This window comes from Salmo salar, chromosome ssa04 (assembly GCF_905237065.1).
Source record: "Salmo salar chromosome ssa04, Ssal_v3.1, whole genome shotgun sequence".
NCBI classification, from domain to species: Eukaryota; Metazoa; Chordata; class Actinopteri; order Salmoniformes; family Salmonidae; genus Salmo; species Salmo salar.
Window position 1 is genome coordinate 7,255,681 of NC_059445.1, and position 71,267 is coordinate 7,326,947.

The 71,267-nt window shown below is 42.3% G+C and overlaps 5 protein-coding genes and 1 long non-coding RNA gene across 6 annotated transcripts in view; 2 read left to right on the top strand and 4 right to left on the bottom strand.

Moving 5' to 3' along the window:
• Positions 1–5,369: 5,369 nt before the first annotated feature.
• Positions 5,370–8,697, bottom strand: LOC106602250 (uncharacterized). The gene is made up of 4 exons (XM_014194769.2): positions 8,015–8,697; positions 7,638–7,771; positions 7,169–7,265; positions 5,370–6,928 (listed from the first exon to the last, which is right to left on the bottom strand). Exons 1-4 carry the CDS (start codon positions 8,289–8,291, stop codon positions 6,735–6,737), a joined length of 702 nt encoding a protein of 233 aa, XP_014050244.2. The 5' UTR covers positions 8,292–8,697; the 3' UTR covers positions 5,370–6,734.
• Positions 8,698–9,373: 676 nt separating this feature from the next.
• Positions 9,374–19,984, top strand: LOC106602251 (oocyte zinc finger protein XlCOF8.4). The gene is made up of 4 exons (XM_014194770.2): positions 9,374–9,656; positions 16,715–16,851; positions 17,264–17,360; positions 17,609–19,984. Exons 1-4 carry the CDS (start codon positions 9,374–9,376, stop codon positions 18,817–18,819), a joined length of 1,728 nt encoding a protein of 575 aa, XP_014050245.1. The 3' UTR covers positions 18,820–19,984.
• A 673-nt stretch (positions 19,985–20,657) lies between these two features.
• LOC106602249 (myeloid zinc finger 1) lies at positions 20,658–23,002 on the top strand. Its single transcript, XM_014194768.2, has 2 exons — positions 20,658–21,558; positions 21,875–23,002. Exons 1-2 carry the CDS (start codon positions 21,261–21,263, stop codon positions 22,945–22,947), a joined length of 1,371 nt encoding a protein of 456 aa, XP_014050243.1. The 5' UTR covers positions 20,658–21,260; the 3' UTR covers positions 22,948–23,002.
• A 2,326-nt stretch (positions 23,003–25,328) lies between these two features.
• On the bottom strand, positions 25,329–28,763 carry LOC106602159 (uncharacterized). Its single transcript, XR_006769723.1, has 4 exons — positions 28,526–28,763; positions 28,306–28,407; positions 25,725–25,807; positions 25,329–25,603 (listed from the first exon to the last, which is right to left on the bottom strand). It is a non-coding gene; the product is annotated as an uncharacterized lncRNA (long non-coding RNA).
• A 7,267-nt stretch (positions 28,764–36,030) lies between these two features.
• Positions 36,031–49,262, bottom strand: LOC106602157 (sodium/potassium-transporting ATPase subunit alpha-1). Its single transcript, XM_014194628.2, has 21 exons — positions 48,981–49,262; positions 48,614–48,739; positions 46,308–46,367; positions 45,708–45,911; positions 45,472–45,585; positions 45,248–45,382; positions 45,038–45,155; positions 42,831–43,099; positions 42,239–42,682; positions 41,189–41,381; positions 40,899–41,074; positions 40,669–40,805; positions 40,362–40,512; positions 39,650–39,818; positions 39,399–39,553; positions 39,093–39,216; positions 38,585–38,730; positions 37,667–37,800; positions 37,421–37,522; positions 36,372–36,463; positions 36,031–36,165 (listed from the first exon to the last, which is right to left on the bottom strand). Exons 1-21 carry the CDS (start codon positions 48,990–48,992, stop codon positions 36,137–36,139), a joined length of 3,090 nt encoding a protein of 1,029 aa, XP_014050103.1. The 5' UTR covers positions 48,993–49,262; the 3' UTR covers positions 36,031–36,136.
• Positions 49,263–70,067: 20,805 nt separating this feature from the next.
• LOC106602245 (C-type lectin domain family 4 member M-like) overlaps positions 70,068–71,267 on the bottom strand; it is an 8,779-nt gene continuing 7,579 nt past the window's right edge. The window contains exon 6 of the mRNA XM_045716395.1: positions 70,068–70,584. Within this exon, the coding sequence (XP_045572351.1) occupies positions 70,434–70,584 (151 nt within the window). The 3' untranslated portion in view covers positions 70,068–70,433. The remainder of the gene's footprint in view (positions 70,585–71,267) is intronic.

Sequence of the window (71,267 nt, forward strand, 5' to 3'; positions counted from 1 at the left end):
GTTCAGCTTCTGTCCACATGGGGGCACTGTGTCACTGTCAGAAGATACGTGCTTCAGTCAGAAAAATTTTCTCTTCTCGGTCTCAGCTTGCTTTTTCAGAAGAAGTTCTGAATATCCATATTTCCTCTGTGCCTTGCTGCAGATTCTGCCTGAGTGATGACATTAACATCTAACTGGTGCTTTAGGGGTGGGGTCAAGGGATGTGAAAGGTCTGCTTCGTTGTCAAATCTCTACCAATCACAGCAGGCACTGTGTCACTCCAGGGGCTTTCTTGCAGTGCTTGCACCGTTTCTGCCTTCCACCCCACTGCGCCTCTGGTCATACAGCCCCAGCCTTCAAGCTGCTTCCACTTCAAGCCGCAGCCCATGCCACTGCAGCCGACGCTGCACCAGCCCTCACCAGGCTATAGGGGTAAACGTGAACCCTTCTCCTGCCACCCCTCCTCACCCACAGCCTCACCAGTTCAAGGTCAATTCCACCACCCCTTGTCCTGGGAGACTATCGCCCTGTAGCACTCACTTCCGTCATCATGAAGTGCTTTGAGAGACGAGTCAAGGACCATATCACCTCCACCCTACCTGACACCCTAGACCCTCTCCAATTTGCTTACCGCCCCAATTGGTCCGCAGACGACGCAATCACACTGCACACTGCCCTAACCCATCTGGACAAGAGGAATACCTATGTAAGAATGCTGTTCATCGACTACAGCTCAACATTTAACACCATAGTACCCTCCAAACTCATCATTAAGCTTGAGACCCTGGGTCTCGACCCCGCCCTGTGCAACTGGGTCCTGGACATCCTGACGGGTCGCCCCCAAGTGGTGAGGGTAGGTAACAACATCTTCACCCCGCTGATCCTCAACACTGGGGACCCACAAGGGTGCATTCTCAGCCCTCTCCTGTACTCCCTGTTCACCCATGACTGCAGTTTGCAGATGACACTACAGTGGTAGGCTTGATTACCAACAACGACGAGACGGCCTACAGGGAGGATGTGAGGGCCCTCGGAATGTGGTGTCAGGAAAATAACCTCACACTCAATGTCAACAAAACAAAGGAGATGATCGTGGACTTCAGGAAACAGCAGAGGGAGCATCCCCCTATCCACATCGACGGGACAGTAGTGGAGAAGGTGGAAAGTTTTAAGTTCCTCGGCATACACATCACAGACAAACTGAAATGGTCCACCCACACAGACAGCGTGGTGAAGAAGGCACAGCAGCGCCTCTTCAACTTCAGGAGGCTGAAGAAATTCGGCTTGTCACCAAAAACACTCACAAACTTTTACAGATGCACAATCGAGAGCATCCTGTCGGGTTGCATCACCGCCTGGTACGGAAACTGCTCCGCCCACAACTGTAAGGCTCTCCAGAGGGTAGTGAGGTCTGCACAACGCATCACCGGGGGCAAACTACCTGCCCTCCAGGACACCTACACCACTCGATGTCACAGGATGGCCAAAAATATCATCAAGGACAATAACCACCCGAGCCACTGCCTGTTCACCCCGCTATCATCCAGAAGGCGAGGTCAGTACAGGTGCATCAAAGCGGGGACCGAGAGACTGAAAAACAGTTTATATCCCAAGGCCATCAGACTGTTAAACAGCCATCACTAACATTAAGTGGCTGCTGCCAACATACTGACTCATCTCTAGCCACTTTAATTATGAAAAATGTATGGAATAAATGTATCACTAGCCACTTTAATCAATGCCACTTTATATATTGTTTACATACCCTACATTACTCATCTCATATGCATATACTGTACTCTATACCATCTACTGCATCTTGCCTATACCGTTCGGCCATCGCGCATTCATTTATTTTTTATGTACATATTCTTATTCATTCCTTCACACTTGTGTGTATAAGGTAGTTGTTGTGAAATTGTTAGGTTAGATTACTTGTTAGATATTACTGCATGGTCAGAACTAGAAGCACAAGCATTTCGCTACACACGCATTAACATCTGCTAACCATGTGTATGTGACAAAAAAACATTGATTTGATTTGAGACTTCGTTCAGTGGCCGTGGCGGCTTTACATTTTAAATGGTCTCCCTCCAGCCCTCGACCTACCCCTTTCATTGTCACCGCCAGCCCTTGCTCCGGCTTCATGTCCTCCCAGTGACCCGCTGACATTCCAGGAGGCGTGGCAGTACCGCCAACCACAACTGATGTAGTTGCCGCTTCAGCTCCAAGTCTCCCCAGTTTCCGCAGATAAGAACCAGTGTGCAGACTGCGGTCGTGTCCTGAGCAGCACCGCCGCTTTAGAGAGCCACTCCTCCCTCCTGCTCTGCCTGCGACAAGGACTTCCCCAACTTCAAGGCCTGAAACTGCAACTTGCTATGAAGCTCCTAAATAAGATCTGGTGCAACCAATTACCTTCAGAAGTCACATAATTAGTTAAATAAAGTCCACCTGTGTGCAATCTAAGTGTCACATGATCTCAGTATATAAACACCTGTTCCGAATGGCCCCAGAGTCTGCAACACCCTTAAGCAAGGGGCACCACCAAGCAAGTGGCACCATGAAGACCAAGGAGCTCTCCAAACAGGTCAGGGACAAAGTTGTGGAGAAGTACAGATCAGGGTTGGGTTATAAAAAAATAACCAAAACTTTGAAAAACCTATGGAGCACCATTAAATCCATTGTTAAAAAAACGAAAAGAATATGGCACCACAACAAACCTGCCAATGGAGGGCCGCCCACCAAAACTCACGGATCAGGCTAATATTACAAAACTCACGGTAGGGCATTAATATTATGAATTTTGTATTTTGAATTTCGCGCTTTGCAATTTCACCGGATGTTGTCGAGGTGGGGTGCTAGCGGCACGCCTAGCCCAAAGAGGTTCAGAGAGGCAACACAGAGACCAAAGATAACCCTGAAGGAGCTGCAAAGCTCCACAGCAGAGATTGGAGTATCTGTCCATAGGACCACTTTAAGCCATACATTACACAGTTGGGCTTTACGGAAGAGTGGCCATAAAAAAGTCATTGCTTAAAGAAAGAAATAAGCAAACACATTTGGTGTTCGCCAAAAGGCATGTGGGAGCTTTTTGGCCATCAAGGAAAACGCTATGTCTAGCGCAAATCCAACACCTCTCATCACCCCGAGAACACCATCCCCACAGTGAAGCATGGTGGTGGCAGCATCATGATTTGGGGATGTCTTTCAACGGCAGGGACTGGGAAACTGGTCAGAATTGAAGGAATGATGGATGGCGCTAAATACAGGGAATTTTTTTGAGGGGAAACCTGTTTCAGTCTTCCAGAGATTTGAGACTGGGACGGAGGTTCACCTTCCAGCAGGACAATGACCCAAAGCATACTGCTAAAGCAACATTTGAGTGGTTTAAGGGGAAACATTTAAATGTCTTGGAATAGCCTAGTCAAAGTCCCGACCTCAATCCAATTGAGAATCTATGGTATGACTTAAACCCATCCAACTTGAAGGAGCTGGAGCAGTTTTGCCTTGAATACTTATGCATGCTCAAGTGTTCTGTTTATTTTGTCTTATTTCTTGTTTGTTTCACAATAAAAAATATTTTGCATCTTCAGAGTGGTAGGCATGTTGTGTAAATCAAATGATACAACCCCCCCCCAAAAAATCTATTTTAATTCCAAGTTGTAAGGCAACAAAATAGGAAAAATGCCAAGGGGGTGAATACTTTTGCAAGCCACTGTAAGTCACTTTGGATAAGCGCATCTGCTAAATGACTAAAATGTAAGCTTTTGTTGTGTAAACATTTGTGGTGCTTTTGTTGTTTGGAATAATTATGCTTCGAGAGAATGACATAGCAAAGTGCACAAAAGAAAAGAACAATTTTGAATTCATAATCAAATTTTATTTGTCACATGCTTCGTAAACAACAGGTGTGGACTAACAGTGAAATGATTACTTACGAGCCCTTGCCAACAATGCAGAGAGAAAGAAAATACCGAAATAATAGAAAAGTAAAACATAATAATAAAAGTAATTCACGACTGTGTTGGTGTGTTTGGACCATGATAGATTTTTTATTTAACCTTTATTTAACTATGCAAGTCAGTTAAGAACATATTCTTATTTACAATGACAGCCTACCGGGGAACAGTGGGTTAACTGCCTTGTTCAGGGGCAGAACTACAGATTTTTACCTTTTCAGCTCAGGGATTCGATCCAGCAACCTTTCGGTTACAATGCTATAATCACTAGGCTACCTGCCACCAATAGATCCTTAGTGATGTGGACACTGAGGAACTTGAAGCTCTCAACCCACTACAGCCCCACCAATGTGAATGGGTGTGTGCTCGGCCCTCCGTTTCCTGTAGTCCAGAATCAGCTCCTTTGTCTTGCCCACGTTGAGTGAGAGGTTTTTGTCCTGGCACCACACTGCCAGGTCTCTGATCTCCTCCCTAAAGGCTGTCTCATCGTCGTCGGTGATCAGGCCTACCACCATTGTGTTGTCGGCAAACTAAATGATTATGTTGGAGTCGTGCGTGGCCAGGCATCGTAGGTGAACAGAGAGTATAGGAGGGGACTAAGCACGCATTCCTGAGGGCCCCCGTGTTGATGGTTAGTATGGCGGGTGTGTTGTTGCCTACCCTCAATACCTGGGGGCGTCCCGTCACGAAGTCCAGGATGTAGTTGCAGAGTTAGGTCTTAAGTCCATGGTTTAGTCCCAGGGTCATTAGCTTAGTGATGAGCTTGGAGGGCACTATGGTGTTGAACGCTGAGCTGTAGCCAATGAACAGCATCCTCATGTACTGTTGCTGTTCCTTTTGTCCAAGTAGAAAATGCATTGGAGTGCACTAGAGGTTGTGTCATCTGTGGATCTGTTGGGGCTGTATGCAAATTGTTGTGGGTACAGGTTGTCTGGGATGATGGTGTTGATGTGAGCCATGAACAGGCTTTCAAAGCATTTTTGGCTACAGATGTGAGTGCTACAGGATGATAGTCATTTAGACAGGTTACCTTGGCATTCTTGAGCACAGGGAATTTGAATTGAGACTTGAATAATTGTATTTAAAACATATTCTGGTTATTTGTCCTAATTTGTTTTTAACTCTATTTATTAGGAAAGTTAGAAGCCTAAAAACAAGTTTAAATATAGGTGTACTGTGTTCATGTCTCACGCCATGGTTTTTATGTTCTGCGGGTTGAAACTAGTTGTTTTAAAATGTGTTTTATTTTGTTTTATTTGTATGTAAAAATCTGGGCTGGACTGGAAAGTTTCACTTGAACAACCCTCTAAGTCGTAATTACAAGTGGGAAACCACATACCTTTTCAACCAAAACATGACAACAAATCCAATTTTGACAATTACAAACGTATCAATTTGGATAATGTAGCTAGTTTTACCATACTGTCAATGTTAAGCAAACTAGATAACTTTATTATGAGCAACGTTAGCTAGCAAACAAGCTAGCAAAAATCTTATTGGTTAAAGAATTGGTCTGACTTCAAATGCACTTGAACACAATCATGTCAGACTTACGACTTCCCACGAGCACATGAATGCCCCATCATTCAAATGTTTCATAGGTTACGCATGATCATTATGACAGACAATTTATAGACAGTCTATAATGTAAGACATTAATTCTTATTCAACACATGGTTAGATTTCCAACAGTTCCAACAATTTTCAATGTCCTTATTAATAAACAATTTCTCCAAAAAATTGTTTTCTAGACCACTGCTCAGGCCAGGAGATCCAGCCTGTGTTTGCGCTGGTGCCACTTCAGATGGTTCAGTTGTTTGAAGCTGAGTCCACACACAGCGCAGCAGTACGGTCTCTCCCCAGTGTGAGTGCGCTGGTGCACCTTCAAATTGTCTGCCCGAGCGAAGCTCTTGTCACACATAGTGCAGCGGTGGGGTTTCTCCTGCGTGTGAATACGCCGGTGCAGCTTGAGGTTCCAGAGCCGACTGAATTTGTTCCCACAGATGGAGCAGCAGTAGGGCTTGTCTGTCATCTGGCTGCACTTGTGCCTCTTCAGGTCAGGGAAGGAGGTGAAGCCCTTGGAGCAGTGGCTGCAGAGGTGGAGTCCCTCTGCCTGGTGGACCCGCTGGTGGACCTTGAGGTTGCAAGCCTGGGTGAAGGTCTTACCACACTGAGTGCAGGAGTATGGAGGCCCAGATCCTGACTCTGAGACTATACCCGTTTTGTGTGTCTGCTTGTGGGCCTCAAGGGAGCCAGAGTCTGAGAATGTCATGGTGCATTGATTGCAGGCGTGACGCTTCCCCCCTCCTCCCATTACTCCTCCTGCTGTTACCTGCCCTTGTGAACGATCTCTGAGGTTTAGAGAGTGTCCAAAGTTGTCAGGGGCACCATACAGGCTCTCTGTGTTGTTGTTGTGGGCTGAGCTTCTAGAGTGGATGGAGGTTAGCCTCCTGTGGCCAGCTCTGCTACCTGACTCTGGGACACCGTGTTCAGGGTATAAGACACTAGAGTCCTGCAGGTACCCCTCCTCGTTGATCAACAGGCAGTTCCGGACACCCACCTCTGGGTGGGGGGATGGCGTTTTGCGACCCCACCTGCTCCCTCCGGCTCCGATGGGGAACAGGCATGTGGGAGCGATGGTGATGGTCTCCCCCCTCAGACCCCCCCAGGTCCACCTGGTAGTGACCCACAGCTCCGTAGCTCAGCCCCCCCAGATGAGACGGAGAACCAGGAAGCCTATCCAGCCCTTCCACGTCTAGACGATGGCCTCTTCCAGCACCGCCGTAACCAGACTTCTCAAAGCCACCCCCCCAGTTCCTCCATGCTGTAACGGGGTTGGAAGAGAGGTTGGCTGGGGTCCGCTGGGTTTCCCTCTGGGCCTGGTGGTTCAGGCCCCTGGTCTAGACCAGATCCCCAGTCAGCCTGGCACTGCTGCAGCTCCTGCTCACTGAAAGTCTTACTGGGCCCTGAGATGTCTGAACCATCGGCCCCTGAAAACACAGGGGACATGAGGTATTATAAGCATTACTATTTAAGACATTAGAACTAGTAGAAACAGTAGTAGAGTAACTGTAATGTTAAATCTATACTTACAGCTTCAAGTTGACTTTACATGTGTAATAATAAATACATTTGGAATGACACAGCATAATATAAGTTACTCTTCTTATCATTCTCTTAAACCTAAAGGTAGGCAATTGTCTATGTTATGTTTGTTGTAAACAACTCACCGTCCAGGCAGACGTCCCATCTCTCCCGTAGCTCAGTGTTGTGGAGAGGCTCCTCTTTCAGCAGGCTGTCCAGCTTCTGACCTGTGACCTCTGTGGACTGGAAGAGCAAATTAATGAGTTGATTCTAACTAAATGATGGATAAACTGACAGTGACTGAATAGAGCTGACATGATGGTTCTCTATTCAGAACTCTCCTCTGGGACCCCCAGACATCTCACAACTTTGTCTTAGCCCTGAACTAGCATACCTGATTAGAGTAGTGAAAGCCTTGATGATTCGTTGACAATTTGAATCAAGTGGGCTAATTCTGGAACAGTTCAAATATGAGGAGAGGTTGGACAAAGGCTGCCCTATTATTCCTGACAGACTATCTGTTCTAATATGTTTTCTGAAATATATTTCTACCTGAATGTCCTGTAACACTGCACCCTCCACCCTTCACATGTGTTTAGTCAGTCCCCTACCTACCTCAGAGGTTCTCCTAGGGCTGGTGGCCTCTGCCTCCAGATCATTGAAGGTTGTTTCCCCGGCCACGCCCCCACAGCTGCTCCACTCCTCCCCTAGTACCTTCTCCTGCTTCAGGCCACGCCCCCTCTCCGCACCTTGCCACAGGTAAACAAAGAGAGGATTTTATTTACTAAAAGGTAAGGCGAAAGCAACATTGTGGATGCTGTGAAGTGTTTTTTGCATCAGTGCAGATGAAGGAAAGGAGGCCTCTTATTGAGATACCACTAACTCCTTTCTTAAACCAATACTGCCTCGTCACCAAAGTATTAAAGGTACAGATTACATCAGTCACACTTCAGAGTGATTCCTCCATATTGTCTTTAGATGTCTCTCCTCACCTGTCGGTGAGTTTCCAGAGCTTCCACCTTCCTCATCAGCTCTCCCACAGCCTGCACACTTCCCCCTCTGGCCTCCCTCTCTGTCCCTCTCCCTTCCTCTGTTCTCCGACCGCTGTAGCCTCTTCTTCAGCGACTCGACCTGCTCACGGCTCCGGGACACCTCCTCCAGGAAGCCGTCCTCCACCAGCCTGGTGATCTCATATATGGCTGACTTTAGGACCGTCTCCATGACTCCCGAGAGCTGGGTCTGGAATGTGAGGACAAGGTTCTCCGACATACTGCTTGTGTGTGTGTCTTTTTCACAGATCAATTCACAGTGGGATCTGCACCAAGCATCTGTGCTTGTAGGAGCTAGTTAGGACTGCGTGTGTGTGATCCTAAAGTGAATCTCTTCAGAGAGCCCTATTATTCAGAATAAGTGGGTAGAAATATGCCATGTCCATCACTGAGACATCGCGTATCTGTTTCTCTGTCCAACAAGAGTGACAGCTCCTCCCAGCTCGCTAACAACCAAGTGGCGAAGACAGTCCAGCTTAAAAGAGTGCAACAAATGTTCAACAAGACGGTCAAATTGCAAGGTTCACAATGTAACAGTTGTCTGGGGTCGTATCCAGGTTGCTAAAGAAAAATAGCTAGCTAGCTAACATGCTACTACTAGCCGTGTTGCTAGTCAATAAAGGGATATTTTGCACCATAAGGTATTGTTGATTCAAATCGTTATTACCAAAAGGCTGAAATCACTTGCTGAGCATGGGGTTGGTTGTTTTTTCCAGATAATATACGGTCTGGTGGGCGGGATGAATCGCTTCCGTGTAGATTTCCTGTAAATAATTTCCACGATAAATAGCCTACTAATCAGTATCCGAATTTTATAATAATAGCAATATTATATTTTGAACATTATTTACAGTAAACGTAAGAACAAACACAGTTTTTCTTAAAATAAATGTCGTCTTCTCTCTCCAGTAAGGAGCGTTCCAATGTAGATTGTCCCACTACCCGATTCGTAGGTTTGTTTCCGGAAGTGCTGTTGTTTTGTGGATGCTTTTTGTGTTGACTCTAGCTAGTTAGCTAACTACCATAACCTTGTTTTCTCTCAATACCTCTGGCATTTATATGTATTCGAATAGCTTCATATACAGTAAATGCAACAACTTAAATCGCGGAGTGATAAAACATGTTATTAGGACCGTCATGGAGAGAGACAACTTCCAACAGTAGCTAGCTTTGCTAGCATGCTAACGTAAGCTAGATAGATTCCTAGCCTTTTGCTAGACTGGATCGTAACACTGACTCACCCGAACAAAAGTAAACGTTACCAACTGTTAACTGTAGCTAGCTACTCATAGACAGTTTTCCATGATGTCTGAAGCCATCGTAACCTTCCAGTCTCAGCTCTCCGGAGTCATGGAGACGGTTTTCAAGGCTGCCATGTACGAGATCACCAGGCTGGTGGAGGATAGCTTCCTGAAGGAGGTGTCCCGGACCCGGGAGCAGGTCGAGTCACTGAAGAAGCGGCTGCAGTGGTCGGAGAACAGACGCAGGGATAGGGACAGAGAGGTAGGCCGTACGGGAAAGTGTGCGGACTGTGGGAGAGCTGACGAAGAAGCCGAGGAGAGAAGCTCTGGAACCTCACAGACAGGTGAAGAGCGAGAGAAATCTGAAGACAGTATACAGTCCTTTCAGAAAATATTCATACCCCTTGATTTATTCCACATTTTGCTGTGTTACATCCTGAATTAATGGATTACGTTCATATTTTTCTCACCCATCTACACACAATACTCCATCATGACAAAGTGAAAACATGTTTTTAAAAAATGGTTGCAAATACAGAAATATCCAATTTACGTACGCAGTCACGGTGCTTTGTAGAAGCACCTTTGGCAGCATTTACAGCTGTGAGTCTTTGTGGGTACACTTCTAAGAGCTTTCCACACCTGGATTGTGCAACATTTGCCCATTATTATTTTAAAAAGTTCTTCAAGCTCTGTCAAATTGGTTGTTGATCATTGCTAGACAACCATTTTCAGGTGTTGCCATAGATTTTCAAGTAGATTTAAGTCAAAACTGTAACTTGTCCACAGAGACATTCACTGTCTTGATAAACAACTCCATTGTTGATTTGGCCGTGTTTTAGGTTATTGTCCTAATAAAAAGTGAATTCATCTTCCAGTGTCTGGTGGAAAGCAGACTGAACCACGTTTTCCTCTAGGATTATGCCTGTGCTTAGCTCCATTTAGTTTTTATCCTGAAAAACTCCCCAGTCCTGAACAATTACAAGTATACCCATAGCATGATGCCACTATCCTTGAAAATATGGAGAGTGGTACTCAGTAATGTGTTGTGTTGGATTTGCCCAAAACATAACCCTTTGTATTCAGGACAAAAAGTGAATTGCTTTGCCAATTTTTTGGAAGTATTACTTTAGTGCCTTGTTGCAAACAGGATGCATGTTTTGGAATATTTTTGTTCTGTACAGTGCCTTGTTGCAAACAGGATGCATGTTGTGGAATATTTTTATTCTGTACAGGTTTGCTTCCTTTTCACTCTGTCAATGAGGTTAGTATTGTGGAGTAACTCCAATGTTCTTGGTCCATCCTCAGTTTTCTCCTATCACAGCCATTGAACTCTGTAACTGTTTTAAAGTCACCATTGGCCTCATGGTGAATTCCCTGAGCGGTTTCCTTCCTCTCAGGCAAATGAGTTAGGAAGGACGCCTGTATCTTTGGGTGTGTTGTGGAAATTACCACTAAGGACCCCAAAGTCAAACTTAAATGAATTTATGTTTATTCACGTCAGCGGAGAGATTACAGACAAACAGCACTTTGTGTGGAAGTTAGTCAGAAGCTCTGATGAGGTATTTCCCCCTCAGCATATTTATACTATCACTACTTGTTACACAAAGATAGCCAAGTACATCGTTTCTCAGCAAAGTGTTTTCTCCCAGAGACCGGCTGCTCAGGAAGAAAACACCTAGCAACCACAGAGTCTGGGTATTCAGCCAATAATTCCACTCCCGCTGAGCTGACCTTGTGAGAGTGTTAGCAATTGATGTTATTCTTCAGTAACACTAACTTCAAAGCAAATCGGGGAGAAAAATAGATTTTTTTGAGAAGGACAAATCATAGATGTTATGCTGGGAGGTAGATGTTCAGTCTCCCCTGTCCTCAACTTTTCTCCACAGAACAAAGAATCAGGACGCCACTTATAACCCTCCACCCTAGCCTGGGGTTGACCAATCAGAAGTCCTTGCAGTACAACTGGGCCAATGGCCAAATAACAAGTATCCTGCTCCAGACTCAATGTACAGACCAATGAAAACATGGCACACGTAGCTCTGAGTTCAGGACAGATATTCAACAGATTCTAAACAGCTGTTGAACTGAAAACCAACTATTTCCATTGACAATTCCCTATTGACAATTAAGTCTAGTCCTCTCGTCCTCTCATTCCCTGCATTGTGTATTTATCTTCAAAATATTCTTATAAGAGCAAACTTCAAATACCCTGTCTGTCGATGGCGGGCGCATTTCTAAGTATGCAGCAGGTAAAACATGTATAATAAGTGTGAGAGACTGTAAGCAGAAAGAAACAGTAAAATTCCACTACAGGTGTATTGTTACACCATCCAAAGTTTAATTAATTACTTCACCATGCTGAAAGGGATATTCAATGTCTGCTTTGTTTATTTTACCCATCTATCAATAGGTGCTTTTCTTTGCGAGGCATTGGAAAACCTCCCTGGTCTTTGGGGTTCAATTTGTGTTTGAAATTCACTGTTCGACTGAGGGACCAAACAGATTATTTTATGTGTTGGGTACAGAGAGGAGGTAGCCATTAAAAAAAGACTGTTAACACTGTTATTGCACACAGAGTGAGTCCATGCAACTTATTATGTGACTTAAGCACATTTTTACTCCAGAACTTATTTAGGCTTGCCATAACAAAGGGGTTGAATGCTTATTGACTCAAGACATTTCAGCTTTACATTTTGTATTAATTTGTAAACATTTAGAAAAACAATTTCATTTTGACATGATGGGTTATTGACAAAAGAAAATCTATATTTAATCAATTTTAAATGTATGCTGCAACACAACAAAATGTGGAAAAAGTCAAGGGGTGTGAATACTTTCTGAAGGCACTGTATACAGTAATATATTGGTTATTGAAATACAGTAAGTTAAATGGATTTACACCCGATAACAGATTTACGGTAATGGAAATACATAATCGGTCACTGATGTGTACTACACAGAAATGCATAATTATGGATTTGAATGTCATTCTCTTCATGGTGATGTATCCTGAATAGGTACACAAAGGTAGAAATATGTAATATCATCCATTGCATGTACACTACCGTTCAAATGTTCGGGGTCACTTAGAAATGTCCTTGTTTTTGAAAGAAAAGCAAGTTTTTAGTCCATTAAAATAACATCAAATTGATCAGAAATACAGTATGGACATTGGTAATGTTGTAAATGACTACTGTAGCTGGAAACGGCTGATTTTTTTAATGGAATAGATAGGCGCAGTGATGTGTCCTATAAGGAGCATTGGTGGCAAATCTGATGGCCGAATTGTAAAGAACATCTAGCCACTCGAGAGAACCCTTACCTGCCGATCTATAAATTACGTCTCCGTAATCTACCATGGGTAGGGTGGTCATCTGAATCAGGGTTAGTTTGGCAGCTGTGATGAAAGAGGAGCGGTTATGATAGAGGAATCCAAGTCTAGATTTAACCTTTGCCTGCAGGTTTGATATGTGCTGAGAGAAGGACAGTGTACTGTCTAGCCATACTCCCAAGTACTTGTATGAGGTGACTACCTCAAGCTCTAAACCCTCAGAGGTAGTAGTAACACCTGTGGGAAGAGGGGCATTCTTCTTGCCAAACCACATGACCTTTGTTTTGGAAGTGTTCAGAACAAGGTTAAGGGCAGAGAAAGCTTGTTGGACACTAAGAAAGCTTTGTTGTAGAGCATTTAACACAAAATCCAGGGAGGGGCCAGCTAAGTATAAGACTGTACCATCTGCATATAAATGGATGAGAGAGCTTCCTACTGCTTGAGCTATGTTGTTGATGTAAATTGAGAAGAGTGTTGGGCTTTGGGGTACTCCCTTGGTGACAGTGGCTGAGACCGCAAATGTTCTGACTTTATACACTGCACTGTTTGAGAGGGGTAGTTGGCGCACCAGGACAAAGACCCCTCCGAGACACCAATACTCCATAGCCAGCCCAAAGTAATGGAATGGTCTACTGTATTAAAAGCTTTGGCCAAGTCAATAAAAATGGCAGCACAACATTGCTTAGAATCAAGGGCACTGGTGACATCATTTACAACCTTTAAGGTTGCAGTGACACATCCATAACCTGAGCATATAGAATACTATAGACATCAAGGAAGCCAGTCAGTTGATTATTGACAAGTTTTCCCCAACATTTTTGATAAACAGGGCAAAATAGAAATTGGCCTATAACAGTTAGGATCAGCTAGATCTCCCCCTTTAAAGTACGCACTGTGGCTGCCATCCAAGCAATGGGAACCTACCCAGAGAGGAGAGTGAGGTTAAAAAGGTCAGAGATATTCTTGGCGATGATAGGGGCATCGACCTTAAAGAAGAAAGGGTCTAAACCATCTGAACCAGATTCAGTTTTTCTGGGGTCAAGTTTAAGGAGATCCTTTAGCACCGCGGTCAGCCTGCAGGGAGAAACTTTGTAGCGGGGCAGGGGAAAATCATGGAGGAGCATCAGGGATAGTCACATTAGAAGGGGTGGGAGATGAGGAAATGTTGGACGGGCAAGGAGGCATGGCAGAGTCAAATAGGAATCCTGACTTAATGAAGTGGGGATTAAAGAGCTCAGCCATGTGTTCCTTGTCAGTAACAACCACATCATCAACATTAAGGGACATGGGCAGCTGTGAGGAGGGGGGTTTATTATCCAGGTCTTAATTTGCCAGAATTTATTGGGGTTAGACCCACAGAGAGAGAACTGCTTCCTTCCTGATAGCCTGAGTGCACTTATTTCTAATTTGCCTGAACGGGAGCCAGTCAGCCTGAGTATGCATGTGCTGAGCGATTTACCAAATGGAATTCTTGAGGTGGAGTAACTCTGCCAGATCACGGTCAGACCAGGGACTGAACCTGTTTTTAATTCTTATATTCTTTATGGGCACGTATTTGTTAACGGTACCACTGGAAAATATCAAAAAAGAAGGTCCAAACGTCTTCGACAGAGGGGATCATGCTGATTCTACACCAAATTAGAGGCCAGATCATGAAGGAAGGCTTGCTCATTAAAGTTTTTTAGCAAGCGTCTATGACAAGTCAGGACAGGTCGCTTCACTGAGCAGCCATTACGAACACAGGCTGTAAAACAGTGACCACTAAGGTCATTACAGAAAAAAAACAGATCAGGATTATTTGTAAGGATAACATCAAGGAGAGTATGTTTTCTGGGTGTTTGGAGTCATAACTTGTGGGATTGGTAATAATCTGAGAAATATTTAGGGAGTCCCATTGCTTTAGGACTTGGTCAGGTGGTTTAAGCATGTCCCAGTTTAGGTCACCTAGCAGGACAAATTCAGACTTAGTGTAAGGGGCAAGGAGAGAGCTTAGGGCATTTAGGGCACAGGCCGGTGCTGATGGTGGACGATAACACCCAGCAACAGTCAACAAAGAGCTATTTGAATGTTTTTAATGCGTAAAACCAGCAAATCAAATTGTTTGTGGACAGACTTGGTGGAGACAACTGAGCACTGAAGGTGATCCTTGGTAAAGATTGCCACTCCACCACCTTTGGAAGATCTGTCTTGCTGAAAAAGGTTATAACCAGAAAGGTTAACATCAGTGTTCAAAACATTCTTTCTTAACCACGTCTCAGTAATGACCAACACATCTGGATTGGAGCTGTGAACCCACACTTTCAATTGATCAATTTTAGGTAATAAGCTTCTAGTGTTAACGTGCAGAAAACCCAGGCTTTTACGAGAGCAGAAATCGATGAGGCAGATATCAGAATTGGGGCTAGCAACAGTAGATGGGTCAGGATGTACAGTACGTGCACATTTCCAGATATAATCAGCAATAATACAATCAGGGCACGGCAGAGGACAGGGAGAGCTCTTCAGTGTTGATTTCATAACATTTGAATGTGCATTAGATAGCAACAAGATCATATTGTACAGCAATTTCATCAGGTAACATGAATACAAAGCTGGCGAGAGGTGGTTAGAATAGTACAGTAAATTTAGTACAGTAAGTTAGAATAGGATGGGAGGCCAAGAGTCCGTGTAACCAATAGAGAGTCAGAGTCCCGAGTGTGGGAACAAACACACTGTCCCACGGTTGGGTAAACAAGCAAGTTCATAGTCAACAAAGCACGCAGGAGTCATGAGGCAAATAGCACAAAGCACAGGTGATAAATATAACAACTTGGGGCTAGCTATTGTAAGTTCAGAGTCACTCGCCTCACAGTGCATGTGTGCTGGAGGCGAGCGAAAGCTCTGGAGAGAGGGGGGAGTGTGGCGGGGGTACCTATACCAGACTGGGAGACAGGGCAGGGCAGACGGTGAACAGATCGCCAGGTGGAATCCAAGCAGCAGCACAGCGGGCAATGAGAGTAAGTGTCACACCCACTTGGGAGAAGCTTTTTTCGGGAGGCAGATTCCTTGTAGAAAATCCCAGCTAGCTAGCTAACGTAGCTAGCAAGTCTCTCTCCGTCTTTTCCATGTGGAAAAGGAGGTTGTTAGCTAGCGATTGTTACTTTTTTATTGTACAGTATAGTACATTATACTACTCTAGTCTGCTCTACTGTAGTGAAATGTACTGTACTGAACTATGCTCTTTACTGTACTGTCCAAACTTGTGAAACATAAACGTCTATGATTGGTTGTAGATTTCGTCATTAGAATAATAGCCACCAATCATGGGCGTCTATGTTTGGGCCAAATCAAGGCTGTAGATGTTGAAATCATGGCCGGACCAGCACCCAAAACGACGTGTGTGGACGTTAAAATCAAGGCCAGGGTGGACTGACCAAATTTCAACTACTTTTCAAAATCCATGGACGTCCGGTGTCGATCGGTGTTCAGTGGGTGAGGATGTTGGTTACAGTAAATGGAAAGAGAGGGGGCTCATGGGTAGGTGTCAGTAAGAGCAAGAGAGGTAACAGAAACTGGAGAGAGAAGAGGCAGTGACTGAGAGGGAGGGGTTGGCCAGACTGTTTACACACTCTTGCTTTGACCACCAGACGACAGAAAGAAAGAAAACCGTTATGAGCTGAACATAAGTATGCCAGTAGAAGGGAGGACAGACTATGATTTCCCAATGTAGCCAATTCAGTTGGAGTATCAGTCATTCTGATACTGATTTGGTAACAGAATAACGAGTTTTAATCACTTAATAATTCAGAAACAAATTGATATCAGTAAAAACACTAACTAATTGGTAGGTATACCATTACTTGTAACTTCTGTAAACTTTCATTATCCTCCCTCATGAGGGAGAGAAATGAGAAAATATCTTAAACATATGTTGGGTTTTGGTTACGGAATTACAAGGCAAAGTTTCTTAAACTTACAGAAGCCAAATCATTTCTCCAAAACGAAATATGTGTTTATTACTTGTGACAGGGGTCTTTACTTCAACATTATTGTGTTCTGATGTATTTCTCTTTGTTTACCTGTGGCCAGGTGTGGAGAGGGGGCGTGGCTTGAAGCAGGAGAAGGTACCAGGGGAGGAGTGGAGCAGTTGTGGGGGCGTGGCTGGGGAAACAACCTTCAATGATCTGGAGGAGGCTGAGGCCACCACCCCTAGGAGAACCTCTGAGGTAGGTAGGGGACTGACTAAACACATGGAGGCTGAGGCCACCAGCCCTAGGAGAACCTCTTGTATCTAGGGGACTAAACACCTTGGAAGAGTGGAGGGTGCAGTGTTACAAAATGCTCAGTTAGAAATATATTTTAAAGAACATATTAGAATTGTGAGGAAGAATTGGGCAGCCTTTTTCAAACCTCTCCTCATATTTGAACTGTTCCAGAACTTAAATACTTGATTCAACTTGTCAACGAATCCTCAAGCCCTTCACTACTTGAATCAAGTATGCTAGTTCAGGGCTACGACAAAGTTGTGAGATGTCTGGGGGTCCCAGAGGAGAGTTCTGAATAGAAAACCATCATGTCAGCTCTATTCAGTCACTGTCAGTTTATCCATCATTTAGTCAGAATCATTTGCTCTTCCAGTCCACAGAGGTTGGAGGTCAGAAGCTGGACAGTCTGCTGAAAGAGGAGCCTCTCCACAACACTGAGCTACAGGAGAGATGGGAGTTCTGCCTGGATGGTGAGTCAGGAGTTTACCACAAATATAACACAGACAATTGTCTACCTTTTATGATGATGAGAATGATAACAAGAGTAACTTTTATAGTATGCTGTGTCATTTCAAATGTATTCATTATTATACATGGAAAGTCAACTTGAAACTGTAAGTAGACATTTAACATTACAGTTACTCTACTACCATTTCTACTATCTCTAATGTCTTAAATATTAATGCTTCTAATGCCTCATGTACCCTGTGTTCTTCAGAGGCTGATGGTTCAGACGTCTCGGGGCCCAGTAAGAGTTTTATTCAGCAGGATCTACAGCGGTGCCAGGATGACTGGGGGTCCGGTCTAAACCAGGGGCCTGAACCACTGGGCCCCGAGGGAGAGCAAGAGGACCCCACCGACCCTCTCTACCGCCCTCGTTACAGCATGGAGGACCTTGGGGGCGCCTTTGAGAAGTCTGGTTACAGCGGTGATGGTGGTAGCGACCATCTTCTAGACATGGAAGGGCTGGATAGGCTTCCTGGTTCTCCGTCTCGTCTGGGGGCGCTGAGCTATGGAGCTGTGGGTCACTACCAGGTGAACCTGGGGGGGTCTGAGGGGGGAGACCATCACCATCGCTCCCACATGCCTCGCCCCCATCAGAGCCGGAGAGAGCAGGTGGGGTCGCCAACGCCATCCCCCCACCCGGAGGTGGGAGACCGGAACTGCCTGTTGATAAACGAGGAGGGGTACCTACAGGACTCCAGTGTCTTGTACCCTGAACACGGTGTCCCAGAGTCAGGTAGCAGAGCCGGCCACAGGGGGCTAACCTCCATCCACTCTGGAAGCTCAGCCCACAACAACAACACAGAGAGCCTGTATGATGCCGCTGACGACTTTGGACACTCTCTAAACCTCAGAGATCGTTCACAAGAGCAGGTAACAGGAGGAGGGGGGAGGCGTCATGCCTGCAATCAATGTACCATGACCTTCCCAGACTTTGGTTCCCTCAAGGCCCACAAGCAGACACACAAAATTGGTAGAGAGTCAGGATCTGGGCCTCCATACTCCTGCACCCAGTGCGGTAAGACCTTCACCCAGGCCTGCAACCTCAAGGTCCACCAGCGGGTCCACCAGGCAGAGGGACTCCACCTCTGCAGCCACTGCGGCAAGGGCTTCACCTCCTTCTCCGACCTGAAGAGGCACAAGTGCAGCCAGACGACAGACAAGCCCTACTGCTGCTCCATCTGTGGGAACAAATTCAGTCGGCTCTGGAACCTCAAGCTGCATCAGCGCATACACACACAGGAGAAACCCCACCGCTGCACTATGTGCGACAAGAGCTTCACACGCGCAGACATTTTGAAAGTGCACCTGCGCATCCACACCGGGGAGAGACCGTACTGCTGCGCTGTGTGTGGACTCCGCTTCAAACGACTGGACCATCTGAAGTTGCACCAGCGCAAACACAGGCCGGAACTCCTGAACTGAAAACAAAAAACTTTGATTTTTGTTCTTTAGCATATGCTTTTATCCAAAGCGACTTACTTTAATGCATTCATCTTAGGATAGGTTGGTTCGTTATTATTTTATTTGACATTGAGATCATTTGTTTATTAATATGGACATTGAAAATATGAGCTGTTGGAAATCTAACCATGTGTTGAATAAGAATGTATGCCTTAAATGATAGATTGTCTGTCATAATGACCATGCCAACCTACCAAACATTAGAATAATACTGCTTTCATGACAAAGTGTGCAGTGGTGTAAAGTACTTAAGGAAAAATACTTTAAAGTACTACTTAAGTAGTTTTTTGGTGTATCTGTGCTTTACTATTTATGTTTTTTACAACTTTTACTTTTACTTCACTACATTCTTAAAGAAAATAATGTACTTTTTACTCCATACATTTTCCCTGACACCCAAAAGTACTTGTTACATTTTGACAGAAAAATGGTCCAATTCACACACTTATCAAGAGAACATCCCTGGTCATCCCTACTGCCTCTGATCTGACAGACTCACTAAACACAAATGCTTTGTTTGTAAATTAATGGCAGAGTGTTGTAGTGTGCCCCTGGCTATCTGTTAAAAAAAAAGAAAAAAATTGTGCTGTCTGGTTTGCAAATACAAGGAATTTAAAATTATTAATACTTATACTTTTGATACTTAATTCCATTTACTTGTAAAAACATAAGTATATTTAAAACCAAATACTTTTACTCAAGTAGTATTTTACTGGGTGACTTTCAGTTTTACTTGAGTCATTTTCTATTAAGGTATCTTTACTTTTGCTACAGTATGACTTTTGAGTACTTTTTCCACCACTGCAAGTCGGAAACTGAGTTAAAATTAAGTTATTTGCATAGAGCTTCCTATTTGTTGATTTGGATACTTTCCAAGTGGGAAACTTGGGTATCATCTTCCTACAACGAGTTTCAAGTTGTACATTTCTGAGTTTCTTAGTTCCGACATGTCACGAATGCAGCATATGCCTCATATTTTCTGTTCATCAAGCTTGTTTTCTACCCCAGTCACTAACCATACTGTAACCATGCATTTTCTTCCTGTACATAATACTTTGTTAACTGAATGAATTGAACCTGAATTGCCGTAATTGTCTTGTATGTACATTAAATATTTTGCTCCCCATGTAGTCGGTGAATATATCATTCCTTAAAGACATGCTTCTGACCTTTGGCGACTACTAAGTATTTTTTAAACCTCCCGCTTTGGGCTGGATGTGTCAATCTGTAGTTCATACATGCAAAATCTATGATCGGAATTACTGTCTAACCTCAATTAGCCACGGAATCCTTAGTTTGAAAGTGACTGTTTTTCTGGAAGCTGTGCTGGGCCATTTTCCCTAACATTCTCCACACATGCATTAGCCACATAGTAATTACAGTTTAGCCAATGAGCTTCAGTCCCCCTGTCATTTGAGTGACAGCTAGCAAGATGCACACACAGCAAAGCGAGAGATCAATGACATGGTGACATATCTGCACATATGTGATGTAGTACGCAATTATCGGAACCACTTTTGGCTCGTGAGGGCAACTTTCAGAACTTCTTGCTAAAGTGTACAAAAGTACCAGATAATCCCTTTAATTCTATTGGTAAATATGTTTAACTATTTGTATAGTTTATAGCTTACAAATATAGTGAACTATATTTTCACCATAGATAGACGAAGTAAAGTAATTAGAGAAGTAATTCTCTACCCCACACATATGTATAATTTGGCGCAAACAAAAGGTTTCACTTGTTCTATTAACGCGTTTCTTAAAACGTTTCCTTACCATGAGCACGTTGATCACGCAGGGCCACCGTACAGCAGAAGGGTGACGTGCGATTGAAAACAATCGAATTTCCGGAATCCATCGTCGATTAGCATGTTTTTTTCGATTTCTTCAATTAAAACAAAGATCTGGAGACAACTACCCCATGTTCATGAAGTGATGTCAGCCTTTTGGAATAACGTTTTTAATCAATAGTACTGTATGTTGCAAAATATCCCATTATTGACTTGTAACAAGGCTAGTACCAGTGTCATGTTAGCTAGCTAGCTTTTCTTTTTTTACCAAGCCTGATACGACCCCATTTTTGTCTGATACCTTGTTTGTTACCAAGTCGAATTTTACGATGTGACCGTTTTATTGAACCTATGTTGCACTCTTCTGCGCTGGACGGTCTTCGCCACTTGGTTGCTAGCTAGCTGGAGGAGCTGTCACTCTTATTGGTTAGAGAAACATACGTGATAGACATGGCATATTTCTACCCACTTATTATGAATAATAGGGCTATCTGAAGAGATTCACTTTAGGATCACACACACACAGTCCTGACTTGCTCCCACAAGTACAGATGTTTGGGACAGATCCCACTGTGAATTGATCTGTGAAAAAGACACACACACACAAGCAGTATGTCAGAGAACCTAGTCCTCACCTTTCAGACCCAGCTTTCGGGAGTCATGGAGACGGTCCTAAAGTCAGCCATGTATGAGATCACCAGACTGGTGGAGGATGGCTTCCTGGAGGAAGTAAGACGTGGTCAACAGGAAGTGACACGGAGCCACCAGGAAGTGGAGTCTCTGCGGACCTTGCTGCAGCGGGCAGAGAGTCAGCTGAAGGATGTCAGTCAGAGGACCAGGTGTGGAGACTGTGGCAGGACAGATGTCTACAACGAGGAAACAAACGACAGACCTCCAGGAATACAGGACAGTAAGTGGGGGCTTCCTTTGAGTCACAAAATACTTTTAGGTATAACCAAGGGTTAAATGGTGAATGTGTAGGTATTGCAGCTGTTTCCAAAATTGGTTGCTTCTCCCTATGACAGTTTATAAATAGCTATGCTCATCTACCACTGTTCTTTCCCAGCCTAAGGTTGGCTCCCACAACCACAATATAACCGATTAGCCTATACCTTTTGAGACATACTTTGAGTTCAGGGGGTGTATGTTGTTGTCTCATTAGTAGTGCTTTCATGAGTTGCACACCGTAGCAAAACGTTTTGCACCTGTCTCACCTGTCTCCCCAGGTGTGCTTCTACTGAGCGGGTGTGACCTGAAGCTGGAGGAGGAGCCAGAGGTCAGGTGGAGAAGCTGTGGACAGGAAACAGTGGAGTCATCACAGGTACCAGCTAATCCAACTCCTCCCACTCCTCCAGCTCCCAGTCCTTCGCTGGTAGGCAGTGTTAAGGAGGAGGAAGGGGAGGAGGACATAGAACCATGGAGAATCAAGGTGGCCATACAGCCGTCTGCAGCTCACACCTACACAGAGGAGCAGCGGGACTCACACTCACTCGTTCAGAGTACAGGAGACTCTATTGGGTTTCCCTCTGTGGCCCCAGAGGCCCAACAGGTCACCCAGACACCCAGACTAGCAGGGCCATCTCAGAACCAGAGCAGAGGACCCAGCAATGACGGTGACAGAACGAGGAGTACAGCCTCACCGGTGTGGATAGGCCGTAGAATATTAGACACGGATACTGACGTTCACAGACAAGCTCAGTCGAACCTACGACTGGTAAGAGAGCCTCTGTTGTCCTCTGAATCGGCAGAGGCGAAGCAGCTAGCTAGAGATTTCGCTCCCCCAACCAATCCCAGCACAGCGGGGGCCTCTGTCTCCTCCTCATCATCAGGCTGTCATGTCTTCAGCTCTCTAAACTACAGGATTCCTTCCAAATATAAGCCCAGCGCTCAAACCCTGCCGCGCATGAGAGTATACAGGGATGCTGCCAAGCGGGGCGGCTACCCGATGTACAACAGGGGGACTGCCCAGGGAGGGCTCACCTCCTCCCAAACCCCAACCCAACAACAAGGGAACCACCAGCATCACCACCCTGGGAGGCTGGCCCTCCGCTGCCCAGTGTGTGGTAAGGTCTTCCCCCATCCCAGTAGCCTTAAGGCCCACCAGCAGACCCACACGGGGGAGAGGCCGTTCATCTGCGCCCTGTGTGGCCGGAGCTTCACTAAGTTAAGCAACCTGAAGGCCCACCGGCGCGTTCACACTGGGGAGAGACCTTACAGCTGCTCGGACTGCGGCAAACGCTTCACACAGAAGTGCAACCTTAAGAGGCACCAGAGGATTCACATGGAGAACGATATATGATGTGGGCGGGGAGGAGTGTGTGGGTGTGGGAAGGAATGTGGGTGTGGGCGGGGAGGAGTGTGTGGGTGTGGGAAGGAATGTGGGTGTGGGCGGGGAGGAGTGTGTGGGTGTGGGAAGGAATGTGGGTGTGGGCGGGGAGGAGTGTGTGGGTGTGGGAAGGAATGTGGGTGTGGGGCGAAGGAGTGTGTGTGTGGGAAGGAATGTGGGTGTGGGGCGGAGTGTATGGGTGGGGAGGAGTGGGTGTGGGGAGGAGTGTGTGCCAGGGGTGTTGGTTGTTAATTTGACCCATTTTATTGCATAAATAGTATATAGTTTGTTATTCCTTTATATCAATACTGTTGGTATGAAGTTAGACATGATGTAGGATAGATAAGCTGTGTGTTCCCCCATGGTGTTGTCTACAGTTTTTATAATAATGTATAGTCATTTACATTTCTATAAGTGAATTGAAGTTTCTCTAGACCTAGTTCTCAGATGAATGTTCTACCATAGATGGATAGTGTGGTAGCTAATAAACGCTTGTCTTTTAAAATCTGAGCACATGACAATGCTCTATCCATGTTCTTGTGAGTGTCCCAAATCAAATGTAGGCCTATACAACATGTAATCGAATATGTATACCCTATAAAATGTAACATAAAACATTTTACCTTGGTCAATGAACAATGGCTGCTGAGTGAATAAGGTCAATATTGCTTGTGAATGGAGATTGTTTTTGTATGCTGTTTGGGCGCGGCACAGTAGATTGAACTAAGTGGATTAAAAACAAAATACATCTTTATGAACAAAGATTTGTATGAGAACATACAGCATGGTTGTATTGTGAAATCAAAATCATAGCTGTGCACTGTTCGCATTGGAACTATAACATACAAGGGATGGATACGATAGTTTTATTTTATAAGTAAATGGGGTGACGGAAGAAATAGTTTTTGACTAAACTAGATATAGGCTTAGGATTTGTTTGTGGTTTGAAATCCAAATTAAAGCAGTCAAGCGTGTTATTTTGTGTCTGATTTCTGTCATTTATTTGATTCAGTACTGTGTCGGGAATATATTCTTCCCTGGTATAGTGGTGTAGTGGTATACTGGTATTCTACTTTTCTGGTCAAAAGTAGGGGATAGGGTGCTATTTCACTGACCAGGGCCCATAGGGCTCTGGTCAAAAGTAGTGCACTATATAGGTGATAGATAGGGCACCATTTTGGACTCATAAAAACTTTATAAACAGGCATTTAAAGAGACTACTACCTCTGGTCCTGCAAACAGACCTCTCCTGGACAATGCTGATTGTGTGGTTTGTGTCCACAGTATTACGTTAAAGGTAATCTCTTTTATTACTACTGGTAAATATAACATTGTTAATACGTTTTTAGTTGTGATGAGAAATGTACAGTGTAATGTATATCTCTTGGAAAAATAATGTACGTGTTCAAGAGTTTAGATGCTGCTGATGATTGACAGATCTTAAAACGCCTGGAAAGGTATTTGAAGTATCAACTAACCACATCATACGGTATGTTACAGCAATTTGTCAGTCGACGACACATTCGATGACGTGGCACGCAACCATTGGTTGTTGTGTCGCCTCGCCTTAGCTGTGAAACGGGACCTAAGATTTCTACTTGACTGTATATATAGATATCCTATGAAATTACTAGATGGGATCTGTCATTATACTGCAAAGTTCCATACTGGGGCCAAATGGCAGCCATCTTGGTCAGGGAGAAATCCAAAACCAGTCGAATTGAAATTAATGGCAGTGGAGGCATAGAGTAGGTGATGCTTTTTCTGCTTTTACTTTAGCAAGAAAATAAAAGTAAGGCATATCAGAAGTTGTGTAATGGAATTATAGTCAATCTAAAATATTGCAATATAATTATAAATACATTTAATACAGGTTTAATACCAATTTTCTGAATTTATAGCCTCCCAAATATATGTAAACAGACCATAAATGTATAAGATTTAGTTTTCTTGGAAAGCTGTGAGTGTTGTTATATGATACAATATCAGTACTTGTTGCATTTACAACTTGTCTAAGTCCTATCATCAACTGATTTCAGCCAGCGTCTTGCTGTGGATTGACTGTATTGTTTGAATGGAATGTTGGTATTTTGGCAGTTCATTTGAAAAATGTATGGAATCATTCCTCTAAAACTGGCTGGCTAGCTGTCCTGTAGGTTTTCACTCCAACCCTAATGTAGTACACGTGATTCTATTAATTAGCTGGTTGATAAACTGAATCAGTGTAGTTACAACTGGGGTTGAAACAAAAACTTACAGGAAGGAATAGCTCTCCAGGAACAGGGTTGGCCAGCCCTGGCATAGATAAATACAGGAGAATAACCATTACTCATATTGACCGCTAGAAGCTGCTATAAATCTGATAAAACTTTATTGTGACTGTATCACAAGCATAATATGGCGTGACAAGTTTAAGGTGTGTGTGTGTGTGTGTGTGTGTGTGTATGTTTGAGAGTACACAATGTTGTTATGGTATTGTTAAGAAAAAAACACCTCACAAATCCATTCCAATTTCAAGTCACACCTAAAGTAATTCCATGCGTGTAGAGGAATATTTTGTACACCTCCATACATCATAGCACAGTCCTTCTCTCCAGCGGCAGAATCAGGTTCTGACCACCACCAGAACCTACAGGGTAAACACCAGTCATACAGTTAGACTCTGTGGTAAAAACATAATCCTGAAAAATATTGATGTTTTCAACTTTAATTGTTCAGAGCATTTTTATAAGAGTAGTTATATATATTACGCTTTGGTCAGTGGTGTGCCGTCCACCCATTTCCAGGTTCCCTGTGTCTCTCTGTCAGACCGATCCAGATCCATCGATCAAATCTAGTGAGAAATACCTTTGTTGAGAAAGATATATAACACCAGTCAAAAGTTTGGGCACGTACTCATTCAAGGGTTTATTCTTTACGTTTACTATTTTCTACATTATAGAATAATAGTGAATACATCAAAACTATGAAATAACACATGGAATCATGTACTAACCAAAAAAAGTGTTAAAAAGTAGCCACCCTTTGCCTTGATGACAGCTTTGCACACTGTTGGCAAGAATCTCAAATATAAAATATATACACTACTGTTCAAAAGTTTGGGGTCACTTAGAAATGTCCTTGTTTTTGAAAGAAAAGCACATTTTTTGTCCATTAAAATAACATCAAATTGATCAGAAATACAGTGTAGACATTGTTAATGTTGTAAATGACTATCGTACCAGGAAACGGCAGATTGTTTATGGAATATCTACATAGGCATACAGAGGCCCATTATCAGCAACCATCACTCCTGTGTCCCAATGGCACGTTGGGCTAGCTAATCCAAGTTAATAATTTTAAAAGGCTAACTGATCATTAGAAAACCATTTTGCAATTATGTTAGCACAGCTGAAAAATGTTGTTGAATGGTTATGCATGCCCAAGTTTTCTGTTTTTATGTCTTATTTCTTGTTTGTTTCACAATAAAAAATATTTTGCATCTTGAAAGTGGTAGGCATGTCATGTAAATTAAATGATACAAACCCCCCAAAAATCAATTTTAATTCCAGGTTGTAAGGCAACAAAATAGGAAAAATGCCAAGGGGGTGAATACTTTCGCAAGCCACTGTGCTTGTCCTCTTGCTCAGTTGTGCACCGGGGCCTCCCACTCCTCTTTCTATTCTGGTTAGAGACAGTTTGCGCTGTTCTGTGAAGGGAGTAGTACACATCGTTGTACGAGATCTTCAGTATCTTACCAATTTCTCACATGGAATAGCGTTAATTTCTCAGAACAAGAATAGACTGACGAGTTTCAGAAGAAAGTTCTTTGTTTCTGACCATTTTGAGCCTGTAATTGAACCCACAAATGCTGATGCTCCAGATACTCAACTATTCTAAAGAAGGCCAGTTTTATTGCTTCTTTAATCAGGACCAGTTTTCAGCTGTGCTGACATAATTGCAAAAGGGGTTTCTAATGATCATTTAGCATTTTAAAATGATAAACTTGGATTAGCTAACACAACGTGCCATTGGAACACAGGAGTGATGGTTGCTGATAATGGGCCTTTGTACGCCTATGTAGATATTCCATAAAAAATTGTCAGTTTCCAGCTACAATAGTAATTTCCAATTAACAATGTCTATACTGTATTTCTGATCAATTTGATATTTTAATGGACAAAAAAAAACAAGGACATTTCTAAGTGACCCCAAACCTTTGAACGGTAGTGTATGTAAAACATAAAATAATAGCATTTAATGAAGATTGATCATATGCATCTCTCACACCTTCCCTCCCGCTTTCTCTCTCTCTGTATCACTGTCTGTTGCTCTCTCTCTCTCTCTCCATCTCTTACAACATTTTTAATTGCTTTATTGGCATGACAAAACAATGTACATACTGTCAAAGCATACATTGGAAATGGAATGATTCATTATCAATATTAACATCAATGACAATCAGTAGCAAAAATAACCAACGGTGGGGGGATGGGGCTGTATTTGAAATGGAAATCAGTAAAAGAAATAAACATACGTACAATGGACAATAGCGTTAACAATAACAACACAATGGCATAGAAGACAAGCGCAGGTTGGTTGGCCAGCAGTCTGCCTTCTGTTTAGCCAATGCTTGCAATGATGATGATGAAAAAATAATATTAAAATCGCTATTGACTGCCTGTCTGTTTCTTGCATGTTTGATATGCTCGGTAAACTACACATAGCTTGCCTAAATAGCTTCATATTATTCCCCTCCTGAAAAAATGAAATTGCTAGACAAACTGTTTGTGTCATACTTATGTTTGCAATGGCCTACTGTTCCAACAGACAAAGACCTACGTTTGTTCAAACTGTTGTGTACAAGCGGCAGTGGAGTCACCGAGCAGCAATTGAACACACACAGGTAGACTAGTGGATCCCGCATGCGCAGAAATCTCCATTTTTTTTAAGCAACATCAAGTTGGGTTCCAGAAAATACAGAACTGCAGTCACTCCATATTATTTATTGGTGTTTATTACATAAGGCAATATGACATTTTTTGTTTAAAAAAAGCAAACAGATCTGTTGTTGAGAATATTAGCAGCATACCCAGAGGCCAAAAAGGTGAACAGAAAAACACACATTATTTACACGGTGAAATTACAATGAATTTAATCAATATTCTACAAAGAAATAAATATCAACTCATTGACCAAAAAGCAAATTCTTAAGATTGTCTTTGTCTGTCTATAGGTTGGAAATGTGAACGTGGTCTAAAAACAGATAAAGCAATGGTTGCTTTCTAAACCATTTCATACTTGTTACCTAGAAATATTATTGATAAGCATAATTGTACTTGTCAAACTTACAGGAGACTGACAAGCCAATGATCCCAGCCAGTAGGAGAACACACAGCAGCCCCAGAGACACTGCAGCAACAAGGAAGGGTCTCTTCCATGAGCTATCAGAACCTGACCAGAGAACTTTCTATTAACTACAGTAATATGAACTGTCTGAATATAGCATAAGGGATAAAAGGATGGAACGTACGTGTGTGTGTGTGTGTGTGTGTGTACGCGCGCCCCTTACCTGAGTAACCAGGTTGTGGTGTCCTTCTTGGGTTCACTTCATTCCCAGTCTGGTAGTAAGTAGACATATCTGGAGTTTCATACATTGACTCTTCAAAGACATAGTTATGGTTGTCAACTCCAAACGGTTCCCCGAAAACATCTTCATTGGTATAAACAATGTCCCCAGACATCTCCATGGTTACCACTGTCTCTGTAAGCCGTTTGTGACGATGGACAGGGAACTATCATACCAGGAAGATCCATAGAGGGAAAATGGAAAACAAAGGCTAGCTGTTGACATTAATATCATACGTAACAGCCGCAAGCAAATTCAGGGCGTTTCCAGAACTCCTTTAACAAACAGATTCTTGTTGGATAGGACAGTCAATGAAGACGTCAAATGGATACATGGTCGTGGAAACAGATCAGACACGGAGTTAAACATATTACACGTTTATTACAAGACTATAAAATAGTTATTACAAGTTGCATCGACTCACATGTGGATAAGCATGAAAGGCTGTATACAAACTCCTAAATTCAGGAGCTTAATTAAAGGGATTCTTCACCCAAATGACTAAACTACACATTGGTTTCCTTACCCTGTGAGCAGTCTATGACAAGGTATGACAGCAATCTATGCTTTGGTTTCCAATTGCTAACCAGTTGCTAACGTTTTTGCATTTGTGGCACAAATCCCATTCAAGTCATGGTCAAACATTAGCATTTGGAAACAGTGCCAGGGATAATGATCCAAAGCATGGATGGCTGTCATACCTTATCCATAGACTGCTTAAAGGGTAAGGAAACCAATATGTTATTTTGCAATTTGAGTGAACTATCCCTTTAATGCACCTAGTTGCAGGTTTTTATTTAGGTTAGGTACACAATGGATAGATTCAGTGGATAGATATCACACATCAGTTAGTTTAGTTGAACACAGCAAACAGTGAACCAGGCCCACAGGCAAATACAATATAACTACAGAAAGTAAAGCTCAATGGTCAAATATTAGCCTTCGAATGCACAGACAGATTATAATACATCTAAACAATTCAATAACCGCTTGTGCATTCTACTTTGTTGGCCTCCAAGCTGTCACACCAAGGAAACAAACAACAATAGTCTTTACTTTACTCTTAGTTTATCAAAATGCTTATCAACAAGTCACTAAAACTCAACCGTTCCAGTTGGCAGCTTGGAGTCCAGCAGCAGCCTCTTCCTGATCCGGCTTGTGTCCAGAGCACACCATGTGCTCTTCTTTAATAGAAAGGTGGAACAAGTCTGTGTAACGCTTGATGTAGTGGGTGTGGAGTCAGGCGCAGGAAACAAGAGCGTTTGCTATCGTGCTTTAATAAATGCGCTGTCAAAGAGAGTATACACCCAAAAATAACAACAGGGTGTAATCAAAAATTCAAGGACCCAAAAACACGTTCCACTTACACAAAACACAGTGAAAGACAGAAATAAGCCCGCACACAGAACAGGTGGGGAAACGGGCTTAAATACCCAACTAATCACTAATGGAACACAGGTGAAACCAATAAAGACAAAACCAACAGAAAAGGGAAAAAGGGATCGGTGGCAGCTAGTAGGCCGGTGACGACGACCGCCGAGCGCCACCCGAACCGGGAGAGGAGTCACCCTCGGCAGGAGTCGTGACAGTCTGCTTAATCACTTCCTTAACCTGAAAGTAACCAGATAAAGGGAATCTATCCAGGAGCTTATTCAATGCAATAGCAACACAGGGCTATCTTCACCCTGTTGCACTCCCCCTTTCCTTTCAGCTTCCTGCAGATTTGTTTACTCTGTACATCAACATGTTCAGGAGCTCCAGGACTACAAACATGGGTCATTATAATGTCCATACAATAGATTTTACACTTCACGCTTGCTCCAAGTGGATATCGAGAGTTGGGTCGGCTTAACCAGTGAGGATGCAATGGTGACAGACACCACCAGGGCTCTCGTCTCTCTTAATGAATCTGATTGGTCGAGGAGTTTTTGAGTGACAGCTGGTTGAACCACTGAAAAGATCTTGGATCATCTTTTGGGACCCATATAGGAGATCAATAACCAAATATAAGCATTTGATATTGTGTTCATACTGTATGTAACTCGACAACAAAGACTGACTGTCAAAGATAATAAAGTAACTTGATTGGTGATACAGTAAACTCCTGATCCAGTGTACTGTATGTAATGATGGTTCGGTACTGTTGAGAAGCACTAAATCGAAGCATGCAAATATCTGTAGCAAGTAAGAAGAATATACTTGAGTGACATCACTGCCAATCTTCTCAACTTGAACTGTTAGAGCCTTATTTCTGCACAAACCTCCTTCAAAATAGTCGACAGGTCTACCATCTCTTCTGTCTGTTACTACGGTGGGGGTCCAAAAATACTGACAGCCTTGATAAAGATGAGCAATATATTGTATGTATGCTCAGAAAATTGCAAAATTATATCATTTCATACTAATACAATTGCTCAGAGAAAGATATCTGTAAATAGCCCATCCAACTACCTACCTCATCCCCATATTGTTTTTATTGACTTTTTTGCTCTTTTGCACACCAGTATTTCTACTTGCACATCATCATCTGCACATCTATCACTCCAGTGTTAATTTGCTAAATTGTAATTACTTCGCTACTATGGCCTATTTACTGCCTTACCTCCTTACTTCATTTGCACACACTGTATATATACTTTTCTATTGTGTTATTAACTGTATGTTTGTTTATTCCATGTGTAACTCTGTGTTGTTGTTTGTGTCACACTGCTTTGCTTTATCTTGGCCAGGTCACAGTTGTAAATGAGAACTTGTTCTCAACTGGCCTACCTGGTTAGATAAAGGTGAACAAAATATATATATATTTTGTTTAACAAGTAATGTTTCTTTTTCTCAAAAAAGTAAGGGTCAAAATTATTGACACCCCTAAAGATTCTAATCAATAAAGTAGTCCAAAGTATTTTTGACTACTTTATAGTATTTGGTACCATATTCTTAGCATGCAATGACTACATCAAGCTTGTGACTCTACGAACTTGTTGGATGCATTTTCAGTTAGTTTAGGTTGTGTTTTAGACTAGACTGTGCCCATTAGAAATTAATGGTAAATAACGTATTGTGTCATTTTGGAGTCACTTTTATTGCAAACAAGAATAAAATATGTTTCTAAATACTTCTACATTCATGTGGGTGCTACCATGATTACGGATAATCCGGATAATGAACTAATGCTGAGTGATAATGTTTCAGAGGGTCAAAGGTCATACCCTCACCGTGTAGACATCTCAGGTCTCATTGCTCTCCTTTAATCCATATTAAACAGGTATCTTTTTAATCCTTTTAAATCTGTAGCTTTTAGTAATAAAGCCTAGTGTGAAATAATATGGTAGGTTGATACAGTTGATGTTGCAGAAGATGTCCTTTTACGGCTCTCTCTTTTCCTGCTTTAAGAAGATGGACAAGGCTACAAGGTTGCACTGCTGGTTACAACCAAGCTGTCATGTGCAGTTACCACACAAGGACAGAGAAAGTGTAGAATAATTCAATGCATACATATCAGTAAATCACAATACATAATGGTGCTACTGTGAATCACAATATAATACTGCAATATGGTTCAATTCATATATTCTTGATGAGTTTTGATTCCGTTTTTCTCTGCTCTGTTTAATTTACTTAACAAATAAGGAACACAGAAAAATGGAACCAACATTTGGCGAGCTAGCCAGGAGGGAGGGAGTGCAATGCTACTGGACGGTACCTGAACCCCCTTCTCTGATTGGCTTTTTTAGGAAAACGCTATGTCTGGCGCAAACCCAACACCTCTCATCACCCAGAGAACACCATCATGTTTTTCATTAGCAGGGACTGGGAAACTGGTCAGAATTTGAAGGAATGATGGATGGCGCTAAATACATGGAAATTCTTGAGCGATACCTGTTTCAGTCTTCTAGAGATTTGAGACTGGGATGGAGGTTCACCTTCCAGCAGGACAATGACCCTAGCGATCAACAGTTACAACCGATAAGTGGCATAAAATAAACAATATACAGACACATCAAATCAAATCAAAGTTTATTTGCCACGTGCGCCGAATACAACAGGTGTAGACCTTACAGTGAAATGCTTACTTACAGGCTCTAACTAAGAGTACAAAAAAAGTATTAGGTGAACAATAGATAAGTAAAGAAATAAAAACAACAGTTAACAGAAAGTGAAAAATAACAGTAGCGATGCTATATAGAGTAGCGAGGCTATAACAGTAGCGAGGCTACATACAGGCACCGGTTAGACGGGCTGATTGAGGTAGTATGTAAATGTAGATATGGTTAAAGTGACTATGCATATATGATGAACAGAGAGTAGCAGTAGCGTAAAAGAGGGGTTGGCATGTGGTAGGTGGTGGGACACAATGCGGATAGCCCGGTCAGCCAATGTGCGGAGGCACTGGTTGGTCGGGCCAATTGAGGTAGTATGTACATGAATGTATAGTTAAAGTGACTATGCATATATGAAAAACAGAGTAGCAGCAGCGTAAAAAGAGGGTTTGGGGGGGGGGGCACACAATGCAAATAGACCAGGTAGCCATTTGATTACCTGTTCAAGAGTCTTATGGCTTGGGGGTAAAAACTGTTGCGAAGCCTTTTGTCCTAGACTTGGCACTCTGGTACCGCTTGCCATGCGGTAGTAGAGAGAACAGTCTATGACTAGGGTGGCTGGGGTCTTTGACCATTTTTAGGGCCTTCCTCTGACACCGCCTGGTGTAGAGGTCCTGGATGGCAGGCAGCTTTGCCCCAGTGATGTACTGGGCCGTACGCACTACGCTCTGAAGTGCCTTGCGGTCGGAGGCTGAGCAATTGCCGTACCAGGCAGTGATGCAACCAGTTAGGATGCTCTCGATGTTGCAGCTGTAGAACCTTTTGAGGATCTGAGGATCCATGCCAAATCTTTTTGGAAAAAAAGTTTGGAACCATTTCCCTGTTTGACCGCTAGGTTTAATGGGTTATTATGACACCTCCATTGTAGGGCTATATATCTGAGAGATAAGAAAGATCAGGAAACATAATTATTATTATTTATATATATTTAATTTTTGGTACTAAACAGTCTCCATATATTCTGTAGCTTAGGCCGAGGCCAGGATTCAGCACTGCTGAATGGACAGCGCCTCTGGGCAGTTTAACTCTGTTGTGCTACACGGACAGCACCTCTGTTTAGACTATAATTCTTCCAGTTTTTGGACAGGCCAGGAGACGATATGTGGGCACAGATTGTACAAAACTCTCTCGCAAACGCTTTCTCTGACCTTGGGAGATAGAGGCACACACTTTGAGACTCTCCAGCCCCATCAGAGGTTACCCCAGGTTATAAACTGTCTGTTCACGCCACCACCCCTGACCACTCTGTTTGGTTACTAGGGGCGGTTGCTAAGAGGGTGGACGCCTGATGGCACCTTCTGAGAGGGCAAGCAAGTTGACAAACCTCCTGGCTGCACCAACAGAGAGGGTGTCACCGGTGGACCTCTCCCTCATGAACCTTGCTCAACCTTACTGTGGACTTTGCCGAGTCAGGGATCTTCTGCTAGAACTTATGCCCAGTGTGTATAACTATGTAACTACATTTCTATATCCACCTTCGATGTTTATGTCTTTTTGTCAAGTCCTGGTGTAGTATATCATGTTGCATAGTCCATTTATCCAGTCCTGTGTGCTTCAGCCAGGGAGTACAGCCTTGGTCCATTGTTTGCTAAGGCCTTAAGATGGCCGCCGTGTTTGTGTTATGCAACCCAAGATGGCTGCCCCCATGGCCGTACTGTTGTTTACATGCTAGCTTAGCATCGGTAGCTTAGCATGCTACTTCTAGATACTATTGTTTACACTACTGTGCTGTATGTTATGCTATCCCTACTAACCAATGCTATTAGCTGTACTGTGTACAGTAACCCATAGCCTTTGACATATTAGCCTAGTATTCTAACAGCTGATGCCTATGCTAGTCTGCCTGGTTCCTATTGTGTGTTAGGTTAGCCTAGCCCCCTGTACATAGTGTGTTTACAAACTGTACTATGCTTAGCCTGTTAGGCCTTTGCTAATTACTTAGTGCTACATGTTTACGCCATTACCTTCCATTTTCTACATTCCTGCTATTTGCTACCATAGCACTGTGTTGCTATAGCCTTACTGCTATATAACACATTGTAATACCCTATCCTGTCCTACTCTCTGTATTGAGCCTTTTGAACTCTTTTGACTTATCACATATGCTGCTGTTACTGTTTATGATCTATCCTGTTGCCTAGTCACTTTATCCCTACCTATATGTACATATCTACCTCAATTACCTCATATCCCCCAACTCATTGTGTATTTATTCTGGTAGTATTGTTTTTCTATTATTTCTCTATTTTTCTCTCTGCATTGTTTGGAAGGGCCCCTAAGTAAGCGTTTCACTGTTAGTCTACACCTGTTGTTTACAAAGCATGTGACAAATAATTTTTTTTTTTTATTTGATTTGTGTATTTCTCTCTCTGTTCTTGAAACAACTATCACTTAGACTTTCACTAGTCCACTTCCTGGCTGATGTGTGTGTGTGTGTCTTTAGTGTAGTAATAAACGTGTGAACTGTGTATCTGTCTCTATTGATCCAGTATCCCTACGCATATGGTACTGGAACTGACCCTGTATATAGTATGCTTACTTACTTTGTGTTCTTTCTTCTTCTTTTTATATCTTGTGTGTTTTTGTTCTACCTTGTTATTTTTAGTATTACATTGTTATTGATTACTGCATTGCTGGGGTTAGAGCTTGAAAGAAAGGCATTTTAATGTACTTGTGCATGTGACATTAAAAACGTGAAACTACTGGTCATTTCCGTCCTCTAACCGGGACGCTGGGACAGTTGCACCTACAATCTAAACCAGCACCTTTATCAGAGACCACCACATGGTGACACTCTTTTTCACCGTTTGTTTCACACACACTGACTACATTTTACAAGTTCGTATAGGCTAATTAACAGTTATTCTCATGTTTAGGTAGCCTAAAGGAAATCAGTGACATTTTGAAGAAAGACATGCTTAGGAAAAAAAGAGTAAGCATTTAGGAGTAATGATGAACCCAGACACTTCCACCGTGTCTTCGGATAGGCCTACATCAAACAAAATACAGAATGATTTGATTGAAACGTTTTCTAATGTAAGGACAGACGAATGGACTTCATTTACAAGTAAAGGTAGGCCTAAACACATTTCCCAGGTATAGGCTACTGTTGACATTGTGACCTGTTGTTTTTGCTGCTCATTTCAGATCGATCCATGTTGGATCTGGAATGAGATCTCCAAAGTTTTTTAGGGTGATCGGGTATTGGATGTGTGATGCTGCTCTTTCATGTTTGATGATACCCCGTAATAAGACTATGCAATCTGACTCCATAAAGATGAATAGTAAAGTGCAACCGAGACTCTTAAAGAGCTACAGGAATGAACTATCAAGAAAGGTCTGAGAATTGTCTATCAAAGGCAAATGGGTTTAATATCATTGTAAAAATGAACGATTACATTATAAGGCAATACTGCAGCAGAGTGACATTGAGTGATTCTGGGACAGCCTCTTTGTCTCAATAGTATGTCTCTTGGTACACCCAACCTGAAAGAAGAGACAATTCCCGAGAGAAGAAACAAATTAGTTCGATTTCATCTTGCCACACTGCAAATCTCCATGAGACAAATTATATAATCCCGCACTCCCAATCCTACATGTCATTGTCATGTTATTGTACAATAATTGACAGTGACGGCCAATTGTCGGCGTTAACTTAAAAACTTGTTGTCGGCTAGTCCCTGAGCACTTACCTCCTGGGCTCCGTCGCATGATGTATTTTCTAACCTCATCATAGATGAAGATGAGCAGGGTGTAGGGAAATGCACATACCCACCAGAAAGGCCTGAGGAAAAAGACAAGGAAATAGAAAATAAAAGATTTGAGGTAAAAGTGAATGAAAGACAAGTGGAAAGAGGGAAGGAGAATAAAAAAAAGAATAAATTGAGCGTAAATCTGGGAACTGCATTTTCTCTCTTGATTGGGCAGTAAACCCCATTGGGGCGGCAGGTAGCCTAGTGGTTAGAGCGTTGGGTCAGTAACCGAAAGGTTGCTAAATCGAATCCCTGAGCTGATAAGGTAAATATCTGTCATTCTGCCCCTGAACAACCCACTGTTCCTAGGCTGTCATTGTAAATAAGAATTTGTTCTTAACTGACTTGCCTAGTAAAATAAACACTGGAGCTGTGTTTTCTCTCTTGGTTGGGTAGTAAACCCCATTACACTGGAGCTGCATTTTCTCTCTTGGTTGGGTAGTAAACCCCATTACACTGGAGCTGCGTTTTCTCTCTTGGTTGGGCAGTAAACCCCATTACACTGGAGCTGCATTTTCTCTCTTGGTTGGGTAGTAAACCCCATTACACTGGAGCTGCGTTTTCTCTCTTGGTTGGGTAGTAAACCCCATTACACTGGAGCTGCGTTTTCTCTCTTGGTTAGGTAGTAAACATCATTACACTGGAGCTGTGTTTTCTCTCTTGGTTGGGCAGCAAAGCCCATTACACTGGAGCTGCGTTTTCTCTCTTGGTTGGGCAGTAAACCCCATTACACTGGAGCTGTGTTTTCTCTCTTGGTTGGGCAGTAAACCCCATTACACTGGTGCTGTGTTTTCTCTCTTGGTTGGGCAGCAAAGCCCATTACACTTCAGCTAGCTAGTGAGCCCTAACTGATCCTGTGAGACCGCAGTAGTTTCCGCCCTTTATAATATCCACCCATTTTACCACTCATCTTTTTAAAAAGAGGGTGACCTTTGTTCCAAGTTGGTATACAGAAGAGCATAAGATAATCTGAAGGGTCTATTGCTCACTTGAGTGGATACATTCTGATGGCAATGTCCATTCCAGGACAGTAGGACAGGAAGAGAGCCAGGGCGGATTCCGAACAAAGTCCGAAGATGAGAACACGGTTCCTGACGTGGGAGGAAAAATTTATTTTCATGGATTTAAAACCAACAGGGTGGATATTGATTTTTGAAGTGAGTCGCAGGGCTGTATGACCGTGTGCGTGTGTGTGTCTTAGGACCCAGACCACGGAGATCGATGTGTGTACTTACTTCATTAGTCCCTGCTGAAAGAAGGAGTTCTTCCTGGTCTTACAGACGATCAAAACGGCCCACTGAGCAATCACGACAGCGGCGAAGTACGCTGTGTGGCAGGTGAACTCAATAATCTTTCTGCTCTCATATGTCTGAAGGATAAGGGGAGAGAGAGAGAGATGGGGAGAAAGAGAGAGGTGAGAGAGAGAGAGAGAGAGAGGGAGAGAGAGAGAGAGACCGAGCAAGAGAGAGAGAGCAAGAGAGCGAGAGAGAGGGGAAGAGATGTGGGTAGATAGGGAAACAGAGGGGAGAAGGGGGAACATGTTAATTACAATGTTACTAAATGTGTGGTGAGAATGTGAGCCAGCGACAGCAGTGGCATCCACAAGTGCACAGATGGAGGAATAGTAGCCAGCTGTCTGCGAAGCCCAAAGCACGGAGAGGACGTTGGGGGTTGTGAGGTGCAGTGCCGAGGCTACAGACCTGTCTCTCTGGCAGTGACTATTCGTCCACTGACTATCCGAAATGCAAACTGTGCAACAACCCTGATCCATAATCCCAGCCATGACTTCCAAACTTTTTGTTATACTATATCACGTTTATTGATTTATTTAGTTTTCTTGAATTTCCTGATGGAATAAACTTACTGGAATGAACAAAATAAAAAAAATGGGAGAGAGACTGAAAAAGTTAAAATGGAGAACTCATCACACAAGAAGGTACTCAAAACAAGGCCAATGCTAATCCCTTCATAGAAATATAATGAATAGAACAGGCTAGGAGCTATAAACCTGGCAATTTGACTGGTAAACTCATGCCAGCCCATCCGTTATGCCATCATTGACTTGAATGGAGATGCCCTTTCTATTCATTCTATTTCTATGAATCCGTTAGTAAAGTGACAGCAAAAAGGCAGAGCAGCGTTTGTGTACTCACCCACTGCTGGCCGTAGCTGTCCTCCAAGTCGTTGATATACTGGTTTTCCCAGTCCAAACGGATTCCTAGCAGATCCATGGGATAGAACCCGTTCTCAGCCATGATTACAAAGTATGTGAAGAAGCCGGCTGCGGCCAGCATCACTCCTGTGAAGAGGAAAAAGGAGGAGAGCATTTGATAACACTTTATTTGGATAGTCTGTAGAGCATCCACAGATGGACTATCTACAGACTAACATCAGTAACATTTCAACTAACTATCTACTAACCCTAGTCCTAACCATAACTTTACCTTATCCTAACCATGGCAAGCAGTTGCTAATCAACTGATAGTCTGTTGATAGTATGATGTTTTGTTGATAATACAGATGGACTATCCTAATAAAGTGTGACCAAGTATTTTGTCAGTGAAGAGACATTGATCAGATTGTAAATGTGCTATGAAACAGACTGGTCAACATACAACTCAAAAAGACCTGCTATGAGGGAAGGCAAAACAGAAGCCTTACCAAATTGACCATAGGCCACACTAATGAGTCTCTCGTTCACCAGTCGGTCTGTTTTGGGGTTCCGTGGCTGTCTCTTCATGATGTCGTTCTCAGCTTGTTCATAGGCCAGGGAGATAGCGGGGATCTTGAAGGTAACGATGGGAAAAGATCACCCGAATTAGAAACATATCGTTGGTCACTTCGATGTTTGTAAAAATATCTTCTGAAAAACCTCTGAAATGATCACGGACATTGTTCGTGGTGATGCACCAGAACACATGATCAGATTGTTCACTAAGGAGGAATATCCCCATCTGAAAGACCCACCATGTCAGTTCCCAGGTCGATGCAGAGGATGGTGACGGTCCCTAGGGCCAGTGGAATGTTGGCGAGGAGCAAGAAGAGGAAGGGGGTCATCTCTGGAATTTTACTTGACAAGGTGTAGGTGATGGACTTTTTCAAGTTGTCAAAGATCAGACGGCCTGGGGGGAAATAGAGGATGGAAGGGATAGTCAGGGTGATGACAGAAGGATGGAAAGACACAGCAGATTGATAATCATCGGCAGAGCTCCTCATACCCTCTTCAACACCAGTCACGATGGAGGCAAAGTTGTCATCCAGGAGGATCATGTCTGCAGCCTGCTTGGAGACGTCAGATCCAGCGATACCCATAGCAACACCGATGTCAGCCTTCCTCAGAGCAGGGGAATCGTTCACACCGTCACCTGTCACAGCCACAATGGCCCCCTGTGGATAAGTAAGAGAGGTGTTTAGTAGGATCAGACCCTTTTTAAAATGTTCACCTCAAATGACATACCCCAATCTAACTGCCTGTAGCTCAGGACCGGAAGCAAGGATATGCATATTCTTGATACCATTTGAAAGGAAACACTTTGAAGTATGTGGAAATGTGAAATGAATGTAGGAGAAAACAACACATTAGATCTGGTAAAAGATAATACAAAGAAAAAAAACATGCGTTCTTTTGTATTTTTTTGTACCATCATCTTTTAAATGGAAGAGAAAGGCCATAATGTATTATTCCAGCACAGGCACAATTTAGATTTTGGCGCCTAGATGGCAGCAGTGTATGTGTAACATTTTAGACTGATCCAATGAACCATTGCATTTCTGTTAAAAATGTTGTATAAGACTGCCCAAATGTACCTAATAATGGTTTATTAATAACTTTCAAGTTCATAACTGTGCACTCTCCTTAAAGATCTTAGCAACGAAGGATGCAATGATCCTGACTGACTCATAAGCATGGATTCATTAACTAAATAGTACCTGACGCTGGCAACCCTCCACAATAATCAGCTTCTGCTGAGGAGAAGTTCTGGCAAACACAATCTCAGTGTGATACTTCAGGATGTCATCCAACTCTTCGGCGGTCATGTCCTTCAGCTCTCCACCGTGGACAACACGGGCCTTGGCATCTCTGCATGGCACAAAGACGGAAAGTAAAAATATATGCTAAATATAACTGGATTGTATTTTTCACAAAACGGCAAAATATAGGTTTCTGTCACTCCTCTTTAAGTGTAGACAGTGTGATGACATACACTGAAATGTTCCCAAACAAACTTCAACATACCTTGGGTTGACCTCAGAAACTGGGATTTTCAGACGAGCAGCAATTTCCTCAACAGTCTCGTTTCCCTCAGAGATGATGCCCACACCCTTGGCAATGGCCTTTGCAGTGATGGGATGATCTCCAGTGACCATGATAACCTAAGGGTAGGACGGGAAGTTGAGTGGCCTGTTCACAGTGGCTGCTATGTGTGATGGCCGAAGAGTCTTGAGTTTACTATGATATTGCCATACCTTGATTCCAGCACACCTGCACTTGCTCACAGCATCAGGCACAGCAGCACGGGGAGGGTCAATCATGGACATGAGGCCAACGAAGCACAGATTCTCAGTGGGAAAGTTCACATCTTCACAGTCAAAGTCAAAGCCTTCTGGAAACTGGTCATCAGGGAGCTGGAAATGGCAGAAACCTGGAAAGGACGCAGAGGCAGAAACAACCTAGAACAAATTCTGCATGTTCAAGATTGTACATTAGCTCCCAAACCTTTGAATGAATATGTTTCCATGTTGGTGTGCCCTCTTACCCAGCACTCTCTCTCCCAGTCCTCCTAGCGCTTCGTAGGCTTTCTGAAATGATTCCTTTATCTCGTCATCCAGAGGATGTTCTTTGCCTTGGAGCAAGATGGTGGAGCAGCTGTCCAGGATCCTCTCAGGGGCTCCCTTCATCACCAGCAGATGATTGGACTCGCCGGCCGTGTTGTTCTCATGAATGGAGAGCTAGTGGAAGATGAGATGACACAATGAAGAGGGTTTACTTTATTTTAAATAACTTAGCAGGTTACCAGTGAGCATGGTAAAGTAAAGTTACAGCTACTTATTGGATGTAGGTACCCAGTGGCAGTTACAAGCTGACTGGATGTAGATACCCAGTGGCAGTTACAAACTGACTGGATGTAGATACCCAGTAGCAGTTACAAACTGACTGGATGTAGATACCCAGTGGCAGTTACAAGCTGACTGGATGTAGATACCCAGTGGCAGTTACACGCTGACTGGATGTAGATACCCAGTAGGAGTTACAAACTGACTGGATGTAGATACCCAGTAGGAGTTACAAGCTGACTGGATGTAGATACCCAGTAGGAGTTACAAGCTGACTGGATGTAGATACCCAGTAGGAGTTACAAGCTGACTGGATGTAGATACCCAGTAGGAGTTACAAGCTGACTGGATGTAGATACCCAGTAGGAGTTACAAGCTGACTGGATGTAGATACCCAGTAGGAGTTACAAGCTGACTGGATGTAGATACCCAGTGGCAGTTACAAGCTGATTGAGAAAAGCCATCCATGATTTTAAGTCCATCACACCATCATTTAGATTTCAGTTTAACCCATTGTCAACCCACGGATTTTACTTGTTCAGTTTTTCAGTTTTGGATGTTATTATGTTTTTTTTAATCCACTTATGTTGGATTTGTGTAGTAAATATTTCAGTTTTTACTTCCATAGTTTTTTTTCCATAGTTTTTTTCCTGTGAAGCACATTGTGTTGCATTTCATGTCTGAAATTTGCTGTGTAAATAAAGCTCGATTTGATTGACCAGATACTATGTATAAAGAGCCCACGTGGTTACCTGGTATTTGTTGGTGGAGTTGAAGGGGATCTCAACGACTTTGCTGTACTTTTCTCTCATGTCTTTGACAGACCCACAGCACAGCTCGATACACTTTAGCAGGGCAGTCTCTGAGGCATCACCACTCACATCTCTCTTGAGGATAGGTACGTTGTTCTGTTCTGCCAGGAAGACAGCTCGGTTGCACAGGCCAGCGACTCTAGCCAGGGCAGCCCAGGTGGCAGAGCTTTTGTCGAAAGAGGTACCACTCTGGTTCTCTGTGGTGTCAGCGTCATGGATCTGGTTGTCGAACCACATGTGAGCCACAGTCATTCTGTTCTGGGTCAGGGTGCCAGTCTTGTCGGAGCAGATTGTGGAGGTGGACCCCAGGGTCTCCACAGCTTCCAGATTCTTCACCAGGCAGTTCTTCTTGGCCATACGCTTGGCAGTCAGAGTTAGACACACCTTAGATGGAAATCCATAGCAGAGGGTTAAAAAATTGAAAATTAGACAAAATATGTTTTGTTGTTAGAACAAAAAACATATTTTGTCAAATTGTTTATATATTTTTTTATAACGTTTTTGTTAAACATGACTTTTCATCAGCACTCACAGTTACAGTAGCCAGAAGACCCTCTGGCACATTAGCGACAATGATTCCAATGAGGAAGATGATGGATGGCAGCCAACCATAGCCCAGAATGACGGAGAGGATTAAGAAAGTCACACCGAAGAAGACGGACACACCGGTGATGATTTCGATGAAGTGGTCAATTTCAATTCCGAGAGGCGTCTGCCCACTTTCCAGACTCATAGCCAAGGCGGCGATACGACCCATGATAGTGTGGTCCCCAGTGTTGATGACGATACCTCTGGCAGTTCCTGGAAGGGGCAAAAATTGAGAATATGGTTTAGAACAGGGTTCTCCAACTAGCGGCCCGTGCGCCGAATTTGGAACGCGGGTGGTTTTATTTTGTCTCCCCATGATTTCTGAGCAGAAACAAAATATATGTAACAAAATTATTAAAATAATATAGAAAAATACATTATAATAATATTTTTTTTTGGGGGGGGGGCGCATTTTCATTGTTGGATTTAAAACTAAAATTTAAACTCCAGGAAATCAGCTCCAGGTGATTTTAATTTGGGAAATATGTTCACAAGTATTTCCACACAAAATAGAGGGACACGTGATCATATACAAATGTAAGCAAGGTTTGAAATTACGATGTTTTAGTCAAATATGATATCTGTTTGGGCTTCTTGCAGCCAATTATGTTCCGGCCCCCTGACCATCTGCTCAAGAAAAAAAATTGATGATTTGATGATTCCTTGTTTAGAATCACAAAGAGGCAATTCAGACAATTTAACACTTTTCCTATGCCACCCTTTCCTACCCACTTCTCAGTAGTTGGTATTCAGACTTTATGGAGGTGCTTAACAAGGTTTCCTTGCGAGCACTGAATACATGTAATTAAACCTCAGAAAACACACCACTTGGTGGCCTACCAATTCAATCAAGAAGTTTTTGTTTAATTCGTTTTTCTGTTAATTTATCTAAAGTAATCTCTTTAAATACTGTGTACCTTAAATTTAAATTTGATCGCAACAAGACTTGATTGTAGAGAATGTGTTGAGAATATAGAACGATAGAGACCAATATGCGTTTTCAAGGCTGTTTAAGAACCCATGGGTAAATTTTAAAACACTGATTTTGCACCTTATTTATGTTTAGGGAATAATCATGAATCCTACTTCATGGGGAAATAAAGCCTTTATGCACAAATAAAGGTGTTTTGATTCATTTTGAATGTTGCCACATTCAGTTAATCAATGGTAACATTGAAAGTAGTCTAGCCAATAATAGTTTTATAATTATAACATGGAGAATAGTATAAAATAGTATGATATCATAAACATACCCTAATTGCCCGCACTGATCATGGAACTGTGCAAAGTGTTGCGCTGTGCGTCAAGATCAATGTATCGGTTTGAGCTCCATAATGATTTAACAAGCCAATATGGCCCCGATTTATTTTTACTACAATTTGTATTTGGCCTTCATGAAATAGTATAAACTATTAGTTGACCCTCAGCCACAGACACAAAGACGTGACAGCGTTTACAGATGAACGAGAGAAAGATAGGCTAAATCAAACGATGTGATGGAATGATACGAATGTAGTGAAGGGAACGAACACTAAATATATGTGGTTATTATGTACAGTCACCAAACGATAGTGGCTAATAAAGAAACAAGAAACGTTGGAGCATTCTAAAGGGCACAAAGGTTACATTTGGCGCAACTCTTTACCTTGTCATCCCATTTGGCGTGTGTCTCCAAATTTAATCCCTGCAAGTTATAAGGCCATACAATAAAAAATCTGCATAACGGCACATATTTCATACTTCACTGTGGGGATTACTCATTTACCTAGCTCTTATCAATTAGCTCTTATCAATTTATAAATTACAGTGCATGGAGAATGCTGTTACTTCTATCGGGGGAAAAATAAAATAGATGCTTTTCCATTTATAACCGGCATGTTTGCTCGACCATATTAATGGTGATGAAATTATTTGGGTATTAAATCAAGGTCAGACACACCTCCGACACACCTCCATTTCTGGCGTTTCCCCCATGCTTAAGTTCAATGGCAGAATACAAACAGAATAGAAACAAATAAACACTGAATAAAAAATGAATAAAGTTCAATATGCGCGCTTTTAACTCCGGTCTGAATCCCCTCCTAAAATAACGCATTTATACAAGTAATTTGAACTATTCAATAATTGCAGATAGTTACAGAAGGTATTTACCTTCAACACAGTTGGTAGAGAAGAAGGCGATGTTCCTGGTTTCCAGGGGGTTGTCATTGCTAAAATCGGGACTACGAGTTTGGGGCTCAGATTCACCAGTGAGGGAGGAGTTGTCCACCTGAGTAGGGAAAGAGAATTGTGTCAATACAACAACGAATGAATTACATTTACGAGTGTGACACATGACTTAATGTATTTTTAAGAATCCACCTTGCAGCCGCTGGCAGAGATGATACGCAAATCAGCTGGTATCCTATCTCCTCCCTTCACCTCCACTATGTCGCCAACCACCACTTCTTCAGTGTTGATGTTCTTCTTCTCACCGTCACGGACAACCAGGGCTTGCTACAAGGAAGATGACACGATTAACATCCGTACACGTAACTATATGATAGAGTTCTTCTCAGAGGTGTTTGAAAAGGCAGAAGTCTAACCTGCGGGACCAGGTTTTTGAAGGAGTCCATGATCTTTGAGCTCTTGGCCTCTTGGTAGTAGGAGAAACAACCGGTGATAATGACGACAACAGCGAGCACAAGACCCAGGTACAACTGTTAAGAAGAGGCAGAATGATTATGAGAATATTGCGTTATCATTAAGTAGGAAATGCCTTTCAGGCACTGGAGGCTTCCTCTCAAATTATCTCTGAATTCTATGATTGTATGATTCTCACATTAGCATTGGTCGGCTCTTCCTCTGAGGTGACCTGGATAATGTGGGCTGTGAAGCAGAGCACAGCTCCGATCCACAGCAGCATGCAGAACCCGCCAAAGAGCTGCTTGCAGAACTTCACCCACTCAGGGGTAGTGCGGGGAGGAGTCAGGGTGTTTGGGCCATCGCGAAGAAGGATCTCCTTAGCCCGAACTGAGGATAGACCCTAGGTGGGGGAAGAAGGAGAGAGGGAAAATGGAAAGTGAAGGGAAAGGAGGGAGGGAAGGAGGAAAGAGCAAGGCACAAAGTAAGCAAAGGGATGTCACACAATCTGAAAATATATATTTCACTCCAAACTCTGTGTAAACTTTAGGAAGATATAGATATGTTTCATATGTTACGATTCGGTGTTAGATAGTGATGTCATCGTGACTTAGAAGGCAGAGGAAGTTCTACCAACGCTACGACATTGTGTCGTAACGTCAACGACTTCAATGCTCTTCCAAATTACAGTCAGCTTTCATCCTTAGGAGCTACTGATCCAACTGGTTGTCAATGTTACAAACAGAGGCACACATGAACACACATGAACAAACATGAACACACATAGATATTCACTCACCCTGGCTAAGTCTGTGCCGTATTTCCTGTTAAGTTCATCCAAGGTCAACTTGTGGTCGTCCTAAATCAGAGAGAGAGAGCTTGTTGAACTAGGTTGTTCTTTAATCTTTCCACATTGGCAGAATTAAACAGAACATATAGTGATGAAACACATTTCTCCAATAGTTTGAACTGATTCTATGTTTGACAAGGTCATGCAGCATAGATTTGAATCTAAACCATAGAAGAGTCATTCGTTTCTGTATGATGGATGGAATCGCTCTGATTCATGACTGAATCCATTACGGAATTTTACATTCTGCCCTGAAAAAGTACTGCACAGTGCACATATCGGTTTCCTATTTCGCTACATGTAAGAAAGCAGTTTCCAACGATAGGTTACTGTTTCTCTCAAGTTTAAACATTGGGGTTTTAGAACTGCCCCCAAGACTCACTGTAGAGTAATAGTAAGTAAATGGAAATGCAAATGAGTGCCCAAATGCAAATCTAGAAACCAAAGAGCTTTATACAGGCTTGATAGGTTATGTGCTGCACCTTTTCCGGCCCACAGAGATTAATAGGTTTACACTGTAAAGGGGTTGCCGTGGATTTTACAGTAACTTACAGGCAGCTAGTGGTAAGTTACTGTATTTAATATTGCCTACTGTAATATGAATAAAGTATCAAAGCAAGTACTGTGTAATGACAGTAAAATATCATAGAATTTACTCTATTATACTGTTAAAAATAAAATACAAAATATTTTATTGTCACACACTGGACAGGTTCAGTGAAATGTGTTGTTTTACAGTTATATATACAGTTAAAGTTGGAAATGTGTTAAAAAAAGTGAACACTACTGACTGTAATTGGAATGAATGAAATTAATTGAGGGGAGAAGGGGTTTGTATTTCACAGTGTTTTACATGACATGGGATTGGTACAAGTAGGTTAGCTGTTAGGTAGTGCTTACACATTACAGCATATCAATGAATATTTTGTGTTTCATATCATTTGCACTTCTAGAGGCCTTAACAAAGGCTTCCAAACTGTCAGCAACTACAGGGAAAAACAGACCAAAATGACATCGCAAAATGGTCAACCATGAAAGGTTTAAGACTATACATTTGAAATTGTTGGGGAGTGGCTTCCGTCCGTACTACCACACACCAGTTAAATTGGTACAACATTCTCGCTAACGGGTGCAACAAATACAGCCTCTTACAAGGTGTTATAGTGTGGACACTATATAAATAATTACATGGTTATTATTGGCATTGACTGTGACCTTTCCCCTTTGATGATGTCATCACTAAGAGTCAGATCTGTGCAATGTGATTCTACCAGCGGTTGAGTGGGCTATACAGTTCTGCTATTTTTGTACCGTTTGTACCTGGCTGTACACCTTTTAGTTATTGGGTTGAAAGTAAAGGAAAGTAATATTGAAATGCGTGTGGGCATTCCTTGTCAAGTTACTACACAAGGCAAGCCTCAAAATATGGTAATGAGCCAGAAACAACAATACCATGCACCCACTAGTGGTCAAAAGGTTTTAGGAGCTCCAAAAAAATGCTATGGTACTGAATTCTGTGCGATGGAATTACAGTACCATTTGAAATACAGCAATTCTTTCCCAGCCCAAATTACCGTATAACATTACTGCATTACTATATTATTTACTATAGTTTTTTGGTTTCATTATCTTTGACACAGAAGGGGAGGTTTTCTCCTTCAGGAAACCTACTGAAAAAAATACTAAAAGAAAGCATTTTCCTAACTTGTAGAATTGAAGTCTGAACGGATAATTTCTCACTTATGGGTGGCACACAATGCAATATGGGGGAATGGAATTGGCAGGGTATATGCAAATAAAATACTGTTGTAGTTAATAAAGTTAAATAAGTGTAGTGTTTTTGCACACTGTTGTGTTTTTGTGAACATTACTGTAGTATTTTCTACAGTGTTTAAAACCCCCCAATAATACTGTCATATTTACTATAGCATTCTACAGTATATTACAACATTCTACAGTAAGTAATACACGTGATCGAGGGATACTACAGTGTATAGTATAGTATTCTACAGTTTACTGTAGAATTCTATAGTTAGAACTGTAGTATTCTATAGTCAACTTGTCTTTTTTCATGTGGGAAAAAAACGTTTTTTCGTTACAGTGTACTGTACCTTTGTCTTTTCTTATAGAAAACACAGACATTTTTTAAGCTATGTCATTGTATATATTTTAAACAAATTGCATATGGATTCATGTGCACTGTCCATGTCATCTAAATTAGATGAATAAATTAATAAATAATCAGTTTTCCTCACCAGGTCAACTTCCTTTTTCAGGTCATCCATATCCGTCTTTTCCTTCGCTTTCTTCACCTGCTTTTCACTCTTCTTCTTTCCATCGTCCTCGGAGGTCGCCGCCAGTTTATAATCATCTTTCCCCTTCTGTATGTCAAAATACACGTTAGTGATGAGAAACTGTAAACTATCAATGTGCCTCTTTGCAATTCAGGTATAGAAATTCAATTTAGAAATGTATAAAATCCCCTTAAGAAGCAGGAATTAACATGAAATATAGAGCTAAATATTTAAGTATAAACTGTAAAATAACATATTTTTTAAGATGAAAACAAAACAAAATAAGTCAATTCAAATCCTGATAATCAAAAGTCCAATGCAGACTTACTACAAGCCCCATCCTTGCACCGCTGTCTCAATCCCAGTGGTTTTGTGAAGATCATTTATTTCCTCCTTATCCTGAGAAACTCCACCTGTTGCACGTCTACACCTGTCTCTCTCCCTCTTTCTCCACGTCTCGAGGCAACCAAGAGCTCCCTGGGTAGCTAACTGAGCTTTGAATATTTATATGCTTTACCTAGCCAAGGGGAGGTGCACAGGAGGAATGAATCAGATGTGTGGAGAAGGGACTGAGGATGGGAGGGGTTGGGGAGAAGGAGTTGGATCTGTGCCAATCTTCACCTGTACAGCTAGGTCATTTTGACCATGAACCCCCATAAAGATGCATCCCTGTCGGAAGTTGACGGTACTCACAATAAACAAATGGGTTCAAAATAACACAACCAGTGACCCAACCATTTGCCACTATAGTACCTACAATACCATGTGTAGGTAGTTGGAAGTTGACAGTACTCACAATAAACAAATGGGTTTAAAATAACACAACCAGTGATCCAACTATGGGTCATTATAGCACCTACCACATGTAGATCTTTTAGTAGCAATCCGAACAGTCTACAAAATGTTCTTAATTCTAATGTGTTGGTGCCTCTAGGGCAATTCAGAAAGCTGATTGAGGACCTGAATACTGATGAATGTGGTTGTTTTTTATGACTGTGTTTTTCTTTCTGCTTGCATTTTGTATTTATATTTTGGTTTCTGTCATTTAGGACTCATCTGTAAAAGAAACATTGGTCTCAGTTTGACTCCATGATAAAATAAAGGTGAAATAAAATAAAGAAATAAAGGTATTCATAAGTTAACAGAACTCTCACTAAAAACAAAGATGTTAACAATAACCCAACCAGTAAAGGATGAGGACAATGAATAAACAGAGAACATGGTTTTCTCTCTGCAGTATTTGTCACTTACTGGTTGAATAGAACCAAAACCTTCTCCTTTGAAGCTGAATACAGAGTGATGTCATGAAAAGCTGATGAAGGGAAAATCTGCGGTTGCTACTTCCATTTTCATATGTACCTATTGATTCTTGAAGTGCGTACCCTTGAAACGCAAAAAGAGAGGTTGTGTTTTTGGTAGACAGAGTGGAAGGCCGTGGGTGGCTGTTTAGTAAACCTCTGTCTGTTTGTGGTTGTGGGAGCATGTCTATGTTCCCTTAGTGAGGTGATCCACTGTTGCATGAATGAATAAATAAGGACCAATAACAGATCAGATCCATGTTTATTGGAACACATTTTTTTTGTCCTTTTCATAGAACCGGGAATATAGACAAAAGGTCATATTGATTTTTATTTAATCAGGATGGCCTGACGTGGCCTTGTGTATTAAAGCCTTTCTGTTTGTTTCATTCGGGGGATCACCTTACGATGTGCTGGTCAGCGTGCCTTGGGAGCGGTGATGGTGGTTTAATGAAGTAAGTATGAGAAATAGGAATGATTGTGAATGTAGTGTTTTTAGGCGTTGGCGTCCATATTCCATCTTGACCTGCTCTTCTTCTCCCTGGGCACGCTCTATGAGTGTTACAACACATTGTTATTGTCTGAGTATGTGAATGAAACGTGAATAAACTTTGTGATATTTGTTTGTGCGAAATCTGATATTGCCATCTGTTGAAGTCTGTCTTGTAGGACAGTTGTACAGAGCTTCTGGAACAGATGTATAGGAATGATGTAGGCCTATGGAGATGTCTGTCTTGTGATGCTGAAAATGAAAATAAATTGTTGCATCCTGATACTGTTGTCGGATTCCAATGTTCCAGTCCTTTGTGTAAATAATCTTATGTTTAGATTAGTCCTGAGGATGTAACCTCGCGTATTGTAAAGTTGGTGTAGTACTGCTACTGAAATGATATGTGTGTAAATCCTTCACGTTACATACAGATCTCAGGAAGTGACTACTTTTCTGAAACTATTGGATTGGCTGGTTTCAACTAACGGCAGGGCTGTATCTGGAACTACATGTTGAAGATAGAAATAGAATGAATAGAGCACACACAACCTCCTATACTATTCCAATCTGACAGTCACATTGGAGCTACACAATACATTTCTATGTGAACATTCGGTATATTTACAATCTCCTGAATGTCCATTGCCCCAGGTGTACATAATTAAATCAAATGATATTTAACCAATGATATTTTGTACAGATAAGTATTAATAAGTTGAATGCTCAACTACTGAATGTCCCTGAAAAAGTGACCCTGAAAAAGTTGAAAGCTGCAATTAATTTCATGATACCTGGAAAGACAGTGTAATTCAAAGCCATTTGCAAACAGCAAGTTGGATGCTTAGCAAAAACGACTTTGAACCTCTGTCCATCTGAGGGTAAGTGTTTCAAACATGCACTATACCATCTAGCTTACTCAGAATACAAACTAACATGATTTTCCATCTACCATGGCTGTAGTTGATTCCAGAAAGCAATTTCGGGATGTTTAGTTACTGTTAGCATTCTCAGTTACACTTAACATTAAATGGTTATTGTGCCTGTGTAATAAAAATTGTTTTGGCGCAACATTTTATTAGTATGTTACATAATATTTTGATACTTGCATTTTAAATGCATAGCAATGAGCTGAGTTTTTGTAAGTACTGTACACAAGGACTAGTGACTGTTCCTTATTTCACTTATGCAATTCTAAAGTCATTTCCAAAGTCCTATTGTAATACTCAGTTACTACACATGTATAATAACTTTATGTCGTGTTACTGTTAATTGTCTCATTCATGAAAATATGTCAGTCAACTTGAAGCTGCAAAAGTGGTCTAATCTTACGTTGAGGTGATTCTATGTCCATCATGTATTTACAGTGCATTTGGAAAGTATTCAGACCGATAGACTTTTCCACAGTTTGTTACCTTACTTTTTTTACATTTTAGAATAAAGTTGTATCTACACACAATACTCCATAATGAAACAGTTAGAACAGGTTTAGAACATTTTGCTAATTTATATATATATAAAATAAATCTTATTTACATAAGTATTCAGACCCCAGAGCTCTGAGATATGATTGTGTCGAGGCAAAGATCTGGGGAAGGGTACCAAAACATTTCTGCAGCATTGAAGATCCTCAAGAACACAGTGGCCTCCATCATTCTTAAATGGAAGGAGTTTGGAACCACCAAGACTCTACCTAGAGCTGGCTGCCGGCCAAACTGAGCAATCAAGGGGAGAAGGGCCTTGGTCAGGGAGGTGACTAAGAACCCGATGGTCACACTGACAGTTCCTCTGTGGAGATGGGAGAACCTTCCAGAAGAACAACAGTCTTTGCAACACTCCACCAATCAGGCCTTTATGGTAGAGTGGCCAGACGGAAGCCACTCCTCAGTAAAAGGCACTTGGAGTTTGCCAAAAGGCACCTAAAGACTCTCAGACCATGAGAAACAAGATTGCCTGGTCTGATTAAACCAAGATTGAACTCTTTGGCCTGATGCCAAGCTTCACGTCTGGAGGAAACCTGGCACCATCCTCAAGGTGAAGCATGGTTGTGGCAGCATCATGTTGTGGGGATGTTTTTCAGTGGCAGACTGGGAGAATAGTCAGGATCGAGGGGATAGATGAACGGAGCAAAGTACAGGGAGATCCTTGATGAAAACCTTCTCCGGATCTCCGACTGGGGCGAAAGTTCACCTTTCAACAGGACAACGACCTTAAGCACACAGCCAAGACAACACAGGAGTGGCTTTGGGACAAGTCTCTGAATGTCCTTGAGTGGCCCAGCCAGAGCCTGGACATGAACCCGATCGAACATCTCTGGAGAGACCTGAAAATAGCTGTGCAGCGACGCTCCCCATCCAACCTGAGAGAGCTTGAGAGGATCTACAGAGAAGAATAGGAGAAACTCCCCAATACAGGTGTGCCCAGCTTGTAGCGTCATACGCAAGAATACTTGAGGCTGTAATCGCTGCCAAAGGTGCTTCAACAAAGTACTGAGTAAAGGGTTTTCTAAAAAACATCTCAATTGTCAGTGAAAACCACATTTGTTTGAAAAAGTCTGCCATATCAGCAGGCTTTTATTAAAAAGGCAGTAAATTAGGAATTAGTTAGTAAATTAGGCTCTTTCGCTGCCAGACAAGGCTTCGCTGATAGCCAGGTGCAGCGGTGGTAAGGTGTTGGGACTCAGCTGTTGGGACAGCTTTATGTAAGCCCTAACAGTTTGTGGGCACCATTTGCCAATGTTATTGTGCAATTAATGTATTTTTTTGTGTTGTGTAGTGGCTTTGATGGCATGCATCAAAAAAAGTTTACCCCACCAAGATTTACATGTTAAAATCGCCACAGTAGCCAACGCCAACAGCAACAGCTAGTCTTACTGGGGTCCGACACATAACAAAAAATTTATTACAGAGAAAAATACTTTACAGTCAACCAGCCCTGGGATAAAGCTAGTTTGAACTATGCTTTGTGGAAAGTATCTATTTTTCTGTGGGAAGAAATGGTTATTTTGGAAGTGACTGCAACTATTTGAATACAGATCCCCAAAAAGTACTACTTATGAGTACTATTTGAATACTTGTAACGGGGAGGACCATCAACCTATTTTGAACACATCCGTGTTGGTCTGCCTGTGCCAGGTGTATATGATTGTTAATTAAGGGCTTGGGTTTGTGTATAAAAGCCTTCCTGTTTGTGTCATTCAGGGGATCCCCTTACGATGTGCTGGTCGGCGTGCCTTGGGTGGACGGGAGCGGTGATGGTGGTTTAATGAAGTAAGTATGAGAAATAGGAATGATTGTGAATGTGGTGTTTTTAGGCATTGGCGTCCATATTCCACCTAGCTCTCCTCCCTGGGCACGCTCTCCGTGTGTGTTACAACAGATCATCATTGTCTGAGTATGTGAATGAAACCTAGTAATATTTGTCTGTGAGAAATCTTATATTGCCATCTGTTGAAGGCTGTCTTGTAGGACAGTTGTACGGAGTTCCATGTAGGCCTATGGAGATGTCTGTCTTGTAATACTGAAAATTAAAATAAATTATTGTTGCATCCTGATATTGTCTGCATCCCATGCTCCAGTCCTTGATGTAAAGAACCTGTTATGTTTAGATTAGTCCTGAGGACCTCACCTCATGTATTAAAAAGTTGTATGGCTATAGGAATTATACACTGATTATACAAAACACTAGGAAAAACCTGCTCTTTCCATAACAGACTGACCAGGTGAATCCAGGTGAAAGGTATGATCCTGTATTGATCAGTGTAGATGAATGGGAGGAGACAGGTTAAAGAAGGATTTTTAAGCCTGGAGACAATTGAGACATGGATTGTGTATGTGTGCCATTCAGAGGGTGAACGGGCAAGACAAAAGATTGAAGTGCCTTTGAACGGGGTATGGTAGTAGGTGCCAGGCACACTGGTTTGAGTGTGTCAAGAACTGCAATGCTGCTGGGTTTTTCATGCTCAACAGTTTCCCGTGTGTATCAAGAATGGTCCACCCCCCCAAAGGACATCCAGCCAACATGACACAACTGTTGGAAGCGTTGGAGTCAACATGGGCCAGCATTCCTGTGGAATGCCTTTTCCACCTTGTAGATTTCATGCCCTGACGAATTGACGCTGTTTTGAGGGCAAAAGTGGGTGCAACTCAATATTAGGAAGGTGTTCATAACATTTTGTACACTCGGTGTATATTTGTGTAAATCCCTCACGTTACATACAGATTTCAAAGTGATTACTTTTAAAACTTTTCAATACAGATCTTAGAAAGCAAATACTTAAAAATATATTTCATTGGCTGCCTTCAACTAATGCCAGGGCTGTATCTGGAACGTTGTGTAAGATAGAAATAGAATGAATAGATCACACACAACCTCCTATACTATTCCAATCTATCTGACAGTAATGTTGGATCTACACAATATATTTCTATTTCAACATTCTGTCTGTCCATTCTCCTGAATGTCCTTTGCCCCAAGTGTACATAATTAAGTTAAATGATATTTAACCAATGATATTTTGTACAGATAAGTATTAATAAGTTGAATGGTCAACTACTGTATGACCCTGTCAACATGCCACTGAAAAAAGTTAAAAGCGGCAATTAATTTTATGATGCCTGAAAATACTGCAGAGTAATTCAAAGCTGTAGTGGAAGGAGATAAGGTTGCAACTTGTAGGCACTGAGGCCCAGCGTGATGACTCAATACATTGTTTGGATGGCTGACCATCTGTGGACTATCACAGGGGTCAAACACAGCTGATCTGTAGCTTTCTCCGGGGCAGGACGTTCCTACAGTACCCTGGGAGCACTGACATCGTTGGAAGTATGAAGACTGATAAACATTTATTGACTAAATCAATATTACTGTGTGAATTAAATGATATGTTTTATTGTGCTGTAAATGCTATGGATTATTATTACTAGTTACTTGTTTTTCAGACGGCGGATAGTTCAAAGTGAAACATGGTTGCGCTCCTATCGTTTAAATTAAATAGATTAGATTAGAATCTGGGTGTTCCTGTCTTGTTTTTACTAGCAAAGTTCACCTTCAATTTGTTTCTAAAGGACAAAGAAATCGTTTAGACTTTGAAGTTGTTAGCAAGCTCCTGTATACAATAAAAAAACAAATTGAAGACACATTGTCTTTTGAGTATGTGAATGAAACTTCCTAAGACCCCCCATTTTATATATATATATATTTTTTCCTTCTATATTCAGCCAAGGTTTTTTTATATGTCCATCTTATATTGTAATTGTCCTCTGTAGTGGTTATTAGGAACAGAAATATGAACAAATTTACTGAACAGGTCGTGAAAAAATCCTGACAACTTATTTAACTATTCCTGATATTCACTTACTAGAAACAATATGAATATCATGCTCACAAAAATGGGGGAAGTAACGCGGGAGGGGGTATGTCCATGTGGAGAATAGCGCGGAGAGGGTGTGTCCATGGGAGAGTAGCACGGGAGGTGAGGTGTCCATGGGGGAGAATAGCGCGGGGAGGGTGTGTCCATGGGAAGAATAGCGCAGGGAGGGGTGTGTCCATGGGAGAGTAGCGCGGGAAGGGGGGTGTCCATGGGGAGAGTATCCCTATATCTATACATATATAATAATAACTATATCTATACCTATATAATATAATATCCCTATATCTATACCTATATAATAATAACTATATCTATACCTATATAATATAATATCCCTATATCTATACCTATATAATAATAACTATATCTATACCTATATAATATAATATCCCTATATCTATACATATATAATAATAACTATATCTATACCTATATAATATAATATCCCTATATCTATACCTATATAATAATAACTATATCTATACCTATATAATATAATATCCCTATATCTATACCTATATAATAATAACTATATCTATACCTATATAATATAATATCCCTATATCTATACCTATATAATAATAACTATATCTATACCTATATAATATAATATCCCTATATCCATACATATATAATAATAACTATATCTATACCTATATAATATAATATCCCTATATCTATACCTATATAATAATAACTATATCTATACCTATATAATATAATATCCCTATATCTATACCTATATAATAATAACAAAGCATCCTTCATTCATGCTGCCAAACACACCCTCGTAACACTGACCATCCTACCGATCCTCGACTTCGGTGATGTCATCTATAAAATAGCCTCCAACACTCTACTCAACAAACTGGATGCAGTCTATCACAGTGCCATCCGTTTTGTCACCAAAGCCCCATACACTACCCACCATTGCGACCTGTACGCTCTCGTTGGTTGGCCCTCGCTTCATACTCATCGCCAAACCCACTGGCTACAGGTTATCTACAAGTCTCTGCTAGGTAAAGCCCCGCCTTATCTTTGCTCACTGGTCACCATAGCAGCACCCACTCGTAGCATGCGCTCCAGCAGGTATATCTCACTGGTCACCCCCAAAGCCAATTCCTCTTTTGGCCGCCTCTCCTTCCAGGTCTCTGCTGCCAATGACTGGAACCAACTGCAAAAATCTCTGAAGCTGGAGACTCATATCTCCCTCACTAGCTTTAAGCACCAGCTGTCAGAGCAGCTCACAGATCACTGCACCTGTACATAGCCCATCTGTAAACAGCCCATCTATCTACTTACCTCATCCCCATACTGTATTTATTTATTTATCTTGCTCCTTTGCACCCCAGTATCTCTACTTGCACATTCATCTTCTGCACATCTACCATTCCAGTGTTTAATTGCTATATTGTAATTACATCGCCACCATGGCCTATTTATTGCCTTAACTTACCTCATTTGCACTCACTGTATATAGACTTTTTGTTTTCTTTTGTTCTACTGTATTATTGACTGTATGTTTTGTTTATTCCATGTGTAACTCTGTGTTGTTGTATGTGTCGAATTGCTATGCTTTATCTTGGCCAGGTCGCAGTTGGAAATGAGAACTTGTTCTCAACTAGTCTACCTGGTTAAATAAAGGTGAAATAAATAAATAAAAATACATTTTCTTTCACCTTTCACCGCAGATGCGGAAGTGCAACATCGGCGGATGTGTTGGATTGAGACGCATCCAATGCAAAAAAATCTGTTCACTCGAGTTTAAACTGACACATTTTTTGAGGATTAAAAAAATGATTATGATAATTAGATTTCAGCGGGGGTGAGGACATCAATTCCAGTTAATACAGTGGCTTGTACGGCCTCAGAGACACGGACCAAGAACTGATGTCCACTAGAGAGGACACACATGTATTGCTGAGTCTCAGGAGGATAAACCTTGTGAAATTTATTTAAGTTCCGATATTGAAGTCTGTCTTTTAGGACAGTTGTACAGAGCTTATAGAGCTGATGCATAGGAATGATGTAGGCCTATGGAGATTCTGTGTCTGCCTTGTGACACTGAAAATTGCGATTGTGGTTGCATCCCGATACTGTTGTCTGATTCCCACGCTCCAGTCCTTGATGTAAAGAACCTGATATGTTTAGAATAGCCCTGAGGACCTCACCTCAAGTACTAAACAGGTGGTGTAGTTTGTCTACAGGAATTATACGTATATTTATGTGTAAATCCCTCATGTTACACACAGATCTCAGGACGTGACTACCTTTCTGAAACTATTGGCTGCCTTCCACTAATGGCTGGACCGTATCTACATGTTGAATATAGAAATAGAATGAATAGAGGACACACAATCTCCTATACTATTCCAATCTATCTGACAGTCATATTGGAGCTACACAATACATTTCTATGTGAACATTCTGTGTATGTCCATTCTCCTGAATGTCCATTGCCCAAGGTGAACATAATGAAGTAAAAAAAAATGTACCAATGATATTTTGTACAGATAAGTATTAATAAGTTGAACGCTCAACTACTGTATGACTCTGTCAACAGGTCACTGAAAAAGTTGAAAGCTGCAATTAATTTTATGATACACTGGAAAGACTGCAGAGTAATTCAAAGCCATTTGCAAACATTGCAAACAGCAAGTTGGATGCTTGGCAAAAATAACTTTGAACCTCCTTCCATCTGAGGGTAAGTGTTCTTGTTTCAAACACTATACCCTCTTTAAAGGGATACTTTACTCAGAAAAAACAACAACATGATTTTCCACATACCTTGGCTGTAGTTGATTCAAGAAAGCAGTTTTGGGATATTTAGTTACTGTTAGCATTCTCAGTAACACTTAACATTAAGCTGTTCTTATGCCTGTGTAATGAAATCATAGTTACTTTTGGAGCAACATTTTATTAGCATGTTACATAATACTTTTATACTTGCATTTTCAATGCATAGCAATGAGCTGAGTTTTTGTAAGTACTGTACACAAGGAATAGTGACCGTTCCTTATTTCACTAATGTAATAACTCAATGCAAGTCCTACGTAACAACAATGTTAATATTGTAATACTCAGTTACTGCACACATATAATACCTTTATACTGTGTTACTGTATTTAACTTATGTCTAACTCATTAGGAAAATATACATTAGTATTGTTGAAGCTGCAACAGTGGTCTTCTCTTCTGTTGAGGTGATTCCATGTCCCTCGTATTTAAATATACTATATTAAGACCGATATCATAGAGCCCTCCAAACCATGTGCTTATGGTCATACATTTAGTCATTCAACAAAAATCTTGGACTGATAGAAAGGGTAAGGGTTAGAGAATGACAGAATAGATGGACTGATAGAAAGGGTAAGGGTTAGAGAATGACAGAATAGATGGACTGATAGAAAGGGTAAGGTTTAGAGAATGACAGAATAGATGGACTGATATAAAGGGTAAGGTTTAGAGAATGACAGAATAGATGGACTGATAGAAAGGGTAAGGTTTAGAGAATGACAGAATAGATGGACTGATAGAAAGGGTAAGGGTTAGAGAATGACAGAATAGATGGACTGATAGAAAGGGTAAGGGTTAGAGAATGACAGAATAGATGGACTGATAGAAAGGGTAAGGGTTAGAGAATGACAGAATAGATGGACTGATAGAAAGGGTAAGGTTTAGAGAATGACAGAATAGATGGACTGATAGAAAGGGTAAGGGTTAGAGAATGACAGAATAGATGGACTGATAGAAAGGGTAAGGTTTAGAGAATGACAGAATAGATGGACTGATAGAAAGGGTAAGGTTTAGAGAATGACAGAATAGATGGACTGATAGAAAGGGTAAGGGTTAGAGAATGACAGAATAGATGGACTGATAGAAAGGGTAAGGTTTAGAGAATGACAGAATAGATGGACTGATAGAAAGGGTAAGGTTTAGAGAATGACAGAATAGATGGACTGATATAAAGGGTAAGGTTTAGAGAATGACAGAATAGATGGACTGATATAAAGGGTAAGGTTTAGAGAATGACAGAATAGATGGACTGATAGAAAGGGTAAGGTTTAGAGAATGACAGAATAGATGGACTGATATAAAGGGTAAGGGTTAGAGAATGACAGAATAGATGGACTGATAGAAAGGGTAAGGGTTAGAGAATGACAGAATAGATGGACTGATAGAAAGGGTAAGGTTTAGAGAATGACAGAATAGATGGACTGATATAAAGGGTAAGGGTTAGAGAATGACAGAATAGATGGACTGATATAAAGGGTAAGGTTAAGAGAATGACAGAATAGATGGACTGATATAAAGGGTAAGGGTTAGAGAATGACAGAATAGATGGACTGATATAAAGGGTAAGGGTTAGAGAATGACAGAACAGATGGACTGATAGAAAGGGTAAGGTTTAGAGAATGACAGAATAGATGGACTGATAGAAAGGGTAAGGTTTAGAGAATGACAGAATAGATGGACTGATAGAAAGGGTAAGAGTGAGAGAAGAAGTGTATTAGAGATAATTAAATGATGGAGGTAGAATGAGGAAGTGTGTGTCACCGTGTGTGTGTCACCGTGTGTGTGTGTGTCACTGTGTGTGTGTCACCGTGTGTGTGCGTGTGTGTGTCACCGTGTGTGTGTGTCACAGTGTGTGTGTGTGTGCCACTGTGTGTGTGTTACTGTGTCTGTGTGTGTGTCACTGTGTCTGTGTGTGTGTCACTGTGTGTGTCACTGTTTGTGTGTGTGTGTGTGTCACTGTGTATGTGTGTGTCACTGTGTCTGTATGTGTGTGTCACTGTGTGTGTGTGTGTGTCACTGTGTGTGTGTGTGTGTGTGTGTGTCATTGTGTGTGTGTGTGTGTGTGTCACTGTGTGTGTGTCACTGTGTGTGTGTGTTTCTGTGTGTGTGTGTTTCTGTGTGTCACTGTGTGTGTGTCACTGTGTGTGTGTGTGTGTGTGTGTGTGTGTGTGTGTGTGTGTGTGTGTGTCTCGTGTCAATGTGTGTCACTGTGTGTGTGTCACTTTGTGTCACTGTGTGTGTGTGTGTCACTGTGTGTGTGTGTCACTTTGTGTCACTGTGTGTCACTTTGTGTCACTGTGTGTCACTGTGTGTGTGTGTGTCACTGTGTGTGTGTGTCACTGTGTGTGTGTGTGTGTGTGTGTCACTGTGTTGGTGTGTGTGTGTCACTGTGTGTGTCACTGTGAGTGTGTGTCACTGTGTCTGTGTATGTGTGTCACTGTGTCTGTGTGTGTCACTGTGTGTGTGTGTGTGTGTGTGCGTGTCACTGTGTGTCGCTGTGTGTGTGTCACTGTCTGTGTGTGTCACTTTGTGTCACTGTGTGTCACTGTGTGTGTGTGTGTCACTGTGTGTGTGTGTGTGTGTGTGTGTCACTGTGTGTGTGTGTGTGTCACTGTGTTGGTGTGTGTGTGTCACTGGGTGTGTGTCACTGTGTTTGTGTGTGTCACTGTGTTTGTGTGTGTCACTGTGTTTGTATGTGTGTGTACGTGTGTGTGTGTGTGTGTCACTGTGTTTGTGTGTGTCACTGTGTTTGTGTGTGTGTGTCACTGTGTGTGTGTGTGTCACTGTGTATGTGTGTGTATGTGTCACTGTGTGTGTGTGTGTGTGTGTGTGTGTGTGTGTGTGTGTGTGTGTGTGTGTGTGTGGATGTGTCACTCTGTGTGTCACTGTGTGTGTGTCACTCTGTGTGTCACTGTGTGTGTCACTGTGTGTGTGTGTGTGTGTCACTGTGTGTGTCACTGTGTGTGTGTGTGTGTCACTCTGTGTGTCACTCTGTGTGTCACTGTGTGTGTGTGTGTGTGTCACTGTGTGTGTGTGTCACACTGTGTCTCACTCTGTGTGTGTGTGTGTGTGTCACTGTGTGTGTGTGTGTGCCACTGTGTGTGTGTGTGTGTGTGTGTGTGTGTGTGTGTCACTGTGTGTGTGTTTGTGTGTGAGTGTCAATGTGTGTGTATGCGACTGTGTGTGTGTGTGCACCACTGTGTGTGTGTGTGTGCCACTGTGTGTGTGTCACTGTGTGTGTGTGTGTGTGTGTGTGTGCCACTGTGTGTGTGTCACTGTGTGTGTAAAGGATAGACCTGTTCCTTATTTAGAGAAAACATGACCTGTACGCTGCTTGGAGGCAATTACTGCATTTCAAAAACCTTGTTGGCAAACAAACAAATACATGGTACGTAATTCAGTTTGACCCAAAAGGAACAGGCTGTACCTGTATTTGAAATGCTTGATTCCCATTTGCTCTTTTCACTTATTGCTACCAAGATAACTGAAAAATAAAAAAAGTTGTGGTTGTGCAACTCAATACTAGGAAGGTGTTCTTGATGTTTTGTGAATGCAATGTTTCTATCCTGTATAATAGACTGTGATATGTGGCTGTCTCACCTAGCTATCTTAACCTTTAGGTCAGGGCTGCCCAACCCTCTTCCTGGAGATCTACCATCCTGTGGGTTTTCAGTCCAACCTTAATTTAACACACCTGATTCTACTAATTAGCTGCTCAACAAGACCTTAACTAGCTGAATCAGAAATGCTAAATTAGGGTTGGACTGAAAACCTTCAGGACAGTAGATCTCCAGGAAGAGGGTTGGGCAGCCCTGCTCTCGGGATTGGTGTCCCTTATACGGGACGGTTGCTGCTCAACATGCGATATGTGACTAGAATGGTGTTGTTAACACAGCCAACTTTCCGGGACATAGACATGTCTTATATGGGCAGAAAGCTGAATTTCTTGTTAACCTCTTGACGGTCGCCTAGGATAGGGGGCGCCACAGCGCATTTTGAAAAAAATTCGTGCCCATTTTAAATGGCCTACTACTCAAAATCAGAAGCTAGGATATGCATATAATTAATACTTGTGGATAGAAAACACCCTAAAGTTTCTAAAACTGTTTGAATAGTGTCTGTGAGTATAACAGAACTCATATGGCAGTCAAAACCCCGAGACAGATCGAAACAGGAAGTGGAATTCTGAATTGTGGACTCAACTTCATCACGTTGCCTATTAATCACACCGTGAGCTATGGTTCATTGAGCACTTCCTATTGCTTCCACTAGATGTCCGCAGTCTTTACAAAGTGATTGGAGTCTCCTACTGTGAAAACTGACAGAATGACACGCTGTGGAACGTGGTCACACGGAGAGGGCCATCACCATTATGACGCCGGCGCCCCTGGCTACCCTCCCCTTTCGAAACGTTTATAAAGACAATGCAATCGTCCCCCTTGAATCTTATTGGAGCTCTGGTTGAAAAAGGCCCTAAAGATTTATGTTATACAACGTTTGACATGTTCGAACGAACCTAAATAAGAAAAAAATGCATTTTGTTGAAAGAGTAGCCCCGCGCACGTCGGAGCTTTTGGTGCAGCCTTCAGAACGCGCTAACAACAAGCTAATGGAACATAAAGGATGAACTTTTTCGAACGAAAATACATTTGTTGTGGACCTGGGATTCCTGGAAGTGCCTAAGGATGAAGATAATCAAAGGTAAGGGATTATTGACAATAGTATACAAGACTAGATTTGATATGCGATTGTTCCAAGATGGCGCTGACCTGTATTGCTAGCCTATTGTTCTGAGTATCTGTCACGACTTCTACTGAAGTTGATGCCCCTCCTTGTTCGGGTGGTGTTCGCGGTCGACGTCACCGGCCTTCTAGCCACCATTGATCAGTTTTTCATTTTCCATTGGTTTTGTCTGGTCTCTTTACACACCTGTTTCATATCCCAGTAATTATATGTTGTGTATTTAACCCTCTGATTCCCCTCATTTCTCTGTCGGTGATTGTTTGTTTGTTATGTACGTGTTGTTTCTATATCGGTGTGCGACGGGTTATTGTTTTACCCGGATTCTTTTCTACGTTGGTTTTGGAAATAAATATTCAATTTTTAAACCACTCTGTTTTCTCCTGCCTCTGACTTCCCTGCCACCTACATACACAGACTATGACAGTATCGCATCCCCTTTTATCGCAAAGTGTGATTACCCAGTAAAGTTATTTTTAAATCTGGCATTACAGGTGCTTTCAAGAGATATTCATCTATAAATCTTAGAATGACAATATTACATTTTTAAAATGTTTTCGAATAGTAATTTAGTAAATTGTAGCGCTGTTTCATCGGATGCATTTGAGGGAAAATAGTTAGTCAACGTTATGCACCGATGTAAAATGCTGTTTTTATATATAAATATGAACTTTATCGAACAAAAGAATGCATGTATTGTGTAACATGATGTCCTAGGTGTGTCATCTGATAAAGATTGTCAAAGGTTAGTGCTGCATTTAGCTGTTTTTTGGTTATTTGTGATGCATATGGTTGGTCGGAAAATGGCTATGTGGCTACTTTTACGATATACTCCTCTAACATAATCTAATGTTTTGCTTTTGCTGTAAAGCCTTTTTGAAATCGGACAACGTGGTTCGATTCAGGAGAGGTGTATCTATAAAACGATATAATTTGAAAAAAATATTGAAAAAAAAAAGTATTACATTTTGTTATGCTAATGGCGATAGGATTTTTCGCTGGATGTCCATCCCGCATACGGGACGGAGGCCGCACAGGGGTTAATCTAACAGCAGTGTCCAATTTACAGTAGCTATTACAGATAACAAATATTGTTTGAGGATAGTACACATCAACAAAACACTTTAATCACAGCAACTGGTTTGGTACATTCATGTCTGAAGGTAAATCATGCACTTACAGTCATTAATCTTGCTCTGATTTGTCATCCTGAGGATCCCAGAGATATAATGTAGTGCAGTTTTCTTTAAACAAGATATATAAAAATATTATTTTCAAATGTAGGAACTGGGTTCTACAGTTTGACCTCTGGCTCCACACCCACCCTGCCCGGCCATCTAGACGTGTGAAGGTTAGTGTCTTTTCTGTAGGGAAGCTAATGATCCATCATGTATAAAATTCCCGGGAGTGTGCAAACTTACATTTTGTATTACCATAGCATTTTTGTATGTTCTCTATAGTTATGTACTTGAAAACCGATTCGGCACATTTTGGAAAACTCCTGGCAGACTTGATTCTAAATATTTTGTAGTGATATAATTCTTCACTGGATCAGTCTGAAACTTTGCACACACACTGCTGACATCTGGTGGACAACATCTAAATGACATCTAGAATCCTACATCTCTGTCTGTTGTATTATCTTTTACCAGATCTAATGTTATATTCTCCTACATTAATTTCACATTTCCACAATCTTCAAAGTGTTTCCTTTAAAATTATACCAAGAATATGCATATCATTGCTTCAGGTCCTGAGCTACAGGCAGTTAGATTTGGGTATGTCATTTTAGGCGAAAATTGGAAAAAAAGGGTTAGATCATTAAGATGAATGCAAGTCGCCCTGAAAGGAGGAGAGGGGGAGAGAGGGGGAGAGAGGAGGAGAGACAGAAAGAGAGAAAAGACAGAGAGGGGAGGAAGAATGGCCCAGGACTCCTGGTTGTTCTTCAAAAGTGCTTTCCTCACCATCTTAAATAAGCATGCCCCATTCAAAAAATGTAGAACTACGAACATATATAGTCCTTGGTTCACTCCAGACTTGACTGCCCTTGATCAGCACAAAAACATTCTGTGGCATACTGCATTAGCATCGAATAGCCCCCGTGATATGCAACTTTCAGGAAAGTTGTTGGTTCCACTTTTCTTGGCTCCGTTATTTACTTAACAAATAAGGAATACTCAAAATGTGCACTTATAAATCATAACAATTTAAATCAAAATACAGCTGTAGACAGATGTCAAAGAAAAAATTGAAAGCGGGAAAAATCCATATATTAGCCGCGTCATTGTTTAAGCCGCGTCATTGTTTAAGCCGCGAGGTTCAAAGCGTGGGAAAAAAGTTGCGGCTTATAGTCCGGAAATTACGGTAGTTTATAACTAATGTGTACGTTACCCATTGTGACAACCAAGTGGGATGATAAACCCACTAGTACACCAAGAGTACATGTAGTATCTGCATAAGTACAATGTAATTACTAGGTGTAACACAGGATTTAGATAAGTAAAATGAAGTGTATCTTGAGTGGAACTAACTTACAACTAATGGGTACTTATACATTGCAAATAGACTAGTCTCAGTGTTGTTATCCTCGCAGAGGGAGAGTGCTGGAGTATTTTTAAATAGACTAGTCTCAGTGTTGTTATCCTCACAGAGGGAGGGTGCTGGAGTATTTTTAAACAGACTAGTCTCAGTGTTGTTATACTCGCAGAGGGAGGGTGCAGGAGTATTTTTAAACAGAGGAAACAATCATTTTGACCCTTTTATCTTCTTGCAATTTTTATTTATTTAGATGTTTTATTTTTTTCAAAGTATTTTAGCAAAAGTTGGATGTGACTATATATACCTCTTGGTAAAGGTAGGCTAAGATTGATTGTAACGTTCGTCATACAAAGTGGACCAAAACGCAGCGGGAATGTGTAAACTCATCTTCTTTTATTGAAGGAACGTGAACACAAAACAAAATAACAAATAATGACGACGAAGACAGTCCTGTCAGGCTCAACGCTAAACACGGAACAACTACCCACGAAAACCCAAGGAAAACACCCCTACTAAATAGGACCTTCAATTAGAGGCAACAAGGAACAGCTGCCTCCAATTGAAGGTCAACCCAATCAACTAAACATAGAAATAGAAAACCTAGAGCGAACATAGAAATAGACTAACATAGAACATAAACCACAAAACCCCAAAACACACTAAACAAACACCCCCTGCCACGCTCTGACCAAACTACAATAACAAACAACCCCTTTTACTGATCAGGACGTGACAGTGATGATATGAGTCAGACCATGTGGGGGTAAAGTACTGTAATTGTGTCTGTGACTAGACCTACCTTCTGTATGCTTAGTACCAGATCAACAAGTTTGAAAGCCTAAATGGTAATTCACTGAGTTCACATGTTAAAAAATACATCTTTTTAATCAAAGTATATTTCTTTAAGTAATTTTTTCAATGTTAAAAAACATACAACTACATTTTGTAAATAAATGTACAAAAAGTTCCTGGAGAGATACCCTCCAGTAAGTTTTAACGCCAACCATGTTCCTGGAGACCTACCCTCCAGTAAGTTTTAACACCAACCATGTTCCTGGAGACCTACCCTTCTGTAGGTTTTAACTCCAACCCTATTCCTGGAGAGATACCCCCTTTAGGAGCGCAACCAGGTCTCCGCTCCAACCTCAGTTTTAATTGAGCTGATTCAGCTTTTCAACAGCTAATTATTGGAGTCAGGTGCTCTACATTATTAGGATTGGAGCTAAAACCTACAAGACAGTAGCTCTCCAGGAACAGGGTTGGAGTGAGAACCTACAGGACAGTAGCTCTTCAGGAACAGGGTTGGAGAAAGAACCTACAGGACAGTAAGCTCTCCAGGAACAGGGTTGGAGTGAGAACCTACAGGACAGTAGCTCTCCAGGAACAGGGTTGGAGTGATTACCTACAGGACAGTAGCTCTCCAGGAACAAGGTTGGAGTAAGAACCTACATGACAGTAGCTCTCCAGGAACAGGGTTGGAGTGAGAACCTACAGGACAGTAGCTCTCCAGGAACAGGGTTGGAGTGAGAACCTACAGGACAGTAGCTCTCCAGGAACAGGGTTGGAGTGAGAACCTACAGGACAGTAGCTCTTCAGGAACAGGGTTGGAGTGAGAACCTACAGGACAGTAGCTCTCCAGTAACAGGATTGGAGTGAGAACCTACAGGACAGTAGCTCTCCAGGAACAGGGTTGGAGTGAGAACCTATAGGACAGTAGCTCTCCAGGAACAGGGTTGGAGTGAGAACCTACAGGACAGTAGCTCTTCAGGAACAGGGTTGGAGTGAGAACCTACAGGATGGTAGCTCTACAGGACTAGGGTTGGAGAGCCCTGCTCCACAGCAGGGGTATTCAACTCTTACCCTTACGAGGTCCGGAGTCTGATGGTTTTATTTTCTACCTGATAATTAATTGCACCCACCTGGTGTGCCAGGTCTACATCAGTCCCTGATTAGAAGGGAACAATGAAAAATTGCAGTGGAACTGGCTTCGAGTTGAGTTTGAAGGTTCTTGTAACGCCCTGGCCATAGAGAGGTTTTTTTTGTTCTTTATTTTGGTTAGGCCAGGGTGTTACATGGGTGGGCGTCCTATGTTCCTTTTTCTATGTTTTTGTATTTCTTTGTTTTGGGCCGAGTAGGGTTCCTAATCAGAGGCAGCTGTCTATCGTTGTCTCTGATTAGGAATCATACTTAGGCAGCCTTTTCCCACCTGTGCTTTGTGGGATCTTGTGTTTGTGTAGCTGCCTGTGAGCAGCCCAGAACGTCACGCTTCGTCTTCATCTGTATTGTTTTGGTGAGTTTTCATATTTATTAAACATGTGGAACTCTAAGCATGCTGCGCCTTGGTCTACTCCTTTAGACGATCGTTACAGAAGATCCCACCAAAGAAGGACCAAGCAGCGTGCCCAGGAGGAGCAAGGATCCTGGGCCAGGGAGAGAAAGGACTGGACATGGGAGGACATCCTGGACGGCAAGGGATCCTACACTTGGGAAGAGATCCTGGTCGGGAAGGGATCGCCCCCCGTGGGAACAGGTAGAGGCACTCAGAAGAGCGGAGGCAGCAGGAAAGAAGGACCAACGGCAACGGTATGAGGGAACACGGCTGGCAAGGAAGCCCGAGAGGCACACGGGGAGTGTGGCAGAGCCAGGTTGGAGACCTGAGCCAACTCCCCGTGCTTACCGGAAGCGGCGTGGTACTGGTCAGGCGCCGTGTTATGCGGTGGAGCGCACGGTGTCTCCAGTGCGTGCTCATAGCCCGGTGCGCTACATCCCAGCCCCCCGCAAGTGCCATGCTAGAGTGGGCATCGAGCCAGGACGGGTTGTGCAGGCCATGCGCTCTAGACCTCCAGTGCATCTTCAGGACCCGGTCTGTCCTGTGCCTACGCCCAGAGCCAGGCCTCCTGCATGTCTCCCCAGCCTGGTGAGTCCTGTGCCTGCGCCCAGAGCCAGGCCTCCTGCATGTCTCCCCAGCCGGGGGAATCCTGTGCCTGCGCCCAGAACCAGGCCTCCTGCATGTCTTCCCAGCCTGGTGAGTCCTGTGCCTGCGCCCAGAGCCAGGCCTCCTGCATGTCTCCCCAGCCTGGTGAATCCTGGGCCAGAGCCACCCGCCAGTCCGGAGCCGCCAGACCCGCCCGCCTGTCCGGAGCCGCCAGAGCCGCCCGCCAGTCCGGAGCCGCCAGAGCCGCCCGCCTGTCCGGAGCCGCCAGAGTCGCCCACCTGTCCGGAGCAGCCAGAGCCGCCCGCCAGCCTGGTGAGTCCTGTGCCTGCGCCCAGGGCCAGGCCTCCTTCATGTCTCCCCAGCCTGGTGAGTCCTGTGCCTGCGCCCAGGGCCAGGCCTCCTTCATATCTCCCCAGCCTGGTGAATCCTGGGCCAGAGCCGCCAGAGCCGCCCGCCAGCCCGGAGCCGCCAGATCCGCCCGCCAGCCCGGAGCCGCCAGAGCCGCCCGCCAGCCCGGAGCCGCCCGGTCGCCCGCCAGCCGGGCGCAGCCAGAATCGCCCGCCAGTCGGGCGCAGCCAGGGTCGCCCACCAGTCCTCCGGCGCAGCTAGGGGCGCCACCTAAGTGGCCGAAGCCAAGGGTGGAGCGGGGTCCACGTCCCGTACCCTCCCCTTCAGAGTCAGGTTTTGCAGCCGGAGTCTGCACCTTTTGGGGGGGGGGTACTGTAACGCCCTGGCCATAGAGAGGGTTTTTTTGTTCTTTATTTTGGTTAGGCCAGGGTGTTACATGGGTGGGCGTTCTATGTTCCTTTTTCTATATTTTTGTATTTCTTTGTTTTGGGCCGAGTAGGGTTCCTAATCAGAGGCAACTGTCTATCGTTGTCTCTTATTAGGAATCATACTTAGGCAGCCTTTTCCCACCTGTGCTTTGTGTGATCTTGTGTTTGTGTAGCTGCCTGTGAGCAGCCCAGAACGTCACGCTTCGTCTTCATCTGTATTGTTTTGGTGAGTTTTCATATTTATTAAACATGTGGAACTCTAAGCATGCTGCGCCTTGGTCTACTCCTTTAGACGATCGTGACAGCTCTTCAGGAAAATGATTGGGCAACCCTGGCATAGATGCTGCTATAAAACTGAAACTTTACTGAAATTTAAATGCGTGCGTGCATGCTTCTGTGTGTGACTGATTGCGTACATGTGTTTGTGTGTGTAGGGTCGATTGCAGGCATAAGCAACATAAGAAGCGGTAGATCTGTCTTATGGTCTTTTACTTTCGGTTTTGTACACCAGATTGAAACAGATTAAAGTATATATCACAGTGGATTAGATGGTACAATACCATTTCATAGAAGTAATACTGAATGAATAAACTGTTTAGAGGGAAGAGGAGAAGGCTGAAACCAATACAGTATTGTGACTGATCCAAAAGGCTGCCAATAATCTATTGGCAAAAATGAATTACAGCTGAAAGACAGAAAGATAATACCATGTAGCATGTAAATGCATGTACTCACAGTTAATTAAACAATCTTAGGGAAAATGTTAATGTACAACAAACAGTTGTAGATGATAATATAATAAACACATTTAAACAAGATGTGGATTTGACCTATATGTAGCTATTTCTGTAATTTCTCACAGATCCAGCGCAGCATGTGGTTGCATGGTGCATCATTCCAGTTGGCCAAAACGCCGTCCCGATGGTAGACCTCGACACAATCCTCCTCGTTGTTGGTACCACCATGGTCCGGCTGTCCACTCTTCCAGTACCTAGAGACAACACACACAAGCTGTGTTCGACTACTCATACTAACCGCACTATTTGTGATGTGAATTGAGTTTATTGCATGCTTATTGGTCATAGTATGGATAGAGTTAGTATGCCAAAAGTTCCCGGAAGTCGTACTAAATTCGCCAAAATACATAGTATACATTCTGTTTCTGTACTTTTAGGGCCCATAATGCAATTCTTTAGAAAATGGTCGTGGCTTCACAATGTTTTCAGATAAGAAAAAAATGGCAGAAAATATGTAGCCGAAGTCCGACGAGAGCACATACTTATTCATTACTTTAACTAATTATGAAAAATGTTAAGAAAATGTTGAGCAATGTAATAAAGTAATGACTTTTCAAATAAGTTACGTTACACGTTATGTTGGCTGACAATTTTTTTGCTACGCTATCCTTACGAATCGCATAGCAATACAGCAGTATGTACCGGTATGGTAGCTATCTACATAACGTTAGTTCGCTACTAGTACATCGAACGTGCCAGTCAGTATATTAACTATCTGCTATCTAACTACCCAACGTTTATTGACTTGATTATTCACATCATTGTTAACTAAGTGGTATAATCGTTGTGCGTTTCAATGGACATTGTTAATTCTAGCTATCTACTCCGATTTTACAGCATTCTCGCGCAGATTAACTGATGAATTTACAAACGCTCA

What these genes read in the sequence shown, in the direction of transcription:
- LOC106602249 (XM_014194768.2), top strand. Translation starts at nt 21,261, where the DNA reads ATGTCAGAGAACCTAGTCCTCACCTTTCAGACCCAGCTTTCGGGAGTC. An exon ending in ACCTCCAGGAATACAGGACA is followed by an intron (nt 21,559 to 21,874) that starts GTAAGTGGGGGC and finishes CTGTCTCCCCAG; the next exon opens with GTGTGCTTCTACTGAGCGGG.
- LOC106602251 (XM_014194770.2), top strand. Translation starts at nt 9,374, where the DNA reads ATGATGTCTGAAGCCATCGTAACCTTCCAGTCTCAGCTCTCCGGAGTC. An exon ending in CTCTGGAACCTCACAGACAG is followed by an intron (nt 9,657 to 16,714) that starts GTGAAGAGCGAG and finishes ACCTGTGGCCAG; the next exon opens with GTGTGGAGAGGGGGCGTGGC. An exon ending in CCCCTAGGAGAACCTCTGAG is followed by an intron (nt 16,852 to 17,263) that starts GTAGGTAGGGGA and finishes TTGCTCTTCCAG; the next exon opens with TCCACAGAGGTTGGAGGTCA.
- LOC106602157 (XM_014194628.2), bottom strand. An exon ending in ACGGCACAGACTTAGCCAGG is followed by an intron (nt 45,912 to 46,307) that starts GTGAGTGAATAT and finishes TCCCCCACCTAG; the next exon opens with GGTCTATCCTCAGTTCGGGC. An exon ending in CGTGACTGGTGTTGAAGAGG is followed by an intron (nt 39,554 to 39,649) that starts GTATGAGGAGCT and finishes ATTTCCCCCCAG; the next exon opens with GCCGTCTGATCTTTGACAAC.
- LOC106602250 (XM_014194769.2), bottom strand. Translation starts at nt 8,291, where the DNA reads ATGTCGGAGAACCTTGTCCTCACATTCCAGACCCAGCTCTCGGGAGTC. An exon ending in CTCTGGAAACTCACCGACAG is followed by an intron (nt 7,772 to 8,014) that starts GTGAGGAGAGAC and finishes ACCTGTGGCAAG; the next exon opens with GTGCGGAGAGGGGGCGTGGC. An exon ending in ATGGGACGTCTGCCTGGACG is followed by an intron (nt 6,929 to 7,168) that starts GTGAGTTGTTTA and finishes CTGTGTTTTCAG; the next exon opens with GGGCCGATGGTTCAGACATC.